This window comes from Azolla caroliniana, unplaced genomic scaffold, assembly GCF_043228905.1.
Source record: "Azolla caroliniana isolate FFs.n. ecotype wild unplaced genomic scaffold, voAzoCaro1.0.p SCAF_16, whole genome shotgun sequence".
NCBI lineage: Eukaryota > Viridiplantae > Streptophyta > Polypodiopsida > Salviniales > Salviniaceae > Azolla > Azolla caroliniana.
In genome coordinates, this window is record NW_028230451.1 from 17,842,172 (window position 1) to 17,914,260 (window position 72,089).

Genomic DNA, 72,089 nt, shown 5'->3' on the forward strand with positions numbered 1-72,089 from the left:
GGGACATGTCCATCACGACATACACCTCGAAGATCAAGGAGCTTTGCGATTCGCTCGGCTCAATAAGCGTAAATGTCGATGATGATGAGATGGTTCAAATCTGCCTCGGCGGCCTCGCACCACGGTTCAGCGCGATGCGAACCGCCGTTCTAGCATGGGAGAAATCTCCATCCTTCTTCGAACTCCAATAAATGCTATTGGTCGAAGAAAACCATGTGCGTACAAGGAGCAATGAGTCGGAAGGCCACATGCACTACACACACTCGAACGGAGGAAGAGGACGCAGACAGTCGAGAGGCCAATTCGGCCAAGGACAAGGCGGACGAGGTCCGACCTACGATAACAACTCCCAATTTTGGCCGCAAAACAGAAGCCAACGAGGAACCTTCGCAAGAAGGGGGAGCTTCCATTCCGGCCCGAGCCGTCAAAACGCAACCGAATGCGGATATTGTGGAAAGCTCGGCCACCACGAAGAAGAGTGCCGAAAGAAGATGCGTGAATCGGCTTCCACAAGCCGACAACTCACGAATTACGCGCACAATTCCGACTACGAAGAGTATAGAGGAATGTACGGGCACAACTCCGACTACGAGGATCGTGGCGGAATGTACGCATACAACTCCCACCGTGGCAGAATGTTCATGATGAAACATAGAGCAAACTCTATGTCGGCCTCTACCTCAACTAGTGCCCTCAATTCAGACGACGTATGGTTTGTTGACTCCGGAGCCTCAAACCATATGACATCTCATAAAGAATGGTTTCTCGAACTTGGAGAGCCGGAGCGACCCGGTTATGTCGAAACCGGAGATGACACTACGCACCTGATTCGGCACATCGGCAATGTTCCATTCGGAAAAGAAGGTAAGAAAAATTACATTAAAAATGTCTTGCATGTACCGACCATTACGAAGAATTTGGTCTCCGTTGGCCAAATTGTAGAGCAAGGGATGCAAGTTCGATTTAATCAAGGCGGTTGCTTCATCGAAAAAAAGGACCGACTCATTGCACGCGTACCGACTCATCGAAAAATGTTCATTCTCGACTCACACGAGATGAGGGCATGAAAGCCGACTCCGACATAGAGCTGTGGCACAAGTGAATCGGCCACATCAATCTCAACAAACTCAAAGCAATGAAATCGAAAGGAGTCGTCATCGGACTCCCGACATTCAAAGAGAAGGAGATTGAAGGTGTATGTGAAGCATGCCAATACGGCAAGCAACACCGACACCCATTCCCGAAAGAGCGGAACGTGAGCAAAGGTCTACTTGACGTAGTCCTTTCCGACGTATGGGGACCAGCGCAGACGGCTACATTCGGCGGATGCTGATATTACGTGCTCTTCATCAACGACTTCTCCAGGCACACTTGGATCTACCCGATGCGGCAAAAGAGCGAAGTGTTCGGACACTTCCAAACATTCAAGAATGAAGTCGAGAAAGCCACAGGCCGATATGTACGTTGTCTTCGATCGGATAGCGGCAAGGAGTACTTCTCGGACGATTTCACGGCGTATCTCCGAAAGGAAGGAATTTGGCAAGAATTCACTTGCCGACACACTCCGCAACAAAACGGAGTAGCCGAGCGCGGCACATCCTCGAAGTAGCGTGGGCCATGATGAACGAGAAGCATATGCCTAAGTCATATTGGGCTGAAGCTGCAAATACGGCCGTCTACCTAATGAAACGATGCACAACATCCGGAGTGCACGAGGTCACTCCGCACGAAAAATACTTCGGAAAGAAGCCGGACTTATCGCACACCCGTATATTCGGCGCAATAGCGTACGTGCACATCCCCGACGAGAAGCGTCAAAAGCTTGACCCGAAGTCGGAGAAATGTATCCTCGTAGGATACTCATTGGAGCAAAAGGGGTACAAGTGCTACTACCCCTCAACTCGAAAATCTCGAGTAAGTCGAGATGTCGTTTTTGACGAGTCCGCATCCTGGTACGCACTAGACACAACTCCGACTCTGACTCCGCTTGACCCGGAATCCGCCGAATAAGAGATAGAGGATGAAGATCGCCTTACGGGCATGTTCGAAGAAAGTCCGATCACGACCCGACTGAGCGGACCACAAGAGCCTTTGACCGATCAAAGCACATCACGGCCTAGCCCGAAGATGGACAAAGGCAAGGCGAAAATGTCGGAATATGAAGACGATCGCTTCGCCGACGATGAGTCAACTCACTCATTCGACAGTGAGTTCGGCGGCTTCGAGGTACCAATCGGAGCTAAGAAAGCCCTCATCTCTGCAAATGAAAAGCTCCGCCGATCCACCTGTGAAAAGAACCCCATAAGCCAATTCGGCTACAATGATTATATGGCGTACCATTATGCCTTTATGATGAAGGTAGCGACAGTACGGGAGCCAAAAACCTTTTCTGAAGCCGCGAAGGATCCGCGATGGATCGAAGCAATGAATGAGGAGATGCAGGCACTACGGAAGAACGAGATGTGGGATCTCGTTCCCACCTCACCACACAAAAAGGCGATCGGAAGCAGATGGATTTACAAAGTAAAGTACAACGCCGACGGTTCCGTCAACCGCCACAAAGCGCGACTCGTAGCGAAAGGCTACGCCCAAACGCACGAAGTTGACTACGAGGAGACCTTTGCCCCGGTGGCAAAGATGACGACGGTATGGACTGTAATTGCGCTTCCCGCAGCGAAAGGATGGCACCTCCATCAAATGGACGTCAAGAACGCCTTTCTACAAGGCGAACTAGAAGAGGTGTACATGATACAATCACCCGGTTTCAACTCGAGCACCCATCCAAAAGTTGTATGCCGACTCAAGAAGCCACTCTACGGCCTCAAGCAAGCACCGTGTGCTTGGCATTCGAAGATAACGCAATATCTTCATCAAATCGGCTTCCGTATGTCAAAATCGGACAACTCCCTCTACATACGAAGCGATTCCGCAAGTCCGATCGTCATCATCTTATATGTGGATGACCTAGTCATTGGAGGTGAGCATCTCGTCGAAATCAATAAAGTCAAATCCCTCCTTTCCGACAAGTTCGAGATGACGGACATGAAGGAGCTCCACTACTTCCTCAGCATTGAGGTAATTCAGACTCCAGCCGGAATCATGATTTCTCAATGACACTACATCGTCAACTTGTTATACAAGTTCGGTATGGCTAAGTGCAAATCCGTGGCAACCCCGCTCGATCATAATCTCAAACTAGATGCGAACTCCGGCACCAAAGCGTGTGAGCCGACTCAGTATCGGCAACTCATCGGGAGTCTCATCTACCTCCCGATTACTCGACCCGATCTCAATTATCCGGTTGGTCTCCTTAGTCAATTCATGCAAACACCGTGTGATACTCACTTGGATTGCGCTAAGAGAGTTCCACGATATGTGAGCGGCACAATGGATTGCGGCATCCTCTACAAGACCGTGATGCCAATATGCCTCGAGGGCTACACAGACGCTGATTGGGCCAGCTACAAAGCCGATAGAAGATCAACCTCCGGATTTGTTTTTTCCCTCGGTAGTGGAGAAATATCTTGGAACAGCAAAAAGCAACCAACCGTCACTCTTTCGAGCACAGATGCGGAATATAGGAGCGCGACAGTGGCCGCATGTGAAGCCGTATGGCTCAAAAGGATACTCAAGGATCTAGGCGTACCCATCAAGGATCTGACATCCCTTTACTATGACAACATGAACAGTATCTATTTGGCTCGAAACCTGGTGTTCCACGCACGGCCAAAGCACATCGAAGTGCACTATCACTTCATTCGAGAGTGCGTTCTAGCTAGCGATGTCGACCTACAACACATTAACACCAATCTTCAAACGGCCGACATCTTCACTAAAGCCTTAGGAGCCGACAAGCTCTGGCAATTCATGACCGATCTCGGATTGACGATCCCTGACCTGCCAAGCTTGAGGGGGAGTATTGAAGATACTACGCAATGACGAGTGGATTCCGCTCCTTTTTTAATAGCGTCGCTATCTTCTCTTTTTCTTTTTTTTTGTAACGGTTACATACAACCTATTTTTACATTATGATACAAGTGGGGCCATCCACTTACGCCGCGGGTTCTTTGGCTTTGTCCTGTCCGGCGGTGAATGGGTTAGGTGGCGTAGGGCCCAGGTAAGGTTTAAGGCGGAACCCATTCACCTTTTGTCGTAAGACTTCCCCGGCCAGTGTGCCTAGTTAGAACGTGCCTTGTTCCGCTCTTATTATCCAGTACGGGCCTATCCAGTGGAATCGTAACTTCCCTAGCATATGGCCGATGCGGGTTTGGAAAACCAGTACCGCTCGATCGACCGCGAAATCCTTTCCCCGTGCGTTCCGATGTCGATCCACAAATGCTTTACGTCGTCGTTGTTCCTGCTCCAACACCGCCATGTTGTGTACGCGTTTTTCGCCGAGTTCGAGTAGCTGGTGTAGCTATACCTCTTTCGACTTGGCTTCCGATAGTCGGTCCCGTACCTGAATCCGTAAAATGGGTATCTGAAACTCTACCAGCATCACGGCCTCCAACCCAAATGCTAGTCGAAACGGTGTTGACTGTATACTTGTTTTGTAGCTGGTTCTGTACGCCCATAACGCACTCTGTAATTTGGTATCCTAGTCCGTTCTATTTTCATTAACGATTTTCTTCAAGATGGTCTACAACGTCTTGTTGGTGGATTCCGCTAACCCATTCGCCTGTGGATAATATGGCGTACTTTTCTTGTGGACTACGGCGTAATGATGCGTTAGTTCTCGAACGACCGTATTGAGAAAGTGGCTCCTGGTCACTGATAAGCTCAATCGGACAGCCGAACCGACACCAGATGTGTTCGTAAAGGAATCTCATTGTGACGGCCGCCATATTCTCTCGTAGTGCCTTTGCTTCTACCCACTTGGTGCAGTAATCCGTGGCTACCAATATGTATTTATTGCCCGTATGGGCCGCCGCCGCTATGAAGGGGCCCACAAAATCCAATCCCCACTTTTGGAAGGGATCTAACGGTAATACGGGCTGGTGAGGCATCCTTGTGCCCTCCGTGGGCTGGCCTATCCGTTGACACAAATCGCACTTTGTGCAATACTCGTATGCATTCTTCTGTGTAGGCCTACTTGCCATATTTTCCGGGCCGTAACATCGCCCGCGTAATGGCCGCCTGTCCTGCCTCAGTGAGCCTCCCGTAAGACTGTTTCTTTCTCATCCTGACGTACACCACGTCGCCAAATGCCATCGCTGCCTTTGTGATATAAAATTCCTTCTACTAGGCAGAAGTTATGGCCCTAGACGGCTAATTGTTTCTTCTCATCCGTGCATAATTGTGGTGGAGGCACTCCCGTAGTAAAAAAGTATGTCATTTCCATAAGCCACCGGTCCGGAAAGGTCGTTTCCATTCTTTCTGCTAGTGCTGCTACCCGCAGAATGTCTGCGTCCGGAATGTCGTCGTCGTCCTTCTGTACTGTTTCTCCATTATCGAGTCCACTAAAAAAATCTGCCACTGCGTGTTGCATACCCGGCCGGTGTTGAATTACAAAATCAAATTCTTGAAGCAGCAGCATCCATCGCGCCAATTTCCCCGTCAGTGCCTGTGTCTCCACCAAATACAGGAGTGCCGAATGATTCACGTGGAACGTGAATTTCCTCCCCAACAAATAATGCCGGAATTTATTGATACTATAGATCATCCCTAAGGCCTCACGCTCCATTGTGGAATAGTTACGCTCCGCTATTGATAATTTGCGACTAGCGTAATAGACTAGCCGATACCAATTCGGTTCAGTGAGCTGCATTAGCGCACTTCCTATTGCTATGTCCGAGGCATCTACGAACATGTGGAATGGCTTCGCCCAAACTGGTGGCTGTACGACGGGTGCTTGTGTGAGCATTATCTTGAGCGCCTCATAGGCCTTGTCCTCCGTTGCAGTCCATTGGAAGGGAGTCCGATGCACGACGGCATGTAACAGCGTGGCGAAGTCCGCCAAATATCGTATCATTCGACTATGCCATCGTATTCCGCCAAAAACCGGCTGAGTGATTTCACATTTGTCGGAGTTTTGGCTTGAGTAATCGCGGTGTCGTGCCTTTCGGCTCCGGATCGTTGCGTGAGTCGGGTGGGAACCGCCGAGGTTTTGGACTAGGAGAAAGAAGAATATGAGATGAGGCTAGTAATGAATATATTATTAGAAAGATATAAGAAACTTGTGAATCCCACAAGTATAGATTATATTATTTTCGTGAATCCCACGATTATATTAATCGGTTGGTGTTTTCGGAAATATATCCAATTTCCAAATATTTCACACACCTATTACATTGTGCTCCCCATCCTTATGTAGTGATGGGAGAGACTAAGCATAGCTACATGCTTTTTTCTAATATGTTCATACACACTAAATGTGCATGTGATGCTTTTCTAATCCTTGCTTTTATTTGCTAAATATAGTGCTCATGCACGCTAGATGTGCATGAGTCACTTTTTAGTTGCTTGCGTTTTTCTATAAAATATTCACGCACTCTAAATATACATGATTTACCTTTTAATAAAGGTAGGCGCAAATAAAGCACTTATAGTTATTAAATCTTTTTATAGAACACTAAAGATAAGGTAGCATAATGGTAAAGTTGAGGTTTATCTATGTGGAGGTACAAGGTTCGAATCTTGCCCTATGCACGTGATAAATATCTTGATATTCTTATTTTATTTATTTATATGTAATTAAATCGGTTATATTATTTTTACTTTCTCACGTAGTGTACGAAATACACTACGACACTCGCCCCCTCCGAACCCGCACATCCTCCGGTATGTGCCGAAGTTGCCGATGCTCGTTGTCTCCCCTTCATCCTCCGTTTGTCCCGCTATGTCAACTTTGTCTCTCCATTTTGAGTAGACCCATTCTTTCCACCCGAACCATTGTCGCCATTCGATCCACCATATTCTTTGTTCTCTCTCGTCATATTCTTGGCCCTTGTCATTCGTGGTAGTGTCTTTTACTGGCCTCTTTCTTGTCTTCATCAACCTTGACTTTTTTCCGGATCGCTCTCGTCCGATCAACTTTCGGTTTGATCGGCTTCCGATCGGATTCGTATTCGGCCGAATCGGAATCGGTTGTTCGGTTTCGATTGAGTCGGTCTCCTTCCGGCTCGGTTTCGATCTATCAGTTTCGGTTTCGGTTGGCTTTCTTTTCCTCGTTTTCACCAGCCTCGACCGGTCCAACCTCCGGTTGAGTCGGATTAGCTTCTTTCCGGATCGGTCTCGTCCGATTGGCTTTCGGCTAGGTCGGCTTCCATCCATATTCGCGTTCGGCCAAGTCAGACTCAGTCGATCGGTTTTGACCGAGTCGACCCCTTTTCGGGTCGGCTTTCTTTTGGGTCGTCTTTCGACCGAATCCTCATTCGCCCGGTTCGGCTTTCGTTTGTGTCTTCTTTCGGCCGAGTTCTCTTCCTTTCAGTTCGGCTTTCTTTCGGTTCGTCTTTCGGCCGAATTCTCTTTTACCCGGTTCGGCTTTCTTTCGGATCGGAATCCCGTCCGAATCACCTTCCATCCGAACCGGCTTCCGACTTTACCTTTCTTGCCGCCACCTCCCGTCTCTCCGGTCTCACGTTGGTTCTCGGACACAACCGCCGAAGTCTCTAGAATTAGTGGGTAGGAATCCTCGGTATTATCATCCTCTGTCATTTCAACCATAGCCTCCTTCTCGGCTATCTCTCCGTCGTATGAATCGGCTTCGACCTTTGTTTTCTCTCCACCACCTTCCGTCTCTTCGGTCTCACGTTGCCTTTCGAACGCAACCGCCGGAGTCTCTGGAATCAGCGGTGGAGAAATCTCGATATGGCCATCCGCCATTGATTCGTCCATAGCCACCTTCGATTCGATGTCATCTTTCTTGGTGACCTCATCAATCAAGTCCTCCTTGCTCTCTTTCACTGCATCAATTATGGAAACATCAATTATGCTTACCCCTTTTTCACCTGATGTTTCGGACACTTGTATTCCGAAATCTTCTTCTACATTTGGATTATCGGCCTTATCCTTCGCCATCGTTCTTTCACAAGACGAGTGGGTGTCTTGTTCCACTCTTTCTCCCGTGGTACCATCATGTTGTATTTCGGCCTTCATATTGGCTTCATCGTTTTTCCTCAATCGACCATCCTTCATGGGCCATGTCGTTGTTGACGAGATTCTCAGCTTCCTTTCATCATGTCTTCGGCATACCCTTTGGACTTCGGCCCAATTTTCGGTAAGACCATTCGTACCGTCATCGTCTTCGAGTTCGATCCCAATGTCCATCCTTTCTTTCCGATCGATCGATCTTACGAACATTAAGACTTTATCTTCTCCCACCAATCGTTGTTCCCGCTCTGAGAGTCGAGCAAAACGATGCTCGAACTCTAGGAATGCTTGTGTTGCACTTCGGTGGGTCTTCTCCGATGCCACCCATTCGTCGAATTTTCGCCGATCTTGTCCCTTTGATCTCTTGTAATCATATGCCTCTCGTAAAGCTTCTTCGAATGACCCCCATGTCGAGTTTTGTTGCCGTATCTTGTGGATTCTCTCTTGTAGCTCATCCGTGGCCACCCGATTGAAGGATGTCACTTGCAATCCTTCCGGTATCCCACATCGTATCATCTCCGCCTTGTAGTCACGTAGATAACGTGACACATCGTTTCCGTTGAATTGTCCGTTTCGTTGTACGAGCCGCTTTATTGCCCCCGTGATCTCCGACATCACTCGTTGTTCTTGTAGCATCCGCTCGAACATCATCATCATCGTTATGCTCATTGCCTCTTGTTGATTCTCCATCTCCTTGCCACCCGCCTTCACGTCGGGTTCACCAACTGTGTCGTGCCTTTCGGCTCCGGATCGTTGCGTGAGTCGGGTGGGAACCGCCGAGGTTTTGGACTAGGAGAAAGAAGAATATGAGATGAGGCTAGTAATGAATATATTATTAGAAAGATATAAGAAACTTGTGAATCCCACAAGTATAGATTATATTATTTTCGTGAATCCCACGATTATATTAATCGGTTGGTGTTTTCGGAAATATATCCAATTTCCAAATATTTCACACACCTATTACATTGTGCTCCCCATCCTTATGTAGTGATGGGAGAGACTAAGCATAGCTACATGCTTTTTTCTAATATGTTCATACACACTAAATGTGCATGTGATGCTTTTCTAATCCTTGCTTTTATTTGCTAAATATAGTGCTCATGCACGCTAGATGTGCATGAGTCACTTTTTAGTTGCTTGCGTTTTTCTATAAAATATTCACGCACTCTAAATATACATGATTTACCTTTTAATAAAGGTAGGCGTAAATAAAGCACTTATAGTTATTAAATCTTTTTATAGAACACTAAAGATAAGGTAGCATAATGGTAAAGTTGAGGTTTATCTATGTGGAGGTACAAGGTTCGAATCTTGCCCTATGCACGTGATAAATATCTTGATATTCTTATTTTATTTATTTATATGTAATTAAATCGGTTATATTATTTTTACTTTTTCACGTAGTGTACGAAATACACTACGACAGCGGAGATCTTGTTCAGATCGACCGCTATTCCCTCCTTGCTGACTATATGGCCTAGGAGAGTCCCGCTGGTCACGCCGAAGGCACATTTCGTGGAATTCAGGCTTAAGCATGCGGTGCGGCAACGTTGCAAGCACAGATGTAGATGCGTAAAATGGTCGGTTTTTTTCCCATATACCGCAAAATCATCTAAAAAAACTTGCATGAACACCGGAATATATTCCCCAAAGATCTCCGTGATTGTCTGTTGAAATGTTGTCGGTGCCGTTTTTAGGCCGAACATCATGACGACTGCCACATAGACTCCCTAGTCCGTGACAAATGTCGACTTCTCTTGGTCATCGGGATGCATGCGTTGTCGTAGTGTATTTTGTACACTACGTGAAAAACGTATATAGTATTAGATTCAAAAAAAAATGAAGAAATAGAAGAAAATAGCAAAATAAATGGAACATGCATAGGGCAAGATTCAAACCTTGCACCTCCATGTTAATAATGTAATGTCTTACCATTACACTAGCATTTCATTAGTGTTAAAGCATAGATGTCCCACATAGAAAGGTAAATTCACGCTAGGATAAACATTAGAAAAACGCATAACAAAAGAAAAAGCTACACATACACATCTAGCGTGCATGATAAAAAACGCACAAGTTAGAAAAAGCATGATCACTTTAGATAAAGCATATAGTCTATCTATAGGAAAAGCATGGGGTCTATAGTTAGAGAAAAAGCATGGATTACTAAGACTTCCTCATCACTACATAAGGATGGGAAGCACAATGTAATTGTGTGTGAAAAATATTTGGAAACTAGATATGTTTCTAAAAAACACCAATTAATAAACTATACTCGTGGGATTCACGAGAATTCTATATCATTCTCTTTCAACCGAAGTTTATATTCTTATATTCATATTGATTAATCTAATACAATACACTCGTGGGATTCACGAGTTTGCTATAACTCTTTCTTACAACATATTTATATTCTTATTAGCCTTAAAACTCTCCTCTTCCTAGTCCAAAACCCCAGCGGTTCCCACCCGACTCACGCAACGATCCGGAGCCGAAAGGCACGACACAGTTGGTGAACCCGACGTGAAGGCGGGTGGCAAGGAGATGGAGAATCAACAAGAGGCGATGAACATGATGATAATGATGTTCGAGCGGATGCTACAAGAACAACGAGCAATGTCGGAGATCACGGGGGCAGTAAAGCGGCTCGTACAACGAAACGGGGAATTCAACGGTAAGGGTGTGTCACGCTACCTACGTGAATATAAGGCGGAGATGATGCAATATCGGATACCAGAAGGATTGCAAGTGATATCCTTTAGTCGGGTGGCCTCGGACGAACTACAAGAGAGAATCCACAAGATACAACAACAAAACTCGACATGGGAGTCCTTTGAAGAAGCTTTACGGGAGGCATATGACTATGAGAGATGGACGGGACGAGATTGACGAGAATTCAACGAATGGGTGGCGTCGGAGAAGACTCACCGAAGTGCAACGCAAGCGTTCCTAGAGTTCGAGCATCGTTTTGCTCGACTCTCGGAGCGGGAACGAAGATTGGTGGGAGAAGATAAAGTCTTAATGTTCGTAAGATCGATCGATCGGAAAGAAAGGATGGACATTGGGATCGAACTTGAAGATGATGACGGTGCGAAAGGCCTTACCGAGGATTGGGCCAAAGTCGAAAGGGTATGCCGAAGACATGATGAAAGGAAGCTGAGAATCTCGTCAACAACGACATGGCCCATGAAGGATGGTCGATTGAGGAAAAACGATGAAGCCAATATGAAGGCCGAAATACAACATGATGGTACCACGGGAGAAAGAGTGGAACAAGACACCCACTCGTCTTGTGAAAGAACGATGGCGAAGGATAAGGCCGATAATTCAAGTGTAGAAGGAAATTTCGGGATACAAGTGCCCGAGACATCGGGTCAAAAAGGGGTAAGCATAATAGATGTTTGCATAATTGATGCAGATAAAGAGTGTGAAGCGGATGTGATTAAGGAGGTAGCCACAAAAGACGAAATCGAATCGGAGGTGGCTATGGACGAATCAATGGCGGATTGCCATATCGAGACTTCCCCACCACTGATTCCAGAGACTCCGGCAGTTGCGATCGAAAGGCAACGTGAGACCGAAGAGACGGAAGGTGGCGGAGAGAAAACGAATGTCGAAGCCGACGAATACGATGAAGAGATAGCCGAGAAGAATGCTAAGGGTGAAACTACGAAAGAAGGTAATACCGAGGATTCATGCCAACAATATCTAGAGACTTCGGCGGTTGTGTCCGAGAACCAACGTGAGACCGGAGAGACGGGAGATGGCGGCGAGGAAGGTAAAGTCGGAAGTCGGTTCGGATGGAAAATGATCCATCCGAAATTCCAATCTAAAAGAAAGTGCGACAATGCGGAGGTCGGGTCTACGACGGGAGAAGCGCGTAATACAGAGCATGCTCTACGGCGAATAAAGAAACGCGTGTTATGGCGAATAAAGAAGCACGCGCTACGGCGAGAAAAGAAGCATGCATTACAACCACACGAGGACCGAACAACGAGCACATATCGGAGGACCTACGTGGCGAACAACGGAAAGAAGTGCCGAAAGTCGAACGGACAAGGCAGATGAAAACGAAGAAAAGAAAGCAAATCCGGACGAAAAGAAAAGAAAAGAAACCGACCCGAAAGAGCACTGAATCGGTAAAAACCGATCGACCGAGTCCGGATCGACCGAATACAAATCGGAAAGGAAGCCGAACTAAACGAAAGACGATCCGACGAGACCGAATCGGAAGTAAGCTAATCCGACTAAACCGAAAATCCGAAAAGAAGTCGAGATTGATGAAGAAAAGAAAGAGGGCAAGAAAAGATATTACCGCGGATCACAAGGACCAAGCGGGCCATGCAAAAAGCGAACGAAGACTATGGGGGATCGGATGTCGACAATGGTTCGGGTGGAAAGAATGGATGTGCTCCAAATGGAGAGACAAAGTCAACATAACAAGAGAAGTCGAGGGTACTACGAGCCGGCAACGAAACCAATCGGGTAGAGACCGGACGGAGGAGACTAACAAACACCAACAACTTCGGCACATACCGGAGGATGTGCGGGTTTGGAGGGGGCGAGTGTCGTAGTGTATTTTGTACACTACGTGAAAAACGTATATAGTATTAGATTCAAAAAAAAATGAAGAAATAGAAGAAAATAGCAAAATAAATGGAACATGCATAGGGCAAGATTCGAACCTTGCACCTCCATGTTAATAATGTAATGTCTTACCATTACACTAGCATTTCATTAGTGTTAAAGCATAGATGTCCCACATAGAAAGGTAAATTCACGCTAGGATAAACATTAGAAAAACGCATAACAAAAGAAAAAGCTACACATACACATCTAGCGTGCATGATAAAAAACGCACAAGTTAGAAAAAGCATGATCACTTTAGATAAAGCATATAGTCTATCTATAGGAAAAGCATGGGGTCTATAGTTAGAGAAAAAGCATGGATTACTAAGACTTCCTCATCACTACATAAGGATGGGAAGCACAATGTAATTGTGTGTGAAAAATATTTGGAAACTAGATATGTTTCTAAAAAACACCAATTAATAAACTATACTCGTGGGATTCACGAGAATTCTATATCATTCTCTTTCAACCGAAGTTTATATTCTTATATTCATATTGATTAATCTAATACAATACACTCGTGGGATTCACGAGTTTGCTATAACTCTTTCTTACAACATATTTATATTCTTATTAGCCTTAAAACTCTCCTCTTCCTAGTCCAAAACCCCAGCGGTTCCCACCCGACTCACGCAACGATCCGGAGCCGAAAGGCACGACAGCGTACCTGGTTATAGCCACTGAAACCATCTAAAAAACTGTACATGTTATATCTTGCGACGGTGTCCAGTATGCTATCGGTGAATGGTAATAGGAATGCGTCTGTAATGGTTACGACGTTTAATTTTCGGCAATCCAGGCATACTTGTATTTTGTCGTTTTTCTTTGGAACGACTACTATCAGACTTAACCATGTGGCTTGTTTAACTGGCCATATAAATCCCGCCTTTAGGAGTTTGTCAATTTCTTCTTTTACCGGGGTCGCATAGTTCGGGTTCATGCGGTAGCGGCGCTGCTGTACCGATTTTGCGTTGGTCGCTAAATTGATCTTATGTTGATAGAACTTCAGATCTAACCCCTTCATGTCCTCATGAGCCCAGGCGAACACATCTTTATATTTCTTGAGTAGTTCGATCATCGCGTCTCTCTGGTCCGGCCTTAATTCATTTGCGATGGAGAGAAAACGGGGTTTTGACACCGTACCCACGTTTACTTCTTCCAAGGCGGAGGCGGTTACTTGTTGTGAAATTTCCATTTCCCTCTAGAATGTTGCGCGTGCTCTGCTTAGTTCCAAGATTGACTCCAGGTTTGGTTCGTAAGTTTCGTTGTGGAGAGTAGTGGCCGTGGCATATTCTGTTGTGGTTGCGATGACGTCAATTTTGAACAACGGAATAATCCGAGGGTGCTCGTCTAGGTATGCCTCTAATTCTGCATCATCCACCCTGACCAACATATTTATATCTTCCGCGTACAATGGTGTTATACCCTTGGATTGTGTCGCAAACCTTGGTGCGTCCGTGTCAGAAACTGATACACTTGTGTTGCCAGCTCTGCTTGATATTCGTTGCACGAAGCCACGGTCTGCCCAACAGCATAGGGTATGCCCCTGGGGCGTCTAGGGCGAGGACTACCGCCGAGATGTCGAAGCGATATCCTCCCACAATAATGTCGACCTTGCGTATCAACCCCAATGGTCGTACTGAGCGGGTATCTGCCATACGGAGCCAGAACGGGCAAGCCTCCCATTCTGAAATACCTAACTGCTCGCATGTTTTCGCACTAATTACATTAACGCCCGAGCCGCCATCGATTACGCATCCTGGGATTTCCTGACCGTGTAATATCAATGTAATCGTCGGGTTGTGGTGATCCACTACAGACGGTCCGTCGCTAATGTCCGTGAGATTCGTAGCGACCCTCACCCCGGGTATGCCTGTCACCCGTTCCTCCATGGTCTGGCGGAAGCGTGGGACTAGTTGCAGCAACTTCTCCATGGTTAATGTTATCTCGCAGCCCGCCAGTGCTTGCCAAATGGGGTCTGGGGCCGGTCCTTCGTCCTCCACTAGCCCCATTATTTTCGCGGACTCCTTCTACATGCGTTCCGTATTTGTCACGTTTGCTTTTTCAACCCATGCCTGGGCTTGTCGTCGTATCTCATCTTGCGCGGCCCAATCAACCGTTTTCGTTTGCTGGCGTGTCGTGACTTGCTGCACTTCCACCATAATCGTATTGACGACGGGCCCCTTGCCCTTGCGTACTGGGGATTGCGTGGCATAATGTCCGGGCTGCTGACAAACAAAACAATGGATGCTCGATTCGCCCTTCTCGGTGCTTGGTGGTGCGTGCCTGACTTGCTCCTCACGGTCTGGCCTTGTTTGTCGGAGCGTATGCAGTGGTTGCTGTTGGCCCCGGCGTGGTTCTTGGTGCCGCTCTTCATCCGTGCTTTCATCATATCGCTAGTGGTCCCGATATTGTCGCTGCTTTCCACGAGATCCATTGAAGTTGCCACGTTTGTTTGTCGGCCAATGATTCTCATAGCGTCGGCCCCCTTTAGCATATCGAGGGGGACCATGGTAGTCCTCATCCTCTGGCTCGTCTTCCTCGGAATCGTTGTGATTCCGGTGATTCCGGTAGTGTTGGTCATCATGTGGGTTGCGATCCATATACCGTGGTCGTTCTTCTTGCCTCCTTTGTTCAGGACAACGTGGGGGACGTTGTGTGTCCATGTTGCGTACTGTGGGAGTGGCTTTGTTCCGCATATTGTATTCGCATTGTCTGACTATGTGAGCCTTCAAGTGACAGATTGGGCAGTTGATTCGCATGTTGCACTCCATTGCGGAATGCCCCGAGTTTAAGAAAATCGTGCACTGGATTACTTGATGAAACTGTCGTTCCTCGTCCTGAGGTAATGCTTGTCGTAATGAGGACATAGAAAACCTTTCCTTTTCGTCGTCCAGCTCAGGTTGTAACGCTCGTTCGATGACCATGTCCGTTGTCTCCCCTTTCACGCTATTGTTGTTGAGCGTTGGCCGTATGGTTCGACGTAATGCCGCCAGAAATGTCTCCCAAGCCTCGTCCTCTGTGGGGCCCCGTTCTAGTTTCCGCCGTAAATTTTGGAAACGTAAGCTGAAGTCTGCGATCGTCTCGGTCGACAGCTGCTTAATTGTGTAGAACTATCGGAGGATTTCGCGTTGTGGAACCCTCCGATGGAAGAACCTCAAAAAGGCGGACTAGAGCTGGTCAAAGGTTGTGATTGCTGGCAGATCCATCTGTGAATGCCAAAACGCCGCTCGCCCATCCAATGTTAACCCGAACTCCATCATTTTGGATTGATGCGCTACTGCCTCAGAAAGGCTCTGCACCATGTGGTTTTCATTCCAGACATTGAGGAACAAGCGAATGTGAGTTGCAGCGTCGGTTTCACCGTTAAAGCGGGGATAGGCAAAGGCCATGTTGGGGGCTACGGCGGGCCTGGGAAGACCACAGTGCTGTTGTGGTGAGCGTGATCCCCGCGTATCGTTGAGGTATTTGGAGAGCGGGAAATCACCTTTGTGATCACGACAAGTAGTGTTGAGGTCGCTGAGGCGAGGCTTCTGTCGTGCGCGTTCCTCTGCCTGGCGTGTGATGGACCTTGTGATTGGCCGTTCTGGTCGTGTTGGTTCTCTGGGGCGTCTACGGCTAAACATCCATTCGTCGTTGTTCATCTGTGAGAAGACACAACTCACCAAGCGTGCCAAAAGTGTTACTGACTAGGAACACGGTCTACGGTCAGTCCTTCGACCTAGACCTCCAAGTGACTGTGTGACAACGAATGGTAGCGTTTGTGCGTAATCCTTAGTGGGATATTCCCTGTAACCTAGCAGCGTATAAGGGAGACGACTACAACCGAGCTCCTTTGACAGTGGGCTAACACACACACCGTTACTTACTCCTACGCTCTCAGGTGTTAAGACACACAGTAGATTAGCCGTAGCTACACACAGATATAAGAGAAGATAGAATTCTATTACGATACACCTCTTGTATTCAAAATTACACGCTCCCTCTATCAGAGGTTTTCTGCCCTTTATATGCGTAGGGTCTTTTAGCTGTTCACGCTTCCCGCGTGAACCGTTACATGCGTTACAATATTATACTATTCCGTATTCCTGCACTCTTGTCCGTCGGTTACTATTCCGGCGGACAACAGGCTCGCCGGGACGCGGTGCTAGATACGAACACCGTGAGATCTGCCTTCCCTTGTTGCTTCCCCGGACGATATGTAATTTTGAAGTCGAAACGAGTGAGGAAATGGGCCCAACGAGCTTGACGTCGTTTTAAGACACAAGCTTTTTGAAAGTAGGCAAGGTTTTTGTGATCACTGAATACGATGAGCTGATGAGAAGACCCCTCTAGAAAATGCCTCCATTGCGTAAAAGAGTCCATTGTTGCTAATAGATCCTTATCAGGAATTTCATACTTGATTTCCGCGGCGTCAAACTTGCGTGAATGGAAAGCCACAAGATGTAGCTTTTCATCATCACCTTGTTGGCGAAATCCGACACGTCTGCTTCAATGATGAATGGTTTTTCTGGATCAACATGAGCTAAAATAGGAGTTGATGTAAATTCCTTCTTAAGACTCTCAAAAACAATTTCCACTTCTTCAGACCAAACGAACGATTTTCCCTTCCTGGTAAGTTATGTGAGAGGAAGAACGAGCTTTGAGTAATCCCATATGAACTTGCGGTAAAAATTGGCAAAGCCTAAAAAGCATTGCACATCTCGCAACGAACGCGGAGTCTGCCACTCTACAACCGTTTTGACCTTTGCTGGATCCATGGAGATGCCTTCCGCGGAGATGACATAACCCAGAAATTCTACTTGGTTGCACCCGAAACTACATTTTTCTAGTTTTGCATAAAGACCATGTTCTCAAAGTCGTTTTAGTACTAACAGTACATGAGAATCATGCTCTTCTTGGGTCTTCGAATAAACCAGTAGACCATCCAAATAGATGATCAAAAAATCATCCAAGTGATATCGAAATATATCATTTGCCATGTGCTGGAAGACTGTTGATGCATTAGTGAGGCCGAACGGCATGACCGCATACTCGAAGTGCCCATATCTTGACGAAGAAAATGGGTGTGCCGGGTGGAGATTTCAAATGTCGAATGAAACCATTTGTCAAATTCTCCTCTATATAGGCTCGAAGGACTTCTAGCTCTGTTGGTGAAAAATTGTAGATCGGTCCCCATGGTGGCTCTTTTCCCGGTTGTAAATCGATGGGGCAATCATATGGTCGATGGTGAGGAAGCATATTAGCTCGTACTTTATCGAACACATTGGCATAATAACGATACTTCTCTGGAAGTTGAACGGTGGACTCCTCTTTATTGATACTGGAGGGTTTATTGATATTGCGAAGAGAAGCATTTCTTCCTTGCGTCCTTCCTCACGCAACTGATGGAGCAAAATGGTTGCAATCTTATGAGTAGATCCCGGGTTTGTTGACACCGTATTTCTCTTGTTCTCCAATCTATGGCTGGGTTATGTAATTCAAACCATGGTAATCCCAAAACAATGGGATGTTTTAGGATACTAATTATATTAAATGATATTACCCACGCGAAGTTATCTAGGACAATATTAACGGGTTCTAACTCTTCTATAATATTCCCGGAAGCAATGGGACGACCATCAATGACTACTACAAAGGCTGGACATGGGAGTTTCTTTAGGGATATCTGATGAGCTTGGGCAAAATTCCTATCCATGAAGCAAGAGTTGGCTCTGGAATTAAAGAGTGCTAAGACATGTACTAGAGGAGTATTTTTAGTACTAACCATTACTTGGGCTAAGAACACATTGCAAACTTGCTTAGAGGAAATGGAACCACTAATGGGCTGCACAGATCTAGGGTTGTCCAACCAAACGGCTCCTATTTTGGCTGGACTTAATCGTTTAATTCTTCTTTTAGTCTACTAAGGATTTCAAATTTGTTTGAATGGCTTGGGCTATTAGGACTATGAGACACACCTAGAGGAATAGACTCGGGTTTAGTACTATTAGTACTAGCGGTTATTTGATTTACCTGCTTTTTCGGCCGATGGGGCCAGTTCTTCGGATTTTGTTGATTGTTGTTCTAACACTGTCGGTATCTCCAAAACAGGCTTTAAACTCGGTAATAAACTCTTCGAAATTATTTAACAAGGGAGAGCTTTTTTCTAATAGGGGGGCGAACCATGCCAAAGCTGTGCCACTAAGTAGAGTACCTACTAGTCCCACTCGTGATGCATCGGTGGGATATCGAGAAGAAAGCATTTGAATGACTAATCGTACCTGATTAAGGAATCCTCTAAACTGCGATCGCGTTCCATCGAATTTCATGGGAAGGCCGATCTTGGGTTCTTTATGAATCCCTTGCGTACTGGGTCCTTGTTATTGCATCGCTACTAAGGTTGCTTCGAGTTGTTGCACGCGTACCACTAGTTCCCCATGTTGTTGTTGCATCTACTGCATTTCTAAGGAGATTTGTTGAAGATCCTCCAACAACCATTGATTTTCTTGTTCCAAAGCAAGGAACTTCTCTTTCAAGCATTGTAGCTCTGAGAAAACTGATTGATATTCTTGAGCGTTAATAGTGGCCATAGTATGAGAGAAAAGAGGAATAAGAGATTAATATGAAGGGAGGGAGAAGGAAGAAGATAAAGGAAGAGAAGGAAGGAGAGGGAAATCGGTTCAAATTGTCAGGAGCAGTACTAAGACAGAGAAGTACTATCAGGAAAAGTACTAAAACAGAGAAGGAATTAGTACTAAAAGATGAGGATTAGTACTAAGGGAGGTGTAGAACTCTCGAGAGAAGGAAAGAGTAAGTGAGTGAGAGAGAGAGAGAGAATGAGGATAACAAAAGATATATATTATTTTAAGGGAATATACAATAGTAGTTAGGAGGCTTAAGAATGGCGTTGAACCAATTTGGTTCGAAATAATGCCTTGTGCCTTCTTTTACAGTGTTCTCAAGAGTACTCCTGAAGTTTCTAGAATGTTCCAGAGAAATTTGGAATATACATCAATTTTCTATAGTAAAACTTAAATGAAAGTAATACATTGATGGAGCCTAATGCGTCGCAGATCTCCTTTACCTTTGTGGTGTAGTCGGTCACCGACATGTCCCTTAGAACGAACATAAGGTTTAATGGAAGGTTTAGAACGAAAGAAAACACTGAGTACTCGGGAGAGAAAAAGAGAGCAAAAAATAGAGAAACATGATTCAAACAATACAATACGCTTTGTACATAGGATGTGCTCAGAGAGCACTTTTATACAAGTCCATACGAACTGACAGTAACGTACTGACTCGTACTTCAATGCTCATTAATGAGCCCCTACACTAACTCCCAAAATATATTTCTCCGTGGAATATCTATTCAACGACCTCCCGATTTACGCACTGATACGACCTTTAATTGCGCCCTAATTGCGCACCCCAAACTATAGAATATGCTCTATATATAGGATGTGCTCAAGGAGCACTTTTATACAAGTACATATGAATTGACAGTAAAGTATTGACTCGTACTTCAATGCTCATTAATGAGCCCCTACACTAACTCCCAAAATATATTTCTTCGTGGAATATCTATCCAACGGCCTCCCAATTTACGCACTGATACGACCTTTAATTGCGCACCCAATGTTCAGCTTGTATCAATATCGCATCATAATTCAAACGTAGGTGATAATAATAGTACAACCATCGCTATCTATGGGAATCGAACCCACGACCACGTGGTTAAAAGCCACGCGCTCTACCGACTGAGCTAAGACAGCTCCACGAAAATCTCTTTGTTAGCTTAATTTACTCATTGTATTGAAACAAAGCTAATACAACAAGAGTCCCCTCCACATAAATCTTGTGGTTATGTCAACACATTTAGAGTATTGAAACTAAGCTTATAACATCATAACTCAAATATATGTCATAATAATATAGGAGCATTCTCCGCCTGTAGGAATGAGATCCATGACCACGTGGTTAAAAGCCTTGCATTCTACCGAATGAGCTAACATGGCTTCACATAAGTTTGGTTGATAGGTCGACACCCTAAGATTATTGAAACTAAGCTAATAACACAATGTTGATGGGTGGGGGGTAAAGCCAAGAATAGTTTCACCCCCCTCCCAAGGGGTTGGGCGTGAGCAAGAGAAGAGATAGAGAACGAAAGAGAGACACAAAGCAAGTGAGAGAGGAACTTCTACTATTATCATTCATGCCCGGCCCTCATGGGTGCGGTTATATAGGTTCATGAGGGTTACAATTCAAGAAAATACAAGGAGATATATAGGGTAGTTACATACCCTTCTAACAAGTTACACCCACTTTACAACACTCTTCCAATTTGGCACACATGCACACAAATGTGCATGTGTTTACACATATCAATATACTTATTCTCAATTTTGTGCACACTTGCAACAATACTTTTAACACAACGAACTTATATTTAACCATCCACGTACCCTCACACTTATGCACACATTTACATATGATCCCACATATAACGCATAACAACATCCGCTATCGGTGCAATGGCTTTATGTACTTTTGCCCTGACCAATGCTCAATCTTTTGTGTTATGAAACCCTTATATCTATATCCCATAGTAGTTCAAAGAAAGGTGATCATAATATAACAACCATCATCGTTTATGGGAATCGAACCCACAACCACATGGTTAAAAGCCACGCGCTCTACCAACTAAGCTAAGACAACTCCACACAAATCTCATGGTTAGCATGAAATCATCACACTACGAAAATTATCTTAATAACATAACAACTGCTATGGGTTCTTCATTTTTAGGTCGACACACTAACATTAGTGAAACTCAACAAAAAACACACCAAAAACATCTGCTATTGGTGCGACAACTTTGTTTACACATTTGCTCTAGCCAATACTGCACGTTTTAAAATATCAACTGCCTATATCAATATCACATCCTAATTCAAACATATATGATAATAATGCAACAATCATCACCATCTGTGGGAATCAAACCTACGACCATGTGTTTACACATATCAATATAATCATTCTCACTTTTCTGCACACTTGCAACAATACTTTTAACACAACGACCTTACATTTAACCATCCACGTACCCTCACACTTATGCACTCATTCACATATGATCCTACATATTACACACAACAACAACATCCACCATCGGTGCGATGGCTTTGTTTTAAATTACTTTTGTTGTAGCCAATGCTCAATCTTCTGTGTCATGACACCCCTATATCTATATCCCATTGTAGTTCAAACAAATGTGATAATAATACAACAATCATCACTGTCTATGGGAATCGAACCCACGACCACATGGTTAAAAGCCACGCGCTCTATCGACTGAGCTAAGACGGCTCCACGCAAATCTTATTGTTAGCATGAAACCGCCATGTAAAAGTTAGCATGCGGAAGCTTGACAAAATTGATTTAGCCGGGCAGCAACAGAGAATAGAAAACACAAGTTCAATGGAAGCTTGAGAAAATACACGGGAGGGACAGAGAGAGAGCAGAACATAAAAATCTATTCTAAAATAATAATCCTCTGTGTCCATAGAATGTGCTCAGACAACACTTTTATACAACTCCATAAAGGACTAACAGAAGTACTGACAGGTACTTCAATGCTCATACGAGTGACTGTCACGAACTCCCAAAACTATGCCTACGTACTAGGTTGGATCCGGTAGGCCTCTAATGGCCTACCGGTTTCAATCCAATCTGGCTCCTGGTTCCGGATATCATTCGGACACCGATCCGGTTCTCCGTTCTGGATATCGATCCGGATCTGGCTTATTCACCCAATCCGGATCCGGTTGAGCTTGCTCGCTCAACACTCCCCCTCAAGCTCAACTTGAGTCGGATCGTGGTGTCAGTTTCTGTGGTAGCCAGTTCTTCCGTCTGACTCCTTCTGGCGTCCACCCGCCTTGTTCGCACTCCTCGTCTGGTCCGGTTTTGCTTCCCACGACCCGTCTGGTTCTGCGCACCTCGGAGATGTTGAATGCCGAGCATCTCCGAAAAATGCTGCAACTTGTCCAAACCGAGCGACTTGGTGAAGATGTTGGCAACTTGCCGATCCGTGTGAACATACCGAAGATCAACTTCACCGCTCAGGACCTGCTCACGAACAAAGTGATAATGCACTTCTATGTGCTTTGTCTAAGCATGGAATACAGGGTTCTTAGCGAGTTGTATGTTGCTTACGTTGTCACAATAAATTAGGATCGGGGTCGGCACCTCGATCCGGAGGTCTCGCAATAGTCGCCGATGCCAGATGGCTTCATAGGTGGCAATGGTAGCGCCCCGGTACTCAGCCTCAGTGCTCGACTAAGCCACTGTTGGCTGCTTTTTGCTGCTCCATGCAACAACCGTGCTACCAAGAGAAAACATGTAACCGGAGGTGGATTGGCGATCCGATGCATCACTGGCCCAGTCAGCATCGGTATATTCGACCAACTTCCTAGCTATACCATGTCTGTATAATAGTCCCCGGTCCTTCGTGCCAATCATATATCGCAATAATCAATGCACGCATTGAAGGTGCTCCACGGTCGCCTTCTGCATTAAATGGTTGATCACCCCGATTGGATAATTGATGTCGGGTCGGGTGATCGTCAAGTATATAAGGCTTCCGACAATTTGTCAAAACCGTTTCTCATTGCAGGCCAGGCCAGAGTCGGGACGTAGCTTCAGGTTCCGGTCCAAGGGTATGGAGATCGGTTGACATTCTGTCATGCCGAACTTGTACAACATATTCAACACATAATGTCTTTGTGAGAGCAATATGCCATCGGAGGTCCGGATCACCTCGATCCCAAGAAAATAATGAAGGTCCTCCAGGTCCTTCATTTCAAATGCGTCCGACAACTGGGACTTCACTTTGCCGATTTCATCCAATCCGGGTCCGGTGATGACTAAATCATCAACATATAGCTGGATACAAACTGGAGCGTCCGGATGAACTCTGACGAGTCGGACTTTGAGGCCGTAAACCCCATCTTTCGCAACCGATGCGTGATCTTCACATTCCAAGCTCGGGGGCTTGCTTCAAACCGTAAAGTGACTTCTTGAGTCGGCATACTGTCATGATATGGCAAGACTCAAACCCATGACCTTAGGTTACATAGGTCGAGCTCTTGACCATTATACCATCTATTGTAATACGTAGGATATTATTTTCATTTAAGTTTTATTATAGAAAATTGATGTATATTCCAGATTTCTCTGGAACATTCTAGAAACTTCAAGAGTACTCCTAAGAATACTATAAAAGGAGGCACAAGGTATTATTTCGAACGAAATCGGCTCAATGCCAGTCTTAAGCCTCCTAGCTACTATTCTATACTCTCTTCACATAATATATATCTTTTATCATCATTCTCTCACCCTTTCTCTTTCTCTCTCTCTCTCTCTCTCGCTCACTCTTTCCTTCTCTCGAGAGTTCTACACCTCTCTCAGTACTAATCCTCATTTTTTAGTACTAATTCCTTCTCTGTCTTAGTACTGATCATGACAGTTTGAACCAATTTTGGTCCTCCTTCCATCTCCTCCTTTCCTCCTCTTCCTTTTATCTTCTTACATATCCCCTTTTTCCAGTCTTCTTTTCGGTTTCCCTCATCTTCTTACCCCTTTCTTCCCTTCATACTAATCCTCTTATTCTCCCTAGTAAAATGGAAACTATTAGTGCTTAGGAATACCAATCTGTTTTCTCAGAGCTCCAATGCTCAAAGGAGAAATTGATGGGGACAGTTCACTGCAATCAACAAAATACGGCGATTACGCCAAGGTGATCGTCTAGCCTCCACATATGCTGCAGATTTCCACCTACTCACCGTCGATATCCCTTGGGATGATCAAGCATTGATGGAACAATTTTGTTATGGTTTACGCAACGATGTCAAGGATTTACTCTTGACCTTCCCCGAAGAACCAAAGTCATTAACAGAAGCAATCAGTCGCGCGGTGAGATGCGACAACCGTCTTTTCGAACGATGTTCAGAACGGCAATTCCAGATGCCAAGGGCAAGATTAGAGTCCACCTATGCCTCAATGGTAGCGAAACCTTTTCCAAGGGATTCATATAATGCATCTCCAACAAATACTCCGACTCCAATGGAAATCGACACCACACATCGTTACGGACCACTATCGTTACGGGCAAATCGACTATGTCTGTATTGCGGGGGACCAGGGCATATTGCAGTGAACTGTCCCCATCAACCAAAAAAGCAAGTAAATCAAAGAACCGCTAGTACTAATAGTACTAAACCCGAGTCTATTTCTCTAGGTGTGTCTGATAGTCCTATTAGCCCGAGCCTTTCAAACAAATTTGAAATCCTTAGTCCACTAGAAGAAGAGTTAAACGATTAAGTCCAGCCAAAATAGGAGTCGTTTGGTTGGACAACCCTAGATTTGTGCAGCCCATTAGTGGTTCCATTTCTTCTAAGCAAGTTAGCAATGTGTTCTTAGCTCAAGTAATGGTTAATACTAAAAGTACTCCTCCAATACATGTCTTAGCACTCTTAGATTCCGGAGTCAACTCTTGCTTCATGGATTGGAATTTTGCCCAAGCTCATCAGATATCCCTAAGAAAACTCTCGTGTCCAACCTATGTAGTAGTCATTGATGGTCGTCCCATCGCTTCTGGAAATATCATAGAAGAGTCAGAGCCCGTTAATATTGTCCTAGATAACTTTGTGTGTGTAATATCATTTAATATAATTAGTATCCTAGAACATCCCATTGTTTTGGGATTACCATGGTTTGAATTACATAACCCAACCATATATTGGAGAACAAGAGAAATCCGGTGTCAACAAACCCAAGGATGTACTAATAAGATTGCAACCATTTCGCTACATCAATTGCGTGAGGAAGGACGCAAGGAAGAAATGTTTCTCTTCGCAATATCAGTAAAACCCTCAAGCACCACTAAAGAGGTGTCCACCATTCAACTTCCAGAGAAGTATCTTCATTATGCTGATGTGTTCGATAAAGTACAAGCCAGTAAGCTTCCTCACCATCGACCGTATGATTGCCCCATCGATTTACAACCGGGAAAAGAGCCACCATGGGGACCAATCTACAATTTGTCACCAACCGAGTTGGAAGTCCTTCAAGTCTATATAGAGGAGAATTTGGCAAATGGTTTCATTCGGTATTCGAAATCTCCAGCCGGCGCACCCATTTTCTTCGTCAAGAAAAAAGATGGATCACTTCGTCTCGTTGTGGATTACTGTGGCTTGAATAAGGTCACAATCAGGAATAGGTATGCACTTCCCCTTATCTCAAGTCTTTTAGAACGGATCAATGGTGCAAGGTTCTTCACGAAGATCGACTTATGGGGAGCATATAACCTCGTAAGGATCTGACCAGGAGATGAATGGAAGACCGCGTTTCGCACCAGATATGGGCACTTCGAGTATATGGTCATGTCATTCGCCCTCACTAATGTGCCAGCGGTCTTCCAGCACATTACAAATGATATATTTTGAGATCTCTTGGATGTTTGTTTGATCATCTATTTCGATGATCTACTGGTCTATTCGAAGACCCAAGAAGAGCATGATTTTGATGTACTACTAGTACTAAAACAACTTCGAGAACATGGCCTTTATGCAAAGTTGGAAAAATGTAGTTTCGGGTGCAGTCTTCCAGCACATGGCAAATGATATATTCTGAGATCTCTTGGATGTTTGTTTGATCATCTATTTCGATGATCTACTGGTCTATTCGAAGACCCAAGAAGAGCATGATTCTGATGTACTGTTAGTACTAAAACGACTTCGAGAACATGGTCTTTATGCAAAACTGGAAAAATGTAGTTTTGTGTGCAACCAGGTGGAATTTCTAGGCTATGTCATCTCCGTGAAAGGCATCTCCATGGATCCAGCTAAGGTCAAAACGGTGGTAGAGTGGCAAACTCCGCATTCGTTGCGAGATGTGCAATGCTTTTTAGGCATTGCCAATTTTTACCGCAAGTTTATAAAGGATTACTCAAAGCTTATTTTGCCTCTTACACAACTTACTAAGAAGGGACAATTGTTCGTTTGGTCTGAGGAAGCAGACATGGCTTTTGAGAATCTTAAGAAGTCATTTACATCGTCTCCTATTCTAGCTCACGTTGATCCAGAAAAACCATTCATCATTGAAGCTGACGCATCGGATTTCGTATTGGCTAGCATTCTGTCACAACAAGCTAATGATGAAAAGCTACATCCTATGGCTTTCCACTCACGCAAGTTTGACGCCGCACCGAAATCAACTATGAAATTCATGATAAGGAGCTATTAGCAATAGTGGACTCTTTTACGCAATGGAGGCATTTTTTAGAGGGATCTTTTCATCAAGTCACTGTATTCAGTGATCACAAAAACCTTCCCTACTTTCAGAATACTCGTGTGTTAAATCGACGTCAAGCTCGGTGAGCTCAATTCCTCACTCTTTTCAACGTCAAAATCACATATCGTCCGGGAAAGCAACAAGGGAAGGCGGATGCATTATCACGGCGCTCGTATCTAGCACCGCATCCCGGCGAGTCGGCTTTCAATAACCAAAAGCAAGTAATCCTAGGACCGACACGACTGCAAGCAACACAGGTCTTTGGTATGCCCTTAGATTCCCACGTTATCGATACCATACGTGAGGACTTGAAGACAGATGCTTTCGCCCAAGATATTCTAGCACAAATTGATCCCTCTCGAGCATCTTGTTCACAGTTGCAACAACCAGGTATGGACTATCGACAATTCGAATGTCATGATGGATTACTATTCTTTAAGAAACTCTTATATGTTCCTAATGGTACTTGTCGCCTTCAAGTAGTCCAAAACCGTCATGACACATATACAACTGAGCATTTTGGTAGTACTAAAACATTAGATTTAGTACAACGATCATTCTAGTGGCCCCATATGCGACAGTTTGTCGAAGATTTTGTTTGAACTTGTGATACATGTTGCAAAGCAAAAATGCCAAGGCATCATCCATATTGTTTATTAGAATCATTACCAATTCCAAGCAAGCCATGGCAATCCATTGCTCTAGATTTCATCATAGATCTTACGGTCTCAAAGGGATTCGATGCGATCTTAACAGTAGTAGATCGATATACGAAAATGGCCCATTTCCTGCCATGTACTAAGAAAATCTCCCGTGAAGAAACCGCCAAAACTGTCATGCATGAAGTATGCTGGCATCATGGCCTTCCCGATAGTATCATCAGTGACCGTGGACCCCAGTTCGTCTCGAAGTTCTAGAATCACCTCTTTAAAATGCTTAAGGTCACTTGTAACCTCTCCTCTGGTGACTACCCGCAAACAGACGGCCAAGCAGAACGAACAACTCAAACGCTGGAGCAGTATCTTCGGTGTTTTCTAAGCTATCATCAAGATGACTAAGCGGATATTCTCCACTTCGCCCAATTTGCGTATAATAACTCTATCCACTCATCGACAAAGGTTACGCCATTTTATGCTTATATGGGTTGTCACCCCCGGTGGTGTGTATTTGAAACTCCAGAGTTACCCACAAATCCTTGCGCAAAGGATCGTTTTGAGCGGTTATGCAAGATACAAGCAGAAATATGTATTCATCTAAAACAAGCTCAACAAACACACAAGGTTTACATAGATCGTCGTCGGCTTCCATCTAGTTTTAACATTGGCAACCGAGTATGGCTACTATGACGACATGCGAGAAGTTGGATTATCAGCGATTAGGTCCTTTCCGTATTAACAGAAAAATTAATGATGTCGCTTTTCATCTCGATCTACCTCCACAACTTCGGATACATCCGATGTTTCATAGTTCTCTCCTAGAACCCTATCAAGACAGCACCATCCCATATCGTATTAAACAACATCCCAGTGTCATGATATGGCAATACTCGAACCCATAACCTTATATTACATAGGGCAAGCTCTTACCATTAGGCTATGTATTGTAATACAAAGGATATAATTTTCATTTAAGTTTTACTATAGAAAATTGATGTATAGTCCAGATTTCTTTGGAACATTCTAGAAACTTCAGGAGTACTCCTGAGAACACTATAAAATGAGGCACACGGCATTATTTTGAACCAAATCGGTTCAACACCAATCTTAAGCCTCTTAGCCGTCCTTGCATATTCTTCTCACATAAGATATCACTATCATCATCATTTTCTCTCTCTCGATCTCTCTCTCTCTCCTTCTCTCAAGTGTTCTACACCCTCTATTCCTCTTAGTACTAATATTCCTATCTTAGTACTAATTCATTCTCTGTCTCGGTATTATTCCTGACATGCATCTAATCAACAATGACTTCTGCATATTAATATGTAAACCTGATGTTAAGGCAAATAGCTTCCACACCTCCATAGCTTTGGCTATGCTACTAAAATGCGCCTTAAGAAACAAAAAAGAATCATCAGTCAATGCTTGAGCTATTAGTTGTTTCCCTGAGTGTAAAACAAATCTCAGTCTCTCTCTCTCTCTCTCTCTCTCTCTCTCTCTCGCTAAAATCACACAATTATATTAATTGCATGTAAAAAAACCCCCTATTACAACTTGTTAGTCATCTTTACATACATAGAGAGATACATATTCATAACATTACCATGAATATGTCTGTCAACATCCCCTAACCTTTCTTAGAAGACCAAATGATGAATGTGATGTCCAACTAACTTACATACTTGTTTCTCTTCATGATTAAATATGCTTGACATTTCCAACAATGAAAATTGCCATAAAAGGAACCCTTTCAATCTCAACACATAACGGTGTACTCCCCTTTGTTCATCAAATATAAAAGCATTTCGCATATGCCAAATAAACCAAAGCCCATAATACCTCAAATAATCCAAAATAATCTGAAAAGAAGGTGAAAGACATCCTAATTCCACTTGTGCAAAAGCTCATTTGAAAGGAGAAGGAATCACTCATGTCAAGGACATCCATATTGCATTAATAAATTTCCAAACCATCTTTGTAACAGGACATGAAATAAATCGATGTCGACTGTGCTCTACTTCCACCGTACAAAAGAAACAGAAACCATTAGCAATTTTCCTTTTGCATAAAGCATCACCCAATGGTAATCCACCAACCATAACCCTCCAAATAAACACCTTCGCTCTAAATGACAAATGTGAACACCAACTCTTCTGAAGTACATTCTTCCACCAAATTGTTGGCCTATGAAAAGACCATACCTTAATTACCCTATTTTCTAACCACATGTTTCCCAATAATTGTATGATAAACCTCATTCGTTGAAACCATACTTAAGTTGTTCCCCCCCACAAATGTCCAATCAAGATATAGAGAATCTTCATTCAAATGTGGCACATGCCCTTGCAACACTGATAATCCTTGTAATGTATCCCAAATGTGCCGATAATTGCATGGAATTCCAAATGTTGACCTAGCAGTACGAAAAGCCATCAACCTTCTTTGAGAAGTCAAAATTGCATCTTTTACTAATACCAATCCTAATCGAGCCATTCGATTAAATTGATGTTGCAAGGATTGTTTACTCTCCCAATCCAACAACCTTGATGTTGCCAAAATCTCTAGTTCTAGAGAATTTGCATGCTCTCTATGTGATGGGGGATCCCACTTGACAAATTCTAACACATTCTGCTAAGATGATAATAATTGATCAACAACCCAAGACATTGAACACTTCACTTGCCTTTTGGAATTAACTACATTCCACCTATGTGTTTCTACTCTTACTTTACCAGACTTGATGCCAATTCTCTCAATAAAGAAAATCACCATTTCGACCCATGGTTGTGTGTTTGCAAACATAGAAATGAGTAATGAAAACCTTCGAGCTACCATATGCTCATATACATTCAATAACGTTGCTCCCCCAAGCCTTTTTGGAGTACAAATATGATCCCATGCCAACCAAGAAATGCCATGTTTTGCTTTTTTCTCCCATAATAATGAACAAATGGATTGGGTTTAACCTTTTCAACAGCCTTCTTAGACCATGGCAACAAAGGAAGATAATAAGAAACCATGGGTATCATAATGGATTGCACAACTTTAACCCTTATATGAAAAGGCCATGACTGAGATCTCCAATAAATGAACTTATTTTCAATCTTTCTCGACACCCAATCAACTAGTTTAACATGTGAAACTTCTACTCCAATAGGGTAACCCAAGTGTCAAAAAATTTCCCCAGGATTAACAATCTTTCCTGACCAGCCAAGCTCCAATATATTTTGCTCCGTACATGAAATAAGAACCGATTTATGCATATTAATCTTTAATCCTGATGCAAGAGAAAACAATTCCCAAACCTTTGTAGTCTTTGTAACATTATTACATGTAGCTCCCAAAAACATAAAATGATCATCTGCTAGCACTTGAGCAATACACTGTCTACCAGATGGCAATCTTAACCCAACCAAATCTCCATCTGCCGTCATATTATGTGGCTTAACAAGTATAGAATGAGTAACAATAGTAAACAAAAGTGGACTAAGGGGGCACCCTTGTTTAACTGACCTTCGAACCGAAATAGGTTGTGTTACTCCTCCATTAAGCATGATATGTGACATTGAAGCATCCCCCAATGTATATATCAAATTTGACATACGATCACCAAACCCCATTCGATGCATCACTTGACATAAAAAAGACCAATTAACATGATCGTATGCCTTCTCTAGATCCAATTGCAACATCACAATCTCTTGTTTAGTTTCCATAGCAAAATCTATTGCCATCTGAACATTTAAAATATTATGCAAAATATCTTTGTTGGCCAAAAAACCATATTGAGCATTATGGATAATAGTTGGCAATACTTTATGTAATCTATTAGCCAAAATCTTTGTGAAAATCTCATAGATTCCTCCCATCAAAGATATAGGCCTCCATTGAGCAAAAGACACTGGAGATGGCACTTTAGGCAACAATTTTATTAAACCAATCTTCCAAGACTGTGGCATGTGCCCTGTGGACCAAACATTTTGGAATAGAATTGCAAAGGACCTCTTCAACTATGTATTATACTTCTTGAAGAATTCATTTGTTAAACCATCCCAACCAGGACTCTTACCATTCACAAGGTGAGAAATCACAGTTTCGACCTCAACCTTTGATATATCCGAATCCAAAACATTAGAAACCTCTATTGATACATGATTGGTAACTTCATTCAAGAACACCTCTCGAGCATAATTAACAGTGTCATCAACATGATTTTCTACATCTAACAATTGCTTATAATAATCCACACATTTTTTCACAATCATATGAGGATCCATAATCATCCTCCCATTTTCCTGTAATCGCACCACATTATACCTCGCATGTGATTCATGAAGGGCATGAAAGAATTTGTGTGATTGACAATTACAGTCATCCACTTCTTGTCTCAACTTATGTATTCTAACTTGTTGATAACTCTTAACTTTCATATCACATAACGAGATTGATAATATTTTGTGAATATCCAATAATTGCTCATCCATTGGCCAAAAACTTAGTAATGCATTACATCGTCCCAACAATGTAGCCAAAGCCTTTATTTTTCTTCGTCTCTTAAAGGCATTATACATTCCATAAAATCTAGATAGCTTTTGCACATTTACAACAAATACATCCCAAGCCTCGAACCCAACATCTTGAACATGTAAATTGAATTTCTCAATCAATTGACACGTGTAATCATGAAATACTTCATGGTCTAAAAAAGATGAATTAAACCGAAGAGGAGGCTGTCTTAAGAAATATTTAAATTGATCAACTAATTAATGCGCAAACTCAAACACTAATGGAAAATGATCTGAAAGAACCAAATCATATGAAATGGAAATATCCAAAATCTCTGGCAAGAAAGAATTAGTATGCATAATATACATACAATCTAACATGCTCCAAGTAGATGTGTATTGTGTTGATCGAAAAGTATAACCTGGCTCATCACCATGAATCCAAGGCCACACATCACAATGTATAACATCCATTTCTAATTTCTCCCAAGATTGAGTTTCAGATCTTTTCATTATAGAATGCATAGAAGTTGATTGTGCTTCCTCACAACAAACATTAAAATCCCCCATCAATATTTCTGCTTGACCTTGCTTAAGAAGCGAAGCCAAATTTTGCCACAATAACTTTCGTTTTTGAGATAGATTTGAAGCATATACACCAACCAACCACAAAATTTGGCCTTCATAAGAGATTTGTACAACTAAAAATCGACCAAAATCATCACTAAAGATAACTTGAGGACAAAACACATTTCTTATAAACATAACAACTCCTGAATAATCACCTTTCACTTTTCCTGAATAACATAGCATATAACCCTTAGTGTTAACCACCAAACCTGCATTTTTATGTTCTTTATGCTCCATGGCACATAAAACATCCCACTGATTGTGTAACAAAGCACTCCACACCTCATGCATCTTAAATCAGGAACAAATCCCTCTTACATTCCATGTTGTCACCTTCATATTTTAGCCTTTCCTTTAGATGAGGGAACCTATTTCTCCCTCTTAGTCAATGTATCTGCTAAATCTTGAAAAAAATCTCCTAAGATTGCAAACGAATTTTGATGGGAAGGGAATCCTGACCCACTTGATCTATTCCCTTTGTTACGTTGTACTTGAGTATGCTTATTCCAAGGGTTATGCAAATTCCCTTTACTATCAAATGATAATTTTTTAGGAAAATCAACTTGCTGACCCGAATTTTTACTACGCCCAAAAGAGCCTTGTTGTAATGGAAACTTCATACCCTCATTGGATTTATTCCCAGCGCCCTTTCCAAACCTATTCATTCTTCCAGAAACTACCGACCATGGACCCTCCCTATCTGACGAATTTGACCCTTTCTCAATCACAACTCCTCGTTCCTCAATATTCTCACAAATAGTCAAATCAGGATCCTTATCGTGTTGTACTTTTTCTTGAATATCCTCCACCACCTCATGATTCTCTAAAGTTTTACCAGTATGAGGACACTCTGCCATAAAATGTCCTAATTCTCCACAATGGAAACAATGGCCTACAAATGTACCCCATTTAAGTTTGAAATACATTGGTGGCATACCAATACAATCTATTTGTAGACAACCTGGTCTTTTTATAGCAGTATTCCAAAGAATACACATTCGATATCGATTCATTGCATTAGCATTAGGAGGAACCAAAATTTTCCCCAATTTCTCTATTGTTGAATGCAAAAGTGGCCACATAGTGGAATGCTTACATTCGACCTCCACCCATATCGGACAATCTTGTTTCAATAGATCTAAGTACTCAGTCAATGGTCTCCAAGGAACAACATGAACCAAACTGCCACCATAGAAAATTGGCAACCTGGCAAGTAATGTTTCTTTATTCTCACTTGAATTTAAGACCACCTCATAGAAACCACGAGGGCCAACATACACATCCTCTACACCGTTTGCATGCAAGACACCACGTAGCCATTGTTTGACCCAATGAAGGGCAGGTATTTTGCCAATAAAGAAAAGTATCACTCCTCTATCATAAAATGTTGAAAAGATGACAAATACGCTTTTGTATCCACCTCAACCTTAAAAATATCTTCCGCATCAAACTCTGAAGCAATTTTAGCGTTTTCTTTCATGCAATCCTCTATCAAAGCATTAGCCATGCATCTCAAATATTCCCAATGTGCATCATCTTTAAAGTTAACATCACTATGCATAGCATCAGCATCTGACATGTTAACCTCGTCTTCCACACGTTTGGGTCTTTTCATTGCATTGCTTACATCTTTATCAGTAATCTGCGGAACCATTGATGTTGACGTCCCTTGTATATCCATTGACATTGACATACTTGTATCGAAAGTAGGCAATAATAAAGACATACCAGGATTTATATTGTTTGTCATAGCCATTGCGTATAGACCACCATAGAATCAGGTCAATCTTGATAGGAAGCCCCCCAGAAGAGGATGAACTCTATCTCGACCGGCAGCCCTCAAAGCCCGCGACAATAATTTGAACATTGTGTCACACTCCGTACTCTGTTCGCAACGTGCTATATCTCTTTGGAAAGGTCTCCGAAAGGGCTTTCCAACAATTATTTGCACGTGTGATTCTGATATATAGAACAAAAGATATGAACAAAACAATCAACTACACTCCCTCATAACTCTTTCCTCTCTCTCTCTCTCTCTCTCTCTCTCTCTCTCTCTCTCTCTCTCTCTCTTTGCGGAACGGGGACAAATGTGGAGGCTCACACTTAACACATTATACTACACATGTTGCACCTAACTACAAAACCATATTCTTTGCGGAACGGGGAAATCGTACACATCGATACATGTTAGAGCTCATACCGTTATCTGCCATTTGAACCATTGCTTCCATGCAACTTAGCTCACATGCATTGCGATGTGAAACAGGGCGTTGGGGCACAAGTGATGAGAGTGGTTGGCTATGCACACTTTGCCCTAAACAAGTTCGCGAGTCTGAGTATCACACTTTGATACAATGCTCTGCCTTTGATCATATTCGACCATGCTTTCCACATCCCTTCGACCAAGCCTAATCCTTGCATGAATTCCTCTCACAACCACAATGTGCACTCTCGATTGCAACATTCATTGGTAAAGTTCTTGAACATCGAGAGTCACTACTCACTTTCACACGTATCATGTGAAATGTAATATTTTTGGTCTCATAGGTCATATTTGACCTCTGAAGACGATAATATAATCTCTCTCTCTCTCTCTCTCTCTCTCTCTCTCTCTCTCTCTCTCTGTCTCTCGTTGTACACATATAGCGCAACAACACAACTATCCACGTTATGTTTTTCTTACACACACAACACAATAGTTTTGCCCTAGTTTATTTATACTCATACACAGCATGAGTTATTTACAAAGACAACTATTGTTATAGTTAACTCTGTCAACTAATCGACTCCCGTGTCGATTGTCGGTCGGGCCGACTAGTCGACTCCTATGTCGACATTTTCTTTTCAACCAACTAGCCGACTCCTTTGTCGACATCTTCTTGCATTCAATTGTCGGTTCTCCTCCCATAGGAGGGACATATTCCTAACAATTGTATGGGGATGTTGTCCAAAAAAGAGATATGGTATGTCATCTAGTTTTGCAACACTTGAGAGGGTTTCCCTTGCACTATCACTATTTATGAAGTAGTAAAGATAGCAAGGGTTGTATTATCATCTTATTTTAATAACAAACATTGATTTACAAAGAAAAAAAAAAGAGAAAATGAGGGAAATAGTTATATTATAATAAAACGCCCTGATTATTACAATAGATGGTGGTGGACCTATAAAAGACCTCCACCAAGGTGGTTTCGTTAATAAACTAACTAGTAATAATATTATTATTATTTTCCATAATATTCTACTTATACATAATGGGTACACATTCAAACTCTCATATCACAAATTTCAGGTTGATAATGATGTGCACGCTTCAAGCTAATGTTGATGCCATGGTGATCATGCCCACGCTTCCAACGTTGATACATTAAGGTCGGTCAGTTGCCCTCGAGCAGCAGAAGTGTAAATGAAGTTTCCGTGCAGGAAGGTTTGGTTAAATACTTGGAAATTGAAGCTTTGTGTGAAATGAGAACCGTCCCATGAGATAAAGTTAACAGGATTCGGGCATACATACAATGATGTGGTTTCATTTGAGCAAAAGTATTCAGTATCACTATATCCAAATGGATATGTCGGTCCCGCTCCACAACAAGCATCGAGTGGATGAGTATATCCTGCAAATGTGTCACAATGATTGAGCCCCTCCACTTGTATGTATGTGTAAAACAAGGTCATAATGAAATCTTCGCGATTTAAAACTACTGTTAAGAGCTTTGTATGAATACGAATATGAATGCATGAAAGAGTATTCGTTTAAAAAAATAAAAAAGGAGCATTCATAAACTCCATTCTTTTTTAGTCTCCTAGATATAAAAAAGGGGATTTTGACAATAAAAAGGGGATATTTTACTTGAGGATAAAAAGGGAACTTAGACAGTAATAACAATTTTATATGTATGTAATGGATGTAAAACTTAAAAGTATTTGTTTTATTTTTAATAAAAAATAAAATGAAGGCTCATTAATTCTCCCGTTTTTAGAGTCCCAAATTTTGTGTATATTTTTATGTGACCTTAAAAATGGTACTCCATACTAATTATATTTCTATAATACATGTAAAAATAAATTCAATTTTCTTTAAATAATAAATAAATAAAGGTTCAAAACGAATGGTTTAATAATATTCTTTGGGCTATTTCGTGTGCTCTCGAATATTGCGAATATCACGAATATCATGCATGTGTCAACCTATGGTTGAGAGTTTTAAAACCTTTTACTTACCGAGATCTTGCGCATGGTCCATGACATATACATTGGCAGCGTATAAGTCGAGGAAGGTGTATGTTGCGTCGGGGTGTAGGTCACCGAGATCATTAACAAGCGCGAGTAGTTGCTCGGCATGAGCACGGGCGATCTCATTTTGAGGAGCAAGACAATTGTGGGAGTCTTTGGGGAAGTCCGGGTATAGGGCTAGAAAGGCGGGATGGCAACCTTGGGCCGGAACACCAACCAACAAGAAGTTCCTAGCCTGGCTTTCATTGTAAAGTGTCTATAAAGGATCAATCATGAAATCATGTTAGAAAAACCAATGTGGGTGATTTTCTTTTTTTAGTAACACTTTTATTACTAGTGGGAAATCTCAAAGTGAGGTGAAACCAATGTGAGTAATTAAGTTGAAGTTTAGTGTAAGGTGCAAGACAATGTGGGTAGACATATGTACAGCTACCTACCTCTACAGCAATCCGGATTTGATTCACAACTTGGGGCACTACTTGGGTGACTACATCTGTAGGTGCGAAATTATAAGTTCCAATGTAGGCCTTGTAGTCTAATCCACCTATTTGGATGACATAGAGGCCACCTCGGACAGCCTCTATGCTCGGGAGGGGCTTCTGATTCGAGAATCCATGGTTCCTCGCGGCTCGATCTGCCAACGAATCCATGGACGAAGACGAAGACGAAGAAGAAGAGCGGTTGAGAACTTCGTAGAGGAGATCGAGGTGCAATGAGATCTGGTGCGGTAGCGGGTAGTCCATAATGTGAAGATCAAGGGCAGTTCCACCAGGGATCGCATAATTCGCTCCGTGGCTGAAGTCGAGGAACACGTTGAGCCATGGGTTGATTGGCGGGAGGCCGACGTGCTCCGCTACAAACACATGGGTTTTTTTTTTTTTTATACACATGAGGAAGATTTAAAGATTGAATGCTTGATGAATTGTTAATGAACAAGAAAGAATTTATACACACACACACACACATATATATATATAGGAAGCTTTAAAGATTGAATGCTTGATGAATTGTTAATGAACAAGAAAGAATTTATACACACACACACACATATATATAGTAGTAGTAGTAGTAGTACCAAGATAGTCGCAGATGAGGACACGGCCATCGGTGAAGCGGCCATTTCATATATATATATATATATATATATAGGAAGCTTTAAAGATTGAATGCTTGATGAATTGTTAATGAACAAGAAAGAATTTATACACACACACACACACACATATATATAGTAGTAGTAGTAGTACCAAGATAGTCGCAGATGAGGACACGGCCATCGGTGAAGCGGCCATTTCCATGGCCGGGGAACGAGATCCCGAAGGGAAGCTCCCATGCCCTGGGTTTATTGCAGAATAAGCCGTTTCCGGTGTCTTCCAACGAGTCGCCGAACACGAACATGGCAGAAGCATTCCAAGTTATAGAGCCTCCATCATTTCCTCCTCCTCCTCCTCCTTCTACATGCTGAGGGTGAAGATGAGTGATGGTGCAAATCAAGACTGTTAAGATGAGGGTGTTGACATGTTGGGGAGCCCAGCACCATATTAACTGTGGTGCCCTCATTTTCTTCTTCTGTAGTTCTCTATTTTGCCTTCTTGCTAAAGTACTCTTTCTACTTCAACCCTCACTCTTTTGTACCTCTCTCACCCTTCCACTTCTCTCTTATATGAATGAAGGAAAAAATGAGAAGCATTGTGCTTTAAGAGTAAAGATTTTGTATGTAGTTATTAACATTATCTAAACAAATGTTTGTTGTTTTCTTGGTTGATCTTTTTGAGTATAACAACTTGGAACGAGACAAATTATTGGAAACCTGATATATATATATATATATATATCAGCCTTGTTTACAATTACTTAATGCATCTAAGTACATAATCTCTCTTTCTATTCTACCTTGGAAACATCTCCTCTCTCTTTTTATTTATCTTTCTATATTGTATTGTATTGTATTGCATCTGTTGTATATATTTTATGTACGGCTTGTGTGCATGCGTGTGTGTGTGTGTGTGTGTGTGTGTGTGTGTGTGTGTGTGTGTACATTCACATGTATGTTTATTTATGGATGCATTGTATTGTATTGTATTGCATATTTTGTATATATATATTGTATGTACGGGTTTTGTGTATGTATCTATGTTTGTACCGTAGTATTCTATACACCTGGATAAAGTGTGATCATGTCCGTAACATTTATTGTACTAACATGTATAGAACACGTTCAACATGCACATGTATAGAACACGCTCAACATGCACATGTATAGAACACGCTCAACATGCACATGTATAAAACACGCTCAACATGCGCATGTGTAGAACACATGCCCACACATTTAGCATTAAACTCAAACGCACATACACCACATGATCGTCACTATTCAACCTCATCGAGGTTCATAAATGTGAAGAACGAGCGAATCTAGGGCTTGGACGGCCCTGAACTCGTCTTGGGAATCTCGGATGATCAGGGCCGTCCAAGCACGGATAAGAAGAAAAGTAAATAAAAAGGAAAAAGGAAAAAGAAACTCAAAAAAGTTAAAGTAATCATGCACTCTCTCTCTCTCTCTCTCTCTTCGTAAATAATGGCTTTCATTACGAAAGAAAAATACACTACAAACTATAGAACCTTCTATCTATCGCGGGATCTAAAGAATACTACGACACCAAACTCAATGCCACCCTACACACCAAACTCTCTCTCTCTCTCTCTCTCTTTCTCTCTCTCCATGCTTCCTCTCGTGATTCTGTTTCTTATGGTGCACATCCACACTTTAATCAAATTCTATTTGTACAAGCAGGCCTCAATGGAGAAACATATCCATGACGCATATTCTTAGGTGTTGGTTATGATTGACATAATTATTGGATCTGTGTCTATTACTATGCAGAGTTAGTTTCTATAATTCTTCGTATTCGAGCGGTATATCGACCCACACTCCTTGCAAAACCGTAAGGCAAACCATAGATTGACCCATTCGTGATATTCGTAGTATTCGACATCCGTAATATTTGAGAATACGAAATGACCCCAAGAATATTACAGAACCATTCATTTATTTATTTATTTATTTATTATTATTTAAAAAAATAAATATTTTTACATCTATTATATAAAAATATTATTAGTGTGACGTCCCCTTTTTAATCTCAAGAGAGTAAAAAGTAGGGAATTAATGAACCTTTTATTAATTTTTTATTTTTATTGTTTTATTAAAAACAAAACAAATACTTTTAAGTTTTTTATCTATTATAAGAATACTATTAGTCTGAGATCCCCTTTTTAAAACGAGAAAAATACGAAATTTTATGGGAACCTTTTATTTATTCTACTTATTTACATATTTTTATTTATTTTTTTCTTTATTAAGAAATAAAAGAAATACACTCTTTTTTTTCCAAAATGAAGCTACTTCCCCATTAGTTAGGTAAGATTATTACAAAGAGACTGTACAAGGAGGCTTAAGCATAGAACGGGGAATCCCCCTCCGCTCAAGTCCTAGAAATCGAGACTAGTTACAACGCCTTTCGGACGGACTACTTAGTGTAAGTACCAATAGCTAAAACAATGCCCTGTATTGATGACTAGTACGAGACAACTCTTGGGGCCGACAACAGAGGGAGGGTGGTAAGTGAGTCAGAAACAGCCAACGTGGGGGTTGGTAGTTCCACCTCGGGCCACTTCCTCCTAGTGTCACCATAGGCGTGTTCCGCCATTTCTGCCAAAAACGCAAACGGACAGTATCCACGTCAGAGGAGTGGCTGCAAACCTCGTCCAATTGCCCTCGTAGGCAGCTAATAAGCACAAACCATATGTCCATGATCACTTCCTCCGGGGGTCACACCAAATCCTGGAAGACCTTTAGGCAACGCGCTTTCCATACGTACCACACGGTGAAGCCTACGATCAGCATCCAAATGTTCGGGAACCTAGGGGATGCGAACTGCAAGCCTTTCTCAAATCGAATCTTGGAGATTTTTCCTTGCATGCATACATAGCACCAACTATCCGCATTGAAGGCGTCCATCCACCTATCACTAGAATGATCAAGCCATGCCGCAACACTCCACGCTGTTGTTCCTTCCACTTCACATGCCGCAAGGAGGCGAGTCACCCTATCCCATACCTTTTGAGCATGAGGGCAATCCCATAGACAATGCCTCAGAGTCTCAATAGGTGAATGGCAAAGTGGGCAGCCTAACGGGCCGCCACGTTTACCTAGCCATTCGCCAACTGGAACCACATTATGCTCGATTTGCCACCAAAAAAACTTTATCTTTTCCGGCAAGTGGAGACGCCAGAGACCCTTCCAAAAGGTACTAAGCACCTCATCCGGGATGCCCAATGTACGCCAACCATTGCGAAGGGGGCCGTGTAGCTGCAGTTGAAAGGCTCGACCTAGTTTAGTGTTGTACTCAAAGAAATGGTGAAATCTACCATCATGTTTCCACCTGAAATCCCCTGGGTCCCATTCTAGTTCGACGAGGGGACGACAACCATACACCCATAACTTCCAATGGGGTTCCACCTTAGCAACATCCGGGTCTGTCTTCCAGATGTTACCAACCTGTGCCACCACGCGGATAGGGTGCCAAGAGCCCCTACTCTGACTCTCCCCAAAAATCCTATCTCTTCCCGATCCGCTCACGCCCTTCAGTGCCTTAACCCTTCCAGCCTCATCAAAGAGACCGAACCAAGCATCTTCTCTCACCTCCCCCACCGGAACCCTATCAACTGCATCAGCTAGCAATCTCCGCATTTTCATGGCTCCCTTGAGGGGAGGGGATGGGACCTCCTGGGCTCCTCCTAAAGCCATCGTGCGTCTCCAATCATCTAAAGAGTGAAGTCCTGTTTGCGCCAGCTTTCCCCATGCTAGGCCCTTAAGTTGGCCTAACATCATGTTGTCACGTGTTCGCACCTGAGGGTTCCAAAATAATGGTTGTCTAGACCACTCGGTTAGTGTCGCCGGCGTGTGTTTGACCAAATGATGTCGTACGTGACACCATGCCCGCAAGATGGAGTTTGTGACCCTCTCCTCCGGAAGACAAGCCATCTTGGGTGGGACGCCGCTCGTGCAACACCAATTCAAGGAGTCGGGCCAAGGCCTGCCATACTTGGGAGTCCCTGCCTGCAGCCTATTGCGGAGTAGAACCTTCCAACACCCCTTACCTGGCAGGAGGCAATGAACCACCATTTTGGCTAGCAATGCTCGACTCTACATTAAGGGGTCGATGAGGCCAAGCCCCCCTTTGGCCCGCGGTTGTGTTAACCAATGCCATGACACTTTGGCAGCAGCCATCGAGTTGTCCTTTCCTGACCATATAAACCCCATGATGGTAGCCTTAACTGCGCGCAAGCCTGAAGGGTCCATAATCCAGCACGAGACTGAGTGCCACATGGTGGCGAGCATCACTTGGTTCGCAATAAGAACCCTCCCAGCAAAGGATAGTTTAGACCTGCTCCATTGGTTCATCTTCTTGCTTAGTTTGGCTTGCACATGTGACAATTGCGCTCCCTTGGGGATTGCCCTCCCCATCGTAAATCCGAGGTACTTGAATGTCGTCCCGTCAGGGACCCATGCAAAATCAGCATGGGGATGCCACCTTGGCTTCTCTTGTTCATTGAACCAGAGGCCTTGGGTTTTATCCCAATTGATCTTGGCACCGGCAGCCTGACAAAAGTCTTCAACAAGATGTTCAGCTCGTTGTAGATTTGCATCATCACCCTGCAAAAAAAGGATCGTATCGTCGGCATATTCAGATAATAGAAGATCCTCAGTCGCATTGGGGATGGGCAATCCCCTTAGTCCGTTGCTTGGTGCTTGTAAGAAGGCTGAGAAAGCCTCGGTTACAAAGAGATAGAGATATGGGGCTAGGGGACAGCCTTGCCTCACTGAGCGATGTAGTTGGAAGGTGGGGCCCCTTGCACCAGCTACCAACACGCTACTAGTAGCAGTCCGATAGAGTGCAGAAGTGCAATTCCTCCATTGCAGGGGAAGGCCCATAGCTCTCATCACTCTTTCCAGAAAGGGCCATAACACCCTGTCGTAGGCCTTCTCAAAGTCTAACATTAGAATAGCCGAGCTCAATGCGGTGCTATCTGCCAATGCCATAACTTCCCAGAGAAGCAGCACATTGTCAAAGATACACCTACCTTTGATAAACCCTGTTTGATTTTCATGTATGATGTCCGGTAGGAAGCTTGTTATTCGCCTAGCTAGGACTTTTGCGAGTATCTTGTATATCGTGTTAAGGATCGTGATTGGGCGCCATTGGCGTAGCTCGAGGCTTCGCCCTGCCGCTTTAGGGATGAGATAGATCATTCCCTCCGCTAGTCCAGTTGGCATCGCTCCTGAGGACCAAATCTCTTGAATCCCAGCTTCCACTATCGGGATAACGGTTTCCCAATGAATCTCAAAAAAATCTCGTGAGAGACCATCAGGACCGGGGCATGCTCCTCTCAGCAAATCCCGAAGTGCCTCCGAGAGTTCTAATCGAGAAATGGGGTTATCAAGCACAACTTCCATCTCTTGGGTGACCTTGGGGTGAATGCAAGCCATCACTCTCTCAACCAGCTCCGAGTTTTGCTGCATATGCATAGGTGTGAGCAGGTCGCGATAGTATTGGGTTGCCATATGCAGAATCTCATCCTTGTCCTCCGTTATTGAGCCGTCTGTTTTGCACAGCCCTTGTATATGTCCACCACCACCCTTGGGTGCCCTGGAGTGAAAGAAATGACGGTTGACCTTGTCGTCTGTTCTAGCCCACCATGTTGCGGCCCTGCGAAATAGCATGCGGTTCTTCTCCAACGTCCTGTCCCGCAGCTTCAACTTTGCTTCCCCCAACTTAGCTCTCGACCAATTGCAACTAGGGTCTGCTTGTAGCAAACGTTGCGCGGCCGCAACGGACTTTCGCAATTTTGTTTCAATGGCTCTAGCCTGTTGGAGGGCCACCTTGGTTTCCTGTTGTAAAAAGGAGGAGAGGGCCAGTTTCTTCTGCAAATCCTCACTGGTCGATTCACTTACACTGGTCCCTCGCCATATGCTCTGTAACCCTGCTTTCACCTTCATGATCTTTGTGGGGATTTTCATAGTGAGACTCCCCTTGCTACCGCGCGGTGGGTTAAGGTCTAGTCTCATCGGCTGGTGATCCGAGAAGGTAAGACCTGCCAAGATAACGAAGGAGCCCCCCAGCTCTTCAAGGGACGAGCTTTTGTATATTCGGTCTAGCCGCGCAAGACTACCACCCCTAGAAGTCACTGTAGCGCGGGAGAAGTGTAGCGAATGTGAGCATCTCCTAAGGGAAGATCCCCATGTATCCTTCACCCCAATTTTCCCAATTAGGAAAGCCTAGGAGTCCAACTCCGCACCATGAAGCGGGCTTTGGGTCCCCCCTTTCCTATCTCCCAGATGCTCAGTCATGTTCTATATCTATTCTAAACATATTATTAGTGTGAGGTCCCCTTTTTAATGTGAGATAAAAATATGAAATTTATGGGTACCTTTTATTTATTTTATTTTTTTACATGTTTTTTATTTTTTTATTGTTTTATTGAAAAATAAAACAAATAATTTAACTTTTATATCTATTCTAAAAGTATTATTAGTGTGAGGTCCCCTTTTAATAATAGATAAAAATATCAATTTTTTGTGGGAGAGTAAAAAGTGGGGAACTAATGAACCTTTTATTTATTATTATTTATTAAAAATAAAATAGCTTTCAAGTTTTTTATCTATATTATAAAAATATTATTTAATGTAAGTTTCCTTTTTAATGTGAAGTTAAATATCTCCTATTTAATGTGAAAGTCTCTTTGTTATATGATATATTTAAAAACTAAAAAGTATGAACTCTTTTTTTTTATTACGAATATTTTTTTCATGCATTCTTATGCGTATTCGTATGCATTCGTTCGGTAACCCCCACGAATGTGAATATGTCAATCTATGGAGCCTAGAAGTATGTTAGTTAGTGTTTATTACTATCTGTTTATTAATTTTAGGCCAAATGCATATATTTAGTAGCAACGGGCACGGTTTCGGCTCAAACCTAACCGAACCGTAACGGTTTATTGGTTCAAATATAAATAAACCGTTTGGTTTGGTTTCAAATATTATGATCCGGTTTGGTTTCGGTTCGATTCGATTTTGAATTTCATGGTTTAGCGGTTTTTCGGTTTCGGTTCGGTTTGGTTTTGAATTTCACGGTTTAGCAGTTTCAGCTTATGTGGTTTGGTTTTAAGGTTTAAAAGTTTTGAAGGTTTATTGATTTATAGGTTTGGTTTGGTTTTGAATTTCACGGTTTAACTGTTTCAGCTTATGTGGTTTGGTTTTAAGGTTTAAAAGTTTTGAAGGTTTATTGGTTTATAGGTTTGGTTTGGTTTTGAATTTCACAGTTTAACTGTTTCAGCTTATGTGGTTTGGTTTTAAGGTTTAAAAGTTTTGAAGGTTTAAAGATTTAAAGGTTTATAGGTTTATAGGTTTATCGGGTTATAGGTTTGGTTTGGTTTTGATTTATGATAAACCTATTTGGTTTGATTCTAAATTTTTCATAAATGGTTTGGTTTAAATGGCTTCATAAGAATTTAAACAGTTTGGTTTGGTTTTTAATATAAATAAATGGTTTGGTTTGGTTTGGTTTCAAGGCCAAGAAACCGAACCGAACCGCGCCCATTGCTAATATTTAATTTGATACCAATGTGCTTGTACTGGCCTAACTATGCTTGAGTCTTAAGACCTTTTAGCTGAATATATATATATATATATATATGCAGCTTTCGAGTATCATTGTTGAGAACATGTATATAACAGATATAAGATATCTAGCTCATCATGGAAAACTTGGAAGTTCCTTATACGTTGACCCCCCTACATCCATCAATACAAATTTGTTAACGATAAGTTACATGGTGGATGAATGTCTTGCACAATCTAAACATGATCTGGTCCTTACAAATTTTTTCGAATGCATACGATATTTAGGGCATAATTATGGACCACATTATAAAACCCCCACAATTCATTCTTTGTTTGGGTGATATGAGCACATATTACATAATGCTCTCAAAAAGCATCCTTCCGGGCTTCACATATAATATGAATCAATGCATGATTTAAACATTAACAGATTGTGTACCTGTCAAATAAATCCTTTCAGGTAATTAGACAAGGCCATACTATATTTATCTCATGCAAATGACCATATTATATGTATCTCAAGTCATAATATTACATGTATCTCAAACCATAAACATCACTAGATCTGAGATGCATCATTTCAAAACAGTAAAACATGACCATATTCCACAAAATCTTATCTCAAAACCATAAACATCACTAGATCTGAGATGCATCATTTCAAAACAGTAAAACATGACCATATTCCACAAAATCTTATCTCAAAACCATAAACATCACTAGATCTGAGATGCATCATTTCAAAACAGTAAAACATGACCATATGCCACCAAAATCTTATCTCAAAACCATAAACATCACTAGATCTGAGATGCATCATTTCAAAACACTAAAACATGACCATATTCCACAAAATCTTATCTCAAACCATAAACATCACTAGATCTAAGATGCATCATTTCAAAACAGTAAAACATGACCATATTCCACCAAAATCTTATCTCAAAACCATAAACATCACTAGATCTGAGATGCATCATTTCAAAACACTAAAACATGACCATATTCCACCAAAATCTTGAAAAGCCTCATTGTAGAAAATCATACACGACCACATTACACAAATCCCCAATGCATCATTGCATAAAACCATACATGACCACACAAACACAGATAGATATATTCAAAAGTGAAGAAAAGTTAAAGTAAATTTGCCATTTAACGCATATGTGGTCACTCTTTGGAATCGATACCTCACTGTTTTTGGAATTGTGCAGAGGCAATCAGCATTTGGGGTCGAAGTCTCAGGATAGTGGCAGCATGCGGGGTGAATGGGAGAGTTGTGTGGGGGTCCTTACAGGGTTTGAAACTAACTAAGGAAGGTTGGGTGGAACAATTAAATCCACATGGTCATGGTTTTATATTGCAGGGCGGCAGTGTATTCAAAAGTGTGGGAGTAGAACCTGGTACAAACTCTGGTTTTTTTGAGGAGATATGGATGTTGGTGGCATGCTTCTCGGTCTGGCACATTTGGACCAGACGATGTATGCTGGTTTTTCAGCAACGAAAACTCCCAAGCGGTGAGGTGTTGCTAAACATTTGGTTCGAGCTGGTATCTTGGCTGCGCGGACAGTACAACTCAATTGAAGGGAACTCGGATGCAGCAGACAGGGCTCGCTCAAAGTTTTTGCTGAAATGGGGTCGCTCTCCTATGATGGTTAATTCAGCGTCTGGTCCTAAATGGAATTACCAAGCACCAAGATGGCTGTTTCCGCCATTGGCTTCGTTGTGAATATGTGGTCACCATGGTGGTCACTATGTAAAAAGAGGCAGTGGGTTACTCTTGTTGTAAATAGTTAGGTGAGGATTATGCTGTTTTGATTATGGCTGTTCTTCGATGTAATTCTTTTGCTAACTAATGGGAAGTAGTGTTTTTTTTGGAAAAAAAAAAACCATTTACATAACACTGAGAAGATACAATATGGGAGATTGTGTATTTATAGAAGTTGAAATTGAAGATGCACTACTCAATTTTTTGTATTTCCAGAAGTTGAAATCTTCTCATGTCCATGAACCCTACAAAAGGCACCAAACAAGGTTACCATTCAACAATGTACAAATATGAAAGCGGCAAATAAGAAACAATTATCGATTTAGGAATGAGAATCAAACCTGGCAAAACTGAATTTAGACCAAAGTCTGAGCAAATCTGTTTGAACAAATGTGCCTGCTATCTTCAATTTTAAGTTTCCCCCTCAGTATTATATATGCTAGTTAAATGTTAGTGACGATTATCTTAAATCATATCTTTGGAGGTGCCAAGCAAATGAAACCATTTGTTCATGGAGGCTTGTTAAATGTTAGTTAAGATGATCTCAAATCATATTTTCTGTATGTAGGTCAACAAAATGAGAAGTCCAAGCTAAGAAATGAGATGATGAAAACATAAGAATGAAAACAGAGAAAAAAAAAACAGAAATCATAGAGATGATGACATTGGAGATTGCTGTCATCATTGTGAGTAGCCAGCCATATGAGGATAAAAACAGAGAAAAAACAGAAATGATAGAGATGATAACATTAGAGATAGAAAAACAAAAAAAAAACAAAAAAAAAGAAAGAAAGAAAGAAGAAGCATAAAGACATATGAGGAAAAACAAAAAAAAAATTAGAGAAAGAAAAAGAGAAATGTTGTATTTGCATACCACCACATTTTGAGGTCTAATAGAAACGAGGAACTTACCACAAGATCCTGTGCACGAATCTTAACAATCAGCAACGGTTTGGTTCGGCTTAAACGGTTTCAATCGACAACTGTTTGGTTCGGTTCGGTTTAAACGGTTTGAAACTGTGGTAAATTTAGTTTGGTGGTTTTTTAATTTTTAATTTTTAATTTTAATTTGTTTTTTAAAACTTTTGTTGTTAAACAACCTTTTCATGTTAAAGCCTAATTCTCACATTTTAGGAAAAATCTTTAAAATTTTGAAAAACTAAAATTTTGAAATAATGAGAAATTTTAATATTTTAAATTCTAAAATTTAAAACTTGAATTTTGACCTAAATTGAAAACCGAAACTGAACAGCGAAACCGTGGTTTTAGCGTTTTAATGGTTTAACTATTTCGATTTTTACCTAACGGTTTCATGGTTCGGTTCAGGTTTCAAAAAAATTTAACGGTTTCATTTGGGCACTCTCGAACCGAACCGAACCATTGCCGATTGTTATAAATGATAACATCAACATTCGTGGTCCATAATATAATTTGCAACCCATAAGTATGCATGTATATATTTATAACCATGCATAGATGAATATCATTGTAACTATATTGGGAACTCTACCATATGCTCATGAGTAGCGATTGCACCACGGCATGGAAGAGACTACGGGAGCCAAGACCACAAACACCCATCGAAGATCCCGAAACTTGGCACACATATACAGAGAGACTTTACCAAATCCCAAACCAACCACCCATTCCAATGCCTTCCACACCCCGGCCTACCATGGGGACACTTTTCACGACCTCTAGGGTCGTGAACGTCATAAAGAAATTACAACATAGGAAGTCCATGGACCACACAGGATTGCGAGCAGAACACATTATATATGCGAGAGAGTGCCTAGCTCCCTTGCTAACTCTAATCTTCAATCGTGCCCTTGCGGAGGGTTTTCCACCACAGTGGACTATGAATACAGTGGCCCCCATACATAAAGGGGGGGACCCCATGGACCCAAATACATATAGGACCATTGTGATAGGCCATACCCTTGCTAAGTTATATGGTGCAGTATGGAAGCAGAGCTTAGCGACTATATGGAGACCCTAAACCTTCGTGCACCTAAACAAGCTGGCTTTAGACGAGCCTTCTCCACTATTGATCATATCTTCACACTTAGATGCCTAATTGACCAAACTAAGGCTCGCAAGAAGAAATTATATTGTTGTTTTGTGGACTTCCGCAAAGCCTTTGACACAGTCCCTAGAGAGCGGTTGTTTGATAGACTTAAAAGCTTGAGGATATCAGATGATATGGTATGGGCCATCTACGCACTATATGAACAAGTGTTCGGGTGTGTCTGATGCCCAGGTGGCCTATCTAATCGTTTCACTAGCACTATTGGTGTAAAACAAGGTTGCCCCCTATCACCGACGCTTTTTGGGATCTACATTGATGAGATCACAGATTTTATTGCTCGTGAGGGAGGCACTGGAGTGGTCCTTGGGGATACGCAGGTTCGTATCTTGCTCTATGCGGATGACATAGTTTTGCTCTCTGAATCCGAACACGACCTACAGAGGCACCTTAATGCCTTAGATGACTTTTGTGTACAACGAGGATTGGTAGTGAATCTGGGGAAACCAAAAGTCCTTATCTTCCACACATCGGCCCAAGTTAGAGCTAAGTGTCACCTAACTATCTCCCATAGCCCAGTCGAGGTGGTTGGATCGTACGTCTATCTCGGAGTCACTTTTAGTGCCCGCTCAGGTAAATTTTCGATGACACAGGCAGCAAAGGATAGACTCACGAGAGGACATGCATCCCTCTCACTCCTAGAGAGACAATGCCACCAAGCACACTTTCAAGAGCCACGGACTAAAGGGTGGCTCTTTGACTCATTAGTGACCCCCTCCCTCATGTATGCATCAGCGGTTTGGGCTCCAGGATTACCATCCTTCATGTGGACGCAATTAGAGAGACCATTGGTGATGATGCTATCACGCCAACTCCGAAGCAAATCGACTGTACCACATGACATTATTAGGGCTGAGTTCACGTTACCCCCAATGCTAGTAGAGGCACTTTTTCAACTTGTAGTCTTCATTGATAGGATACATAGCCAACCACATGATAGAATATCTCATCAAGCCTTTAAGGCCTCTCAATCATTGTATGAGTCCGGCTATACTAGCTCATGGTATGGCATGATGGTGAGTTGGCTTCTTGCGAATGGTCTAGACATTAATAACCTACCTCCCCTTAGGTACAACCACACGAGTGATAACACCTTAATCTCTCATGAGAACCGCAATAAAGTAATACGCCAAGAAATATGGCAAATTTACACTCGGTGTAAATGGATCACCCCACTAGAGCCACTCCCATCTAAAATGTCGTACTATAAGAAACACTTCATGCACTTCTCTGAGTTAGGTTTTATCACGCAGCCAAAATATCTAGATGTATTCTTACCACATGCACTAAGGGTTGCCATTGGACAACTTAGAATATCATCTCACCAACTTGAGATTGAAAATGGCCGTACTAGTGGAGTCCCTAGGGAGGAAAGGATATGTAGGTTATGTCACATAGAGATAGAGGATGAGTACCACTTTACATGCAAGTGTCCAACCTATGCCGAGATAAGGGCAAAATACCAAGACATACTTGGTCCGTCTCCCACCCTCCCCAAACTATTAGATACTCTAGATATAAAGAAATTAGGCAAATACATTCTAGAGCTAAAACAACACAGAGAGAATAAGTTACAAAATGTTGACAATAATGTTGCTAATGATCACGAACATGTAACAAATGAAGTTTTTCAGGAACCTGAGGAGACAACGAATGCCGACACACTTGCACCACTCGGCCTTTCCATTGATGAGGCAGAAAACCAGAGAAGAACCAGACGTCCTCGGGTGCCGGGTTTCAAAGCAACTCGACGTGATGTGGAAGCAATATTGAAAATAAGGGAACGTGAGCTACACCGCCTAGAAGCCATGGCTAGGGCACTCTCTACATTGGAACCCACATCAAGACCCTTTGACCCCCCACTTCTTTTCGAGAGGCTTGGGTGGAAATAAAATTAGGCTTAGTGTATAGTCACTTTCGAGTATACTATGTATTGTACACTACTAGAACTCTTTTAGTTTAAGTTCTATTTTTTACTTAATTTTATTTTAGTTATGATGACTGGATAAATACTCTTTTGTTGTAAACCAATTGTCTCATGGGCCAAATTTGGCCTTAGAAGACGTTAATATATCTTTCTTTCTACCTCCATGAGCTCAGGTATGTACTCTATCTACCTCATGAGATCACTTATGTGTATGCGTATGTTCTATACATGTGCATATGTATGTATTATTCAAGTATGGCATGTGTGTTATGTGTGTGTGTGTGTGCGTGTATGTTCTATATATGTGTACATGTATTTATTGTATTGCATGTACTATATATATGCATTGTATGTATGACATGTGTGTATGTATGTCCATATTGTATTGCATTGCATGTGTTGTATGTATTGTATATATGGCATGTGTGTAAGTTTGGATGTGTATATTGGATCCATTATGTGTTGAATGAATATATGTATGTACATGTATAAATGTACATATGTATGTGCATCTCAATATTGGAATCAACAAGGTATTAATCCCCAATTCCTTGCAAAATTGTAGGATATCTTATGGGCAAGAAAACTATCACACAAAATATTACATGTACAATGTTAGTTGTACATCGGGCCTTGCCGGCTGGCACATGGTTGCATAGGATGGGAGTATCTTTTGGTTGTACTCAATGTCATTTACAAACAGAAACTCAAAAACATTGTTTATGGGAATGCATTGAGTCTCAACCGATATGACAATGTCTCCTTAGAATTTCTGCTAATTATTTCCCCCCATTGGTTTTCACTTGGGGCATGGTGGTTTGGACATCACTTGTATGTATGTAATGTATGTATGTATGTATGTATGTATGTATGTAATGTATGTATGTATGTAATGTATGTATGTATGTATGTATGTATGTATGTATGTATGTATGTATGTATGTATGTATGTATGTATGTATGTATGTATGTATGTATGTATGTATGTATGTATGTATGTATGTTTATGCATATATGCAATGTCAATGTGTATGGATGTGTGTTTGTAATATGTGCACAATATCTATGTATATATCTAATGTATGTATGTGTATGTATATATGTAAGTATTGTCATTTGTATCATCCCATATGGCCTATATATATGGTGCTATGTGGAATATGTATGTATGTACGTATGTATGTTTATGCATGTATGCATATGTCAATGTACATGATTCAATGTGTATGGATGTGTGTTTGTAATATGTGCATAATATGTATGTATATATCTAATGTATGTATATATGTACTATTATAGTGTGTATGACCATGTGTGTGTATGTGGTGATATGTATGTTACACATATGCAATGCATGTATGTATGTGGATGTAATATACATATGTAATGTATGTATGTATGTTTGTAAAATTTATATGTGTTCATTCATTCCGGAGTCGGATTCGCTTCGATCCAACTCTCCCATGCCGGTGTCGTATTCCGGCATCTTCTTCTTCCCCTTCTCCTTGCGCATGAACCATCTCCTTGATTCCTTGCGCGGGGAGAGCACGGTAGAGTCTATGCTACTTGCCGGCTCATCATCATGTTGGTCTTTTCGACTCAGCTCTACATTCGGCCCACTCAGGCGGAATGAGATCGGAATCTCGTCCAAAGTACCGAACTCTTCTTCTTCTTCCCGGATCATTTTGGTCTCACTGACCTTATCTTTCGGAATCGAGTCGGAGTAAGTAGAGAGTACCAAGATGCTAACTCATCAAATTCCACATCTCAGCTTACTCGAACTTGTTTTATTCGGGGGTTATAACACTTATAACCCTTCTATTCGTGTGAGTGGCCGACTAGGATCCACTTCTCTGACTTCGGGTTCAACTTTCTCCGCCTCTCATCCGACACATGCAAATAGGCAATGCTACCAAATATCCTCAGGTGCCTTAAATTTGGCTTCCGCCCAAAATACAACTTGTGTGCTAACCCGAGGACTCCAATATATATAAGAAGGTTGTATCATGTGCGTTCATGACATCATTTAAAACCCCTTATACGTATGTTTTTTTATTATTTTAGTGACCCCCTTGTGTACAAAAACGATTAATAAAAATACCCCTTATTACGAATATATTTTTTGATAATCACCCATTTTAAATACCCTTACATATAAAATATACATGCACACATATTTCTATTCCTAGAAATGATCAATCACCGTCTTTACAATTGATGACTCGCAAAATTATGAATCAACATTAGACATCATATGCAAATTCCTAGAAATGCTTCATCAAGTGCCACATAGATTGAAAACACAATCTGTAAAGTACAAAGTAATGCACACACAATTAGGAAACATTACCCAAAAACACTAGAGGTATAACATATATAAGCCACATATAAGTTTTTGTTTTTAGTTTACTGAGACGTATGAAGAGTAGAGTATACAAAACAATGTAATTTACAATAAAACAATCTTGAACTTGACATATATATCTCGAAAAGCACACATGGAACAATCTAAAATGCATATCAATAATGAAATTACTAACAAATTAACATCATGTTTGGTTTCATGGATAGACTCATATGAAGCCATAACATTATTTTTTCTCAAACACATTGATCAAACAAATGGCAACTAACAATTGGCAACAGTTCGGTTCAGTTTGGAGGTCCCAAGCCCAAACCGGTTCAAACCGAACTCTTAAGAAAAAGTTGAAACTTAAACCGAACTGAATCGAACCACGATACCATCCAAACCGAAACCGTCAAAACCAAAACTATCTAAACCGAACCATTTATAAAAAAATCAAACCTAAACCAAATGATTTCAGAGACTTATGAACCGTTAAGCTGCTAAAACCGTTAAACCACGGTTTAACGGTTTGGTTTTGGTTTCCTTTAATAAACATATTATCAATGTTTTTTCTAAAATTTACATAAGCCCACATGCTAACATTATGATGACATCTAACAATAAATAAAAGATATTCAAAAATGTTAAAACTCGCCAAAACATGTCAATAACTTCCAAACATGTATATAATATGATATTGATTCAATGGCCAAACATTGTAATACTTTGATTCCACCAATTAGGTTTATTTCTAATCAATATAAAATTGGAATTTGGGTTTATCCACGATCAGTTACATGTCAATAACTTCAAAACATGTATATATATACAAAATGACATTGATTCCACCATAGTATGTAAAATTCGTGTTCGTCTAGTATAACATTCGTTTTCCTACGTTGGAAAACGAATGCGAATGTTATCCAAACATTCTTGTGTTTTTTTTTTGTTTTTTCCCCATTTTTTTAATGTTTTTTTTTTCATTTTTAGGCTTATCTACCTCATAATAAATAGTTAATCCAAAAGTATGGCATTTATCATTCTTTGAGGGTGTTTTTCTTTCGCGAATGATTGAACCATTCGAGAATGTGAATGCACATATGGTACGTATGGTTCATACTATGGATTCCACCATGTAATATTGTTTTTAAACAAATAATGTAAACTGCATCTGTTTCAGAAGTAGAAATTGTTCCAACATCCTCTTTATCGTCGTATGGGGTTAATGGCACTTCAGGGATATGCACCTCAACATCATGGTTTGTGCCATTCTTTAGTAGTTCCAATGGGCGAAAAACCAAAAAATTAACCAATAAAGGCCCATGCCACCAAGCAACAACAAAAACCAAAATACGACTTCCATGCATTTACCATGTTTTGGAATCAATGTGAGTCGAGGATAGAATGAAGACCTTAGAAAATATCCAAAAGTCATGTGATATTTTATAAATATGAATAATAAGAGTATGAAACTATAATGTTCGAAACTGAAAAGAAATATATGGGTAATTAAACACATGATCTTGTTTGACTCAGCATATAGTCCACTACATCATCCTCCATAGCAATATCTTCCATATCTATACCCAAGTTATTATATGCTTCATTGAAGTCTTCAGGTAGTGAAATATTTGACTCATTAAGAACATCCAACCACAACCTAATGCACATTTCAGCCTTGAAAGTGCATGAATGCAAACGAATTCTATCTTGAAAATTATATTTTGCTTCAAAATTAGCCTCCTCTAACGGCACTGATGATGCTGGTATTGCTAAATAGTCACAAGCCATCTTGTACATTCGAGGTAAAGCAAACCTAGTTTAAATGTAATCAAACATTTTGAAACTGGTTTTGCACAAAGTTAAAGAAAAATGTCAAATTTATAAGTTATAACTAGGAAATGTGAAGCAAACCTGTTGTTGAACCACCATTGAAGTGGATCCGTATTTGTTTTTGCTATAGGAAATCTCATAAATTGTTCCATTTCTAATTGTGAAGAAGACATTGATTCTTGAGAAGGCTTATTGACACCTACGATTTCCCAAATGTCCTCTTGTTTTGTAAGATTTTTGACATATGTTTCATCAGTAGTGTTTGGAACATCAACGACATACTTTTCTTCCAATACTTTGTGAACCAAATCAATATCCAAACTCCTCTCAATTGTGTTATTGGGTATTGGAACTCTGAAAACACATATGAAGATGAATGCCATTATGTATGAGAAAAAAAACTAGTAGTAAATTTATTATGAACGAGAAAAACTATTAACATAGTACATATCGTGGATCGAGAAAGGTCGCAATGCAAGAAGGTATGGACTTCAATGATTCTTGGTATCTTATCAAATATTGTAAGCATTTCTCACTACATTTTTCTTGCACTTCAAGAGTTGCCTTGCTTGAGCTAGATTCCATTGACTCCACGTCCTCTCCCAAATACTTGTTACAATGTGTTAACAAGTCATTGAAGGCAAGAGACGCTATTGAGAGGGTGGGGTACTTTGACCCACTTAAATATGTACAAATTCTAGCAGGTAGAAGTAGCCATTGCTCCATTGCTTGTACATGGTTCCAATCATCTATGGTAAGCATATTATCAACAAAATCCGCAGCAATAATAGAGTCCGCTATAGTGCAACTCAAAACATCTCTGAGTTTCAAGGCTTCTTGGTACATTTCTAAGGTGGAATTCCATCTAGTAATGATATCAAGACAAGGCGGCTCCCGCTCTCCATGCTCATACATTGATCTAGAATATTTTCTAAATATAGCTCTACGAACTTTACTAGAACGTATGGATAACAAAATATTTTTCAACTTCATAGTGGAAGGTGAGATGACCTCTAATGCAGACTTAATACATGGAAGAAATCAATGAGCATAGACATTGGCTTAGTAGATTCTCTACATACCCAATGTAATGTCATTGAATAAAATCCTTTCAAACTATTATTTGACCACCCATCAAAGGTAATTGCAAAACGTGAATCGAGTGTAGACAAAAAACTTATAACTATTTGACGAATGACAACATACATTTGCAATATTGATTGTTTTAAAGTACGTGCTGACTTAAGCACATACGGGGCACATACCCTAGTAAGACATCACACATGAATTGTTTAAAACCTAAGGACTCAACATGCACATGAGGCAACATTTCTGTGATTATATATTTTGTTATAGAGCTATCAATTTTCTTCTCGATTGTACGAGATATTAGAAGCTTAGACGTATCTATAGGATGTTGGATCATAGACATTGTATTCATACTTGAGGAACTATGTGGCTGAGATGTGCTAGTAATGTGATGTTTTTCTAATAAATGTTTTGTAAGAGTACCCGTGGATGTATTATTTGACCAAGAAATAGAGCAATGAGAGCATCGACGACGGGGCACACCGTTATCTGTGATATTTATAGTGTGTCGGTCTGTCCATGAAGTTCGTAGTCTCTTTAATTTGCCTTTACATATGTTACTTGTTGAAGCTGAAGCCATTGAATTTGGGGATGATATAGTGTTCAATAAAGGGGCGTTCACACTTGATTCCATGTTCTATAAGGAATTAGAAAACTGTATTGGACCAAAGGAAGTCATAATTAGTGATATAATAAGATGATATGCATAAAATCAAGGGCACAGATTACTCACGATATTGAAGGAGATTCAAAAGAACTATATAAATCTAAATGTTTAAGGAGTCATCCAAAACCAGGAGATTATGTCTGATTCTACTATAACCAAAACATTTCCATGTATTGATGCTTCTACTATAGCCAAAACATATAGAAAATCAATCTTCCAATTCTATAAATTTCTTTCATGAATTCAATTTTAGAATTCTCAAGCTATGTTTCCTAAGGATTTGTATTTATTTATTTTGGTGTCACAACAAAGTTGTTGAACCAACTAAATCATCAGAATGCAAGAAAGTGGGAAGGAGGTATAGGCAACCATGCAGTCCCCTTATCTTAGGATGATTCCAAAGGCTTTTCAGCATCGAATATTTTGTATTCATTTTCCAAGGATATAAACAAATATAGGATGGACAAAGGATCAACATGTGCATGGAATGCATTTAAAAAATCCATTATGTTTTTAGTCTAAAACATTATCTTCCTAGTTTACACGATTTCCCATTGAAATAAGAAACAAACGAATTAAACATACAACTTACATATGAGCCTCCACATGCCTATCCACGAGTATTTTATCATAGGAGACAAACATTTTTTCATCCTATTAAATTAGTTTATGATATCCATTTTTCCCACATAGTATTGTTGAAATGCAATTTCTATTGACCATACAAAATGTATATTGATTTCATCATGTGCTCGATCTTCTAATCCTTGCATTAGAATTCAATTTTTAGAAATATCCAAGACAAATTGGCATGCTATTAGAGTATTCAAAATATAGATCATTTAGATGATGGGCAGAACATATCTACTTGATGACTGCAAATTACAAAACAAGATTATTGAAAATAACCTCTTATTATTAAAAAGTTCATACATAATTTATCAAACATGTCTATTGAGTATTTTGATATAAAGATGGGTGTACCAACTCAAATTCATAAAAAAACATTCTATCATGTAGTTTTATCCATGTGATTGATTTGTATGTGTTTCCAACAGCAAGATTGAAAAGTTTGGGCAATCCAAGGAATCGTTGTGTCTTAAAGATAGTAGGTGAACTAACTGATTGTGGAAAGTGTAATTTATACGATACATTTCCACACACATTCAAAATCGATTGGATCAACAACATTAACAATCGGTTGCATATGTGAACATTTAACAATCGGTTGCATATGTGAACATTTTACTATGTTGTTACAACATAGTAAAATGTTCACATATGCAAGTATTTACTAAAGCTATTATTTAAATTAACATGTTAAATGTAGGATACCCACGGGCCACAATATGAAAGTAAAAGAATTATATTTGGTATGAAACACAACTCATGGTTGGTTCTTCTTCTTATATATCTGCATACCAAATGAAAGTACCTCTATCCAAATGAAATTTAATGAAAATACCTCTACGCAAATTCTTCAGACTCACAACTTGTTTTCAAAGAGCCTCGGCCACACAAGAAGAAGGAGAAGGAGAAGGAGGAGACTCAAGAGTTTGTTTTCGAAGAAGAAAAAGAAGTAGAACATGAAGAAGAAGATAGTCGACAGTTTGTTTTCGAAGAAGAAGTAGTAGATATGTGTTTTTTAGAAGTTATTTTTTCCCCAAAAAAAACACTACTTCACATTAGTTAGTAAGCAAATTACATCATAGATCACCAAAAATTCCTCTCATCAACCCTCACTCTGGCCTTCCCACCAAAGTGGACATAGTTCCCACCTCATTTTCAACGTATCCAATTAACTCCTATAACCTAGAAATTTGTACCATATCTATACATATTTACAACACCTAGTCACTGATGGAAACCATTGGGGGAAACAGCCATCGGGGTGCTTGGTAGTTCCATTGAGGCCTTGATGATGATTTGCCAACCATAGGAGAACTACCCCATTTCAGCAAGAACTTTGATCGAGTTCTTTCAGCTGCATCAGATTCCCCCTTAATCGAGTCGTATCGTCCCCGCAGCCAAGATACCAACTCAAACCAGATATTTAATAACACCTCACCGCTAAGGATCTTTTGATGTTGAAAAACAAACTTACACCGCCTGGTCCAAATGTGCCAGACCGATAAACAAGCCACCATCATCCATATCTCATCAAAAAATTCTGAGTTAGTGCCACGTCGAACTCCAACCCGTTGAAACACCTTGCCACCCTACACTATAAATCCATGACCATGGGGGTTTAACTGTTCAGCCCAGCCTTCCCCTATTAACTTCAGCCCCTGTACGGACCCCCATACAACTCTCCCATTCACGCCGCATGCTGCCACTATCCTGAGACTTCTACCCCAAATGTTAATAGCCTCTTTGCAATTCCAAAAACAATGAGGAATTGATTCCAAAGGGTGTCCACAAATCTTGCAACCAGCCTCACCACCAAGACACCTAAGCCACTCCCCCACCGGTACCGCTTTGTGACTAAGGAGCCACAACCAAAGCTTTATTTTTTCTAGCATATCGAACGCCCATAGCCTCCTCCAAAAAGTGTTTTTTAGAAGTTAGGTCAAAATCTACTTTCAATATTTCTAAAATTGATAAATTTAACCTTTAAAATATGTGTTAAAAGAAAATATTTATAAAACTATCACCCAAACTGTTAAGCCGTTTAAAACCGTTTAAACCACAATTTTCAAACCATTTAAACCGAAACCTTTAAACCGATGAGGGGTCGAACCAAACCAAACTGAACTGTTGGCCCCTTGAACCGAACCAAACCGTTTGTGAAAATCCAAACTTGAATCGAACCGAACTGAACCATTGAAACCGCTAAACCGTTAAGGTGCGGTTTCGTGGTTCGGTTCGGTTCAAACCAAACCGCTGCCGATTGTTAATGGCAACCTACTTCATATTTCCATTTGAAATGTAAGACATCATCTATTCACACATTCTTACCCAAATCAAAATGAAATAAAATAAATCATTTTGTTATTGCAATGTCTACTTAAGAAACTTATTACAATAAAGGTTGCCCTTATAAAAGACCAACTATATAAAAAAAAAACCCTAAGAAGTTCATTTTAGGCTATAAATTTCATGTCGTTTCCATCTTCAACGTTGGACCTGTATTATAACATGTAACAACAAAGGCAAGAAAACTTAATATACATGGAAGTAAATAATATCTTAAAGAAATCAAAAAATATATTTGGAATACCGTAGGTTTATATTTGGTTTCTACTCTTTTCTCCTTTTCCTGTTAAAATAAAAGGCATAAATATTAAGTTACTTTAATATATATTATATATGTACATGTATGCAAGTATATAATTCAAAACAGCTTATATATACATACTTGGATTTCATTTCCAAAAGAAAATCGTTGAAAACTTTACAATCGCTTTCGTCTAACTGATAATTATCACATTTTGCATTATATGTGAGGTTTGTTAGTCCAATAATTGACTCAAAGTCAACCATTTTTATATCTGTCAAATCATATGCAAATAATCTACTCCCTTTAATCTTCCTATAACAACCAAGTTGTAATTGAACATCGTCAAGTCTATCCATCAAGTCAATTCCTCTCTTGTACTCCACAAATTTATTTCCAATCTTTCTGCGCATCCTTTGTACTCGTCCTAAGTACCAAACAACATTTTCATTTGATAATCCTTTTCTTTTGGGTCTTGTTGAATTAACATCTTCTTCAATAAAGAATACAACACAATCTGAACCAATCCCAATTAGGTTCCCATTTCCATTTAGGAAATTATTTGCATTCTCACATGAGTAGAAGACCCCTTCTCTTACACGTGTGAGTCTATCCTTTGACAATGTTGGATTACCATTTAGATGACTCACAAGTGTTGATTTAAATATAATCTTATCATCCACTTGAACAAATGAAGAGACTTTAGAGTTCACATTGTTGTCATCCAATATAGCATCCAATTCATGGCGAATTTCACTTATTGCAATCTCATCATCATTCTCCATACATTCATGCATTGTTAAGTTTTTATTGTGTTCAACACATTCTTCATCATATTTCTCTCCATATATATAACTCAAGGATTGTTTTGTCTCAATCCCGGGATAATTCTACCATTACCCATTGTGTTTAGGCTTCATATTTAACGACTCACATAAAATTTGAACTTCTTTTAAACCTTCTTTAAGTGCAAAAACAAGTTGATCATCATTTGAGATATCAATGTAGTCTTGTAAGTTTGCAAGATGCTTGCCATGCATGAAATTTAGTTTAGACCATATTGATTCTTGCTTCTTATGAGCTCTTGGAAAAACCAATCCACTATCACTCCACTCAAATTTGGCAAGCTTGTTTACATTTCTGCTACTATGCAAAACATCTGATATATCAAATGCACGATCCATACCAATCATTCCCCCTATTTTACTAAAAAATATCTCAGCTCCATCAAACCCTGTGAGATGCAATGGACATTCTAGTTGTGGATAAAAGTCACGAAACATTTTTATAAGTAAAACTACAAAGTGACAAGATATTTGTACATCCAAAAATGTTTCCCGACTAATGAAATTACTTTTTAAATTATAAATTGGATTATTTAGAATCCATAATCAATCTCCATATTTGAAAGAAGAATGCAACTTTAGATGCAAGTACCACACGCTTGAATGAGCTCTCATGAGGGGATAGAAAAATATCAATATAGTCACCTAATATATGCAAGTATACATGTGTTCCCAAAGCACCTCTTTCTCTTACTTTGACACCTTCTCCACCTTGGTATAACATCTTTAAACAATTAGTAACATTTCTACTTGCAATTCTTTGGGCTCTAGCCCAATTTTGTCTATCTTCTCTCTTAATATCACATTCCCTTAAGCCATGTGCATCAATAGAGAAGTTATTATATACCAATGACACATGATTCAATGTGATCCATACATCTCCGATTACTGATTGTCTTGAGGGATTATCTAGTGCATTCACAAGTTTCTTTCCATTATGGATGAAATCTTGATTATGAAGACAACTTGCCATATCATTATGCATTTGACCTGTGAAGATCCAACCATCCCAAGACAATTTATATATTAAGCATATGCTTGGGGTTAAGTAATCTTGAAGCATAATCTTTCTTCTCCTACTATCTCCATCTGATGCATGTCCAACAATTGGCCCAATACTTGTGGAGAGGTGTTTTTCCCATAGAGTTTCCACTTCATTCCATTGGCATTTTACAAAATCTGCATCAAAGCAATTACATTTACATTGTACAACCAATACTAATCGTGGAAGTTTAGGGTGAAGAGGATTCGCAATTAACACCCTAGCATAGTATCCAACCACATAGTCTTTAAAGGAGCTAACAATGGTTTCATAACCAACATTAGAGTCACCCACCTTTATCATACATGATGAGACACATTGATGATTGGATGACTTCAGCCCACAAAAACCCAAAAGTAAATCATTTGAGCTATCCCACTTAACATTCCGCTTAATCACAGTCTCATCCTCGGCAATAATGAAAGGAACCTTTGTTATAATGCCATGCACTCTTTTTTCATTTTCATAAATCGTAGCCACATCCTAGAATATATATTCATGGATCCCTAGAAGGAATTTAGTTGTCTTCCTCTCAACTCTCTTTGTAGTGCTTAATGATGGTCCATCTAAATTTTTAAAAACAAAGTCGTGTAATCTTGGTCCAGCCCACATTTTTATCATGACGAAAATTGCCTTTGTGTCTTTAAATCGTTGTCCATATGGCTTTCGAGTAAGGTTTTGTGCAACATCTGTCAAGAAATCCCATAATGCATTCTTTCCACCAAATTTTCCAGCTCGATGAGCCTCAATAATGTTATTACAAAATCGTCGAACATCCTTCTGTTCCACACTCTCAAGGGATGCTTTCTTGAGAGTCATTACCTTTACCGAAAGCATTGCAACTTTGCAAGCTAGCCACCATATTTGTCTATGAGCACGACGGATAGTTTGCTTAGAACTTGAAATTTCCTTTCTTGTCTCTTCTTGAGCAAGATAATCTAGTCGCCTACCCTCCCCAGTTCCCCGATTACCTCTTTTGACTTTAGCCCTACGCTCCCTATACACCCTCATACGGAAATCATTACATTTTGGAATTTCATTACATTTTTCACATGTAAGATTATGAAAGGGTTCTTCAAGCTTTGATACTCTTTTACAATCAAAATGGCGAAAACATCCATCAATAACACACTCTTGTATCTCATACATCCCAACAGCTTTTGTGTAAGGCTCCATGATTTTGATCGATGAGAAATGATTTTACATGTATTTCTTCATCATTTATCACTATGTTGTTATGCCAATATCCCCAAAACAATAGTGACAAACCAAAATAATGTGGAGTAGAGAGCTCACATTCTTGACTAGATGAGGGTTGCAAGGTTGAAACAAGAAATTTGCTCAAGGTTTGTTGATTTGAAGGTAAAGCTTCTTGTTTTCATGGACAACCCAAAAATCCACTCATTATTGGTGTACCAGCATGTCGAACCATCTCCATTGCCTTTAGATGGGTCTTGGATTGTATGTGTTGAAACAAAATTGTTGACAAATCACTCCGTGGACGGCATAATGGCAACCAAGATCCATCAATCTTGCATTTTACCTTCACCATTGCCTTATCTTTATATCCATGAAGTGTTGCCGCTATTAAATCAAATTCTGCATCTATAAAAAACATTCTTCACATATATTAGCATATTATTCATAACTACAATATTAAGGTTTAAAGTACAAACATGCTTGCCACTTGTAGTGTCATTAAAAGTCTTCAGAACTTCCAACGAAGACTTGATATAGGCCTCGTCATCTATTTTAGATAAGATTATTGATTCATCTTGTTGGCTTAACCCCCTTTGAGCATAATATCGTTTTTCATGACTTTGGCTCTTAATATGACTTCTAAAAAAATTATTAAGACACACATTCACTACTTTTGCTTCCGTATGTAATATGTATGTATGTGTGTACATATTGTATTGTATGTATATGTTATATGTGTATGTATGTAAGTGTATATATGTGTGTATGTATGTACATATTGTATTGTAATGTATTAATTTCGTTTATTGTATGTATTGTATGTATGGCTTGTGTGTATGATTGTATATGTTATGTGTGTGGGTGTATGTGTGTATGTATGTGTGTAAGTGTATATAGGTATGTGTGTATGTATGTACATATTGTATTGTAATGTATGTATGTGTGTGTGTGTGTGTGTGTCTAAGAATTTATGTGTTGGTTTATGTATGTGTGCATTATGTATGTATGATGTTTGTACTTATGTGTACCTGTAAAATATTTGTAGAGTAGTTGTGGCAGCCCCAACAGAGAATAATGGTGAGCAAAAGCGGCACAAGGCGAGTGGTGGCGGCGATGGCCAAACGAGAATGGAGGCGGCAAAACGAGATCAAAGGCAGCAAAACGAGGACAGAAACAACAAGGGGAGAAGAGGCAACAGCGGCAATGAGGAGAGAAGAGGAGGGAGCAAAGGAGGAGGCGGCAAAAATCTAAATTAAAAAAAGATGAATGTTTGAATGCTATGTTTAGTATGAATGTATGTTATGTATGTATGTGCACATAATGTATGCATGTATGTATATTTGTATGTGTGTGTGGATATTTGTTTGTAATATGTATGTATGTGTATGTATAATATACATACATACATACATACATACATACATACATACATACATACATACATACATACATATATATATATATATATATACGTCATATATGTATGTGTGTATATATCTAATATATGTATGTATGTACGTATGTGTATGTAAATGTAGCAATGTATAAAAGACTATATGTATGTCCATGTACGAATGTACATACGTGTATGCATATATGTATATACAAATGTACATGATTCAATGTGTATTGATGTGTGATTGTAATATGTGCATAATATCTATGTGTATATCTGATGTATATATGTGTATCAATGTGTATCAATGTATAAATGAATATATGTATGTCCATGTACGAATGTACATATGTGTATGCATATATTCATATGTAATGTATGTAGTGTATGCATATATCCATATGTAATGTATGTTGTGTATGCATATATCCATATGTAATGTATGTATGTATGTATCTGTATGCATATATCCATATGACAATGTACATGATTCTAATGTATGTATATGTAGCAATATATAAATGAATATAGGTATTTCCATGTACGAATGTACATATGTGTATGCATATGTAATGTATGTATGTGTATGCATATATATGACAATGTACATGATTCAATGTATATGAATGTGAAATGACAGAAGGTTCAGCGAAAACAGTTCGGACTTGGAAAGAGTTTTTATCGCATTCATTGAAAGAGCAAACATAAATCCTACGTAGTATGCATGGCGGCCAAATAATGTTTCAACAAATTCAGGAAGCAATGAGTAGAATTCCCATACCACCCAATAATATTAATCATAGATGGGTTGGGGTTTTTCAAGATTGGAAGTACTCTTGGCTATGAAGGGGTATTCAGATGATAACACATACCGGTTTTTTGAGGTGGATGAAACAAACCAATTATCTCAGTCCCCGGAAATGGTAATAGATTACCCCTACGCTATTGAGCACAAGATAAGGGCCATTGGATATGATGACCGTAAATGGTATATTGATCCGATGATAGAGGAAATAAGGCCACATTGGAAGTTGTCGATGTTAGCTAAAAAACCGATATTCAGATTAGATTGGGACCCAATTGATTATTAGTGGACAGATCCTTACACAGGTAACAAGTTCAATTTCTTCCAATATTCTGTACATTTGGGAAGGCATGTACTTTCAGATACACGTGATGTGCTGCCAGTTGCATCTCAATATTGGAATCAACAAGGTATTACTACCTAGTTCCTTGCAAAATTCTGGGTTATTTTATGGGCAAGAAAACAACCACAAAAAATATTGCATGTACAATGGTTAGTTGTACATCAGGCCTTGCCGGTAGGCACATGGTTGCATAGAATGGGAGTATCTTCTGATTGTATTCGATGTCAATTTCAAATGGAAACTCAAAAACATTGTTTATGGGAATGTATTGAGTCTCAACAGATATGGCAACGACTCCTTAGAATTTTTGCTAATTATTTTCCCCCATTGGTTTTCACTTGGGGCATGGTGGTTTGGACATCACTTGTTCGTGATGTGTTCCATTATGACAATGAATCTATGGACCATGGTTTTTTCACTAAATATGGAAGTGTTCATACATTACCGCTGTTATCATTACAGTTTTCAGGAGGAAGGAAGGAAGTCCAACCGTATGGGAGATACTGAGTAGTACTGTAGTATATCACATTTGGAAGGCACAGTGTTCTCTCGTTTTCCAGCAAATTAAAACACCACTAGCTGAAGTGGTTTCAAGCATTTGGTTAGACATAGTTCATACTTTGAAAGGTCAATGGGATGGTATAGTTGGAGATTCTGATGCTAAAATTTCTCAATGGAGTCAGTTTCTTAGTATCTAGACAACTACTCCATTCTTGACATCCAATTACGGCACTCCTTATTGGCATTTTCAGCAACCGAAATGGTTGTTTCACCCGCCAATCACATAAAGGTTCCAAATATTGTAAATTGTTTATACTAATGATAGGATATATTTACTTCTTCTTTTTTTAAATGTATATGAATCTGTGATGGTAATATATGCATATGCAATGTATGTATGTACACGTATGAATGTACATATGTGTATATATGTAATATGTAATGTATGTATGTTTGTATGTGTAACAATGTATGCATATATGCATACATGAGTGTGTGGATGTTTGTTCATAATATTTATGTATGTGTATGTATATATGTATGTATTGTAGTTTGTGATGATATGTATGTACATATGTAATGTATGTATGTGTATGTAACATATTTATGTGTATGCATGTATGTAATGTATGTATATATGTGTATGGATGTATGTTTGTAAAACTTATAACATTGTAGGCATATGTAGTATATATATGGTGATATGTGGAATATGTATGTATGTATGTGTATGCATATATGTATATGTCAATATACATGATTCAATGAGTATGAATGTGTTTGTACTATGTGCATAATATGTATGTATATATCCAATGTATGTGTGTGTATGGTCATATGTATGTAAATGTATGAATGTATGTACGTGTATATATGTAATGTATTTATGTATGTATATTTTTGGGATATTTTCATGTTTAGTACATATGTATATGGCTTGTATATGGATGTATGTTTGTAATATGTACGTAATATACATGTATATATCCAATGTATGTGTAAGTATACATATATCTAATGTGTGTGTGTGTGTGTGCATGTGTATATATGTAAGTATTATGGTTTGTATGGTCCAATATAATCTATATATATGGTGATATGTGGAATATGTATGTACATATGTAATATATCTATGTATGTATCTACATATATATGTATATATGTAATTTATGTATGTGTAAATTTGTATATTGTGTAATAGGTATGGATTATATGCTATGTAATATCTAATTTATTTATGTGTGTGTGCATGTGTGTATATATATAACTTGTTTGTAAGTATTAAACCAATGGCACAAAATGAGAGAGAACACTCTTTGTATTCAATAGAAATAAAAAAAGGTAAGTGCGAATTACTAACTAATGACTTGGTCCTTCCCCATTGGGAACCCCCCCCCTTTCAAAATCACAACTACTTCTTTAAATAGAAACTTATTGGGAGCCCAAACGTTCATGAGATGAAACGTTTGTGCTTCCAAGATTTATTTAAATATTCTACTATTTTCTTTTATGTAATTGTAACGGTTGTAACACTCTCCCGCTAGTCGAGAGAGTTTCGACCTCGAAACTATTGCATAAAGGTTCCTAGGTCAGGGCTCTGGTTGTTGTAGAGGCTCAAGTAGCCATTCAAACCCTGCTTGTAGCAACGCTTCTTCAGTTACCCACGATGCTTCGGATAATGGTTTCCCTCGCCACTTGATGAAGTAGCGTCTTCTCCCTCTACGAACCTGTGTCTTCAAAAGTGCTTCAGGTTCACATCTAATAGTTGCCTCGCGCCCCTATGTTTCATCTGGGTGGAAACGTTTTAGCAGGCTAACATGAAAAACATCATGTATCTTGGAAGCCTCCGGAAGTTGTAATTTGTAGGATACATTATTGAGTTGTTTGACCACCTTGTATGGTCCATAGAACCTATGGTTAAACTTGGGCGTGAGGCCCTGAAGTAACGGCCAACTAGCCGAATTGACAAGTACTAAATCCCCTGGGTAAAACTCCACGTGTTCCCGTTTCTTATTGACACGATTGATCATCTGTGACTTTGTTTTTATGAGATGCTCTTGTGCTGCTTGCATCCGGTCCTTCCACTCCTCCAAAAAACGAGACACATCCAATTCCTCTACTTGTGTCTTCTTATTTGTATGCAATAAAGCAATCGGTGTGAGGACTTCTTTACCTGTGGCGAGCTCGAATGGAGAGAATCCCGTTGATGAATGGATTGCAGCATTGTAACAAAATTCGAGCATGTCGATGTGTTCCACCCAGTCCGTCTGATCCGCTTTGACATAACATCGAATGTAGTCCTCGATGCCTTGATTGAGTCGCTCAGTTTGCCCGTCTGTTTGCGGATGTGCGGATGATGACATACGGAGCTGTGTGCCTAGAATCCGAAACAATTCTTGCCAAAATCCACTAGTGAACCTTGGATCCCTATCTGATACTATGATTTCTGGCAACCCGTGATACTTAAAAACATGTTTAAAAAACAAGTGTGCTACATGTTGCGCTGTTAGAGGTGGCTTTGCCGGCACGAAGTGAGCTTGTTTAGAAAAAAAATCCACAATGACCATAAGGATGCAAAACCCCTTGGATGAGGGTAAATCAATTATAAAATCCATGCTTATTACATCCCATGGACGGGATGGTACCGGCATCTGTTGCAGTAGTCCGAGCGCTTTTCCTCGCCTAGCTTTCACGGCTTGACATACCTGGCATGAACGTATATAGTCAATGATCTCATGTTCCATTCTTGGCCACACGAAGAACTTTTTAACAGCTTTTAATGTGCGCTTTTGTCCCCCATGCCCGGCCATGTGGCAATCATGTAATTCCCTTAGTATCTTTGCCTTTAGTGATATATTATTCGGGATTACTATTTTATCATCACTCCACAATAAGCCGTCCTGCAACTTGTACATTCCATGAGTTATGCTCCCATTCATGACTTTGGTTACTAATTCGCGCATCTCTGCATCCTCTGTTTGTGCTTGTCGTACTTCATCTATCCATCCTTGAGCCGAGATGACAGAAATATGGAGGATGCGTGGCAATCGACTTAATGCATCAGGTAATGTATGCAACTTGCCTTTTTTATGTACAATCTCCAAATCAAATTCTGCTAACATATCTTGCCATCTCATTTGTTTTGCTGAAAGTCGTGGTTGTGTCAGAAAATATTGCAAGGAGATGTTGTCGGACACTACTCGTGTAAATTTATCTTGTACGTAGTGCCGCCACTTCCGAAGTGCATAAACTATTGCCAACATTTCCTTCTCGTGTGTGGGCCACCGACTTTCTATCGCTAAAAACTTTTTTGACTCATAGGCAATCGGATGACCATCCTGCATAAGCACAGCCCCATAAGCAAAATCAGAAGCATCAGTGTGAATTTCAAATGGTTTTGAAAAGTCCGGGAGTTGAAGAACCGGTTGCACACACACTGCCTTCTTCAATTGATCGAAGGCATGTTGTTCACGTTCAGACCAACAGAATGTTTGTGAGCCTTTGATGAGATTCGTCAGTGGGGTTGCGATTTGACTGAAGTTTTTAATAAATCTTCTCACATACTGGACGAAGCCTATGAATTGCTGCACTTCGAGGACTTTGGTGGGTCGTGGCCAATCTTGAACTACTTTTACCTTGGCCGGATCCATCTTGAGCCCTTCTCTTCCTATTCGAAATCCTAAGAATTCAAGCTCCTCCATAGCGAACTCACACTTCTCAGTGTTGTAATAAACTAATTAGTGTAAATAAGTAAATAAGAAAGTAAATACAAAACGTAACCTTATGATATGAAAAGGTGCACCCCAAAAATAGGGTGCACCTATAACCACCACATTCTCTCTCTGTGGTCGGTTGGTTGGTTGTAGAGAGAGAGACAAACACACATTATCATAAAAACATTCTTTCTCCCTCTCTTTCTCTCTCTCCCTTTCTCCCTCTCTTTCTATTTCTCGTTTACCATATGGTATCAGAGCGGTGAAGGAGTCCAACCCCACCAAGATTTGTGTCGCGGTGTTAATAACGAACGTGCGAATTAAAGAAACGACTTTCGACCATGTCAAACGGTGGAGTGATAGCAAATGTGGCGGCAAATGCCGCCCAGGTATCGTCTCGCACTTATCATATTGAAAAATTGAATGATAAAAATTATCAACCATGGCGTATGACCATGGAAATTATATTAGAACAACATGACTTGTTAAAAATCGTCGATGGAACCGACGTGTGCCCCGACACCGACATCAATGTCCCCCCCACAAATGCACTTGGTGTGCAAACATGGAAGCGGCGTGATTTAAATGCTCGCTTAGAACTTCTCCTTCATATGGAGGACACACTTAAGCAAAGTGTGAGAACCTTGACTACCTCCAAACAAATATGGGATAGATTAGAGGCTGATTACCTCCATACGGACGTTACGTCCCAAGTTGCAAATTTAAAGACATTAATAAATATGAATATGAATGAAAATGATGATGTTGATACATTCGTTAAAAATTGGAGACTTCGACTTGATGATGTAATCCTTTCAGGACTTAGTTTGCCAAGTTCCGTTCAATCTGCCCTCTTGTTAGCCGCCCTACCCCCATCATGGCAACCATTTATAAGTACAAAATCCACATCCGCCAACATTAGTGTCCCAACATTAGTTGCATCAATCTCACAAGAAAACATACTTCGTAGGGCAATAAATCAACCCTCCTCATCTCACACCGCACTTTATATCAAACATCCAAATTACAATAAAAAACCTTACAATAAACCTAAATCAACATACCAACCTAATAACTCCAAATTTTATTCACGAACCTCTAAATTTAACGATTCAAGGAATCATAACAAATCTAGGTTCCTTAGATCCTTTTGTAAAAATTGTCAAAGGAGCGGACATGAAACGAAAGATTGTTATAGGAATTCTAACAACGGGAAAAGAACATATAAAGAAGACCAATCTTATAATGCATCTCATGATGACTACGATCCAAATAATCACATATGTGATAATGACCAAAATTCCGATGAAGATAATGAAGATTCTTTCATTGCCTTCATGGCCCTCACTTCATTTAACAATTCTCCCACTTCAACGTGGATTCTTGATACAGGTGCCACATGTCATCTCACCTCAAGAGTTGAATGGCTCAAAGACTATAAGGCCTTAGAACATCCTTTCCCGGTTAGATTTGGGAACAATGGGGTTGAATATGCCCTTGGACATGGGACTGCTCATCTTGAACTTTCTGA

The 72,089-nt window shown here is 40.5% G+C and overlaps 2 protein-coding genes and 3 non-coding genes across 5 annotated transcripts; all 5 read right to left on the reverse strand.

Moving 5' to 3' along the window:
* Positions 1-20,407: 20,407 nt before the first annotated feature.
* On the reverse strand, positions 20,408-20,480 carry TRNAK-UUU (transfer RNA lysine (anticodon UUU)). The gene has a single exon. It is a non-coding gene; the product is annotated as a tRNA-Lys (tRNA).
* An 870-nt stretch (positions 20,481-21,350) lies between these two features.
* Positions 21,351-21,423, reverse strand: TRNAK-UUU (transfer RNA lysine (anticodon UUU)). Its single transcript has one exon. It is a non-coding gene; the product is annotated as a tRNA-Lys (tRNA).
* A 581-nt stretch (positions 21,424-22,004) lies between these two features.
* On the reverse strand, positions 22,005-22,077 carry TRNAK-UUU (transfer RNA lysine (anticodon UUU)). The gene has a single exon. It is a non-coding gene; the product is annotated as a tRNA-Lys (tRNA).
* A 10,265-nt stretch (positions 22,078-32,342) lies between these two features.
* LOC147854123 (uncharacterized) lies at positions 32,343-34,020 on the reverse strand. The gene has a single exon (XM_087331913.1). The coding sequence runs from the start codon at positions 33,931-33,933 to the stop codon at positions 33,220-33,222; it is 714 nt and encodes a 237-aa protein (XP_087188039.1). The 5' UTR covers positions 33,934-34,020; the 3' UTR covers positions 32,343-33,219.
* Positions 34,021-35,945: 1,925 nt separating this feature from the next.
* On the reverse strand, positions 35,946-41,897 carry LOC147854124 (GDSL esterase/lipase At3g26430-like). Its single transcript, XM_087332400.1, has 5 exons — positions 41,645-41,897; positions 38,332-38,679; positions 37,522-37,937; positions 37,073-37,340; positions 35,946-36,465 (listed from the first exon to the last, which is right to left on the reverse strand). The coding sequence occupies exons 1-5, from the start codon at positions 41,895-41,897 to the stop codon at positions 36,191-36,193; spliced, it is 1,560 nt and encodes a 519-aa protein (XP_087188526.1). The 3' UTR covers positions 35,946-36,190.
* Between the last annotated feature and the right edge of the window lie 30,192 nt (positions 41,898-72,089).

Bases quoted from the DNA above. Each gene is read 5' to 3' on its own strand.
- LOC147854123 (XM_087331913.1), bottom strand. From the start codon at position 33,933: ATGTGGCCACTTTTGCATTCAACAATAGAGAAATTGGGGAAAATTTTG.
- LOC147854124 (XM_087332400.1), bottom strand. From the start codon at position 41,897: ATGGCTTTAGGAGGAGCCCAGGAGGTCCCATCCCCTCCCCTCAAGGGA. The intron at 37,938-38,331 runs GTACTACTACTA...ATGTGTTTGTAG, and splicing joins CCTCATCTGCGACTATCTTG to CGGAGCACGTCGGCCTCCCG. The intron at 36,466-37,072 runs GTAAGTAAAAGG...ACACATTTGCAG, and splicing joins GGACCATGCGCAAGATCTCG to GATATACTCATCCACTCGAT.